The 72089-nt window shown below is 41.2% G+C and overlaps 2 pseudogenes; both read right to left on the reverse strand.

Annotated features, from left to right (window-relative positions):
• Obox3-ps1 (oocyte specific homeobox 3, pseudogene 1) lies at nucleotides 24895–26711 on the reverse strand (annotated as a pseudogene).
• On the reverse strand, nucleotides 44189–44585 carry Obox4-ps4 (oocyte specific homeobox 4, pseudogene 4; annotated as a pseudogene).

The raw sequence follows: 72089 nt of genomic DNA on the forward strand, positions 1-72089 counted from the left end.
TATATTATTTGTGACTATTGAGAAGGGTGTTGTTTCCCTAATTTCTTTCTCAGCCTGTTTTTTCTTTGTGTAGAGAAAGGCAATTGACTTGTTTGAGTTAATTTTATATCCAGCCACTTCACTGAAGCTTTTTGTCAGGTTTAGGAGTTCTCTGGTGGAATTTTTAGGGTCACTTATATATACTATCATATCATCTTCAAAAAGTGATATTTTGACTTCTTCCTTTCCAATTTGCATCCCCTTGATCTCCTTTTGTTGTAGAATTACTCTGCCTAGGACTTCAAGTACAATGTTGAATAGTTAGGGAGAAAGTGGACAGCTTTGTCTAGTCCCTTATTTTAGTGAGATGGCTTCCAGGTTCTCACCATTTATTTTGATGTTGTCTACTGGTTTGCTGTAGATTGCTTTTATCATTTTAGGTATGGGCTTTGAATTCCTTATCTTTCCAAGCCTTTTATCCTGAATGGGTGTTGGGTTTTGTCAAAGGCTTTCTCTACATCTAAGAGGATGATCATGTGGGTTTTGTCTTTGAGTTTCTTTATATAATGGATTATGTTGATGTATTTCCTTATATTAAACCATCCCTGGAATAAAACCTACTTGGTCAGGATGGATGGTTGTTTTAATGTGTTCTTGGATTCGATTAGCGAGAATTTTATTGAGTATTTTTTCATCAATATTCATAAGGGAAATTGATCTGAATTTCTCTATCATTGTTGGGTCTTTCTGTGCTATAGTTTTCAGAGTAATTGTGGCTTCTTTGAATGAATTCGGTAGAGTACCTTCTGCTTCTACTTTGTGGAATAGTTTGTGCAGAACTGGAATTATATCTTCTTTGAAGGTCTGATAGAACTCTGCAGTAAACCCAGGTGGTCCTGGGCTTTTTTTTTGGTTGGGAGACTATCAATGACTGCTTCTATTTCTTTAGGGGATATAGGACTGTTTAGATCATTAATCTGATCCTGATTTAACTTTGGTACCTGGTATCTGTCTAGAAAATTGCCCATTTCATCCAGGTTTTCCAGTTTTGTTGAGTATAGTCTTTTGTAGATGGATCTGATGGTGTTTTGGATTTCTTCAGGATCTGTTGTTATGTCTCCCTTTTCATTTCTGATTTGGTTAGTTAGGATGCTGTCCATGAGCCCTCTAGTGATTGTGGCTAAGGGTTTATCTATCTTGTTGATTTTCTCAAAGAACCAGCTCCTTCTTTGGTTGATTCTTTGAATAGTTCTTCTTGTTTCCACCTGATTGATTTTGCCCCTGAGTTTATTTCCTGCCATCTACTCCTCTTGGGTGAATTTGCTTCCTTTGCTCTAGAGCTTTTAGTTGTGTTATCAATCTGCTAGTTATTTGCTCTCTCTAGTTTCTTTTTGGAGGCACTCAGAGCTATGAGTTTCCCTCTTAGAAATGTTTTTATAGTTTCCCATAAGTTTGGGTATGTTGTGGCTTCATTTTCATTAAACTCTAAAAAGTCTTTAAAATATTTCTTTATTCCTTCCTTGACAAAGGTATCATTGAGAAGAGTGTTATTCAGTTTCCCCGTTGATGTTGGCTTTCTATTACTTATGTTGATATTGAAGATCAGCCTTAGTCCATGGTGATCTGATAGGATGAATGGGACAATTTCAATATTTTTGTATCTGTTGGGGCTTGTTTTGTGACCAATTACATGGTCAATTTTGGAGAATGTACTATGAGGTTCTGAGAAGAAGGTATATCCTTTTGTTTTAGGATAAAATGTTCTGTAGATATCTGTTAAATCCATTTGTTTCATAACTTCTGTTAGTTTCACTGTGTCCCTGTTTAGATTCTGCTTTCACGATCTGTCCATTGATGACAGTGGTTGTTGAAGTCTCCCACTATTATTGTGTGAGGTGCAATGTTTGCTTTTAGCTTTACTATACTTTATTGAATGTGTCTGCCCTTGCATTTGGAGCAAAGATATTCAAAAGTGAGAGTTCCTCTTGGAAGATTTTAACTTTGATGAGTATGAAGTGCCCCTCCTTATCTTTTTTGATGACTTTGGGTGGGAAGTCAATTTTATTCGATATTAGAATGGCTACTCAAGCTTGTTTCTTCAGACCATTTGCTTAAAAAATTGTTTTCCACCCTTTCACTGTGAGGTAGTGTCTGTCCTTTTCCCTGAGATGGGTTTCCTGTAAGCAGCAAAATGTTGGATCCTGTTTGTGTAGCCAGTCTGTTAGTCTATGTCTTTTTATTGGGGAATTGAGTCCATTGATATTAAGAGATAATAAGGAAAAGTAATTGTTACTTCCTATTATTTTTTTGTTAGAGTTGGCATTCTGTTCTTGTGGCTGTCTACTTTTTGGTTTGTTGAAGGATTACTTTCTTGCTTTTTCTAGGGCATGGTTTCCATCCTTGTATTGTTTTGTTTTTTCCTGTTATTATTCTTTGAAGGGCTGGATTCGTGGAGAAATAATGTGTGAATTTGGTTTTGTCCTGTAATACTTTGGTTTCTCCATCCGTGGTAATTGAGAGTTTGGCTGGGTATAGTAGCCTGGGCTGACATTTGTGTTCTCTTAGTGTATAACATCTGTCCAGGATCTTCTGGCTTTCATAGTCTCTGGTGAAAGTCTGGTGTAATTCTGATAGGCATCCCTTTATATGTTACTTCACCTTTTTCCCTTACTGCTTTTAATATTCTATCTTTATTTGGTGCATTTATTGTTCTAATTATTATGTTCGGGAGGAATTTCTTTTCTGGTCCAATCTATTTGGAGTTCTGTAGGCTTCTTGTATCTTCATGGGCATTCTTTCTTTAGGTTTGGGAAATTTCTGTCTATAATTTTGTTGAAGATGTTTGCTGGTCCTTTGAGTTGAAAATCTTCATTCTCATCCACTCCTATTATCCGTAGGTTTGGTCTTCTCATTGTGTCCTGGATTTCCTGGATGTTTTGAGTTAGGATATTTTGCACTTTGTATTTTCTTTGATTGTTTTGCCGATGTTCTCTATAGAATCTTCTTCACGTGAGATTCTCTCTTCCATCTCTTGAATTCTGTTGTTGATGCTCGCATCTATGTTTCCAGATGTCTGTCCTAGGGTTTCTATCTCCAGCGTTGCCTCACTTTGGGTTTTCTTTATTGTGTCTACTTCCCTTTTTATGTCTTGGATGGTTTTATTCAATTCCATCACCTGTTTGATCATGTTTTCCTGCAATTCTTTAAGGGATTTTTGTGCTTCCTCTTTAATGTCTTCTACCTGTTTAGCAGTGTTCTCCTGTATTTCTTTAAGTGAGTAATTAAATTCCTACTTGATGTCCACTACCATCATCATGAGATATGCTTTTAAATCCAGGTATAAATTTTCAGGTGTGTTGGGGTGCCCAGGACTGGGTGGGGTGGGAGTGCTGTGTTTTGATGATGGTGAGTGGTCTTAGTTTCTGTTAGTAAGATTCTTATGTTTGCCTTTCACCATCTGGTAATCTCTGGAGTTAGTTGTTATAGTTGTCTCTGGTTAGAGCTTGTTCCTCAGGTGATTATGTTAGCCTCTATCAGCAGACCAGGGAGACTAGTTGTCTCCTGAGTTTCAGTGGTCAGAGTACTCTCTCTGCAGGCAAGCTCTCCTCTTACAGGGAAGGTGCCCAGATATCTGGTGTTCGAACCTGCCTCCTGGCAGAAGTTGTGTTCCACTCATCAGAGGTCCTAACATCCAGTGGAGAGTCCTCTGGGGACCTTTTGGGTGTCCGCAGACTCCTTGCCCAAGGTGCCCCAGTGCTGGTGCCGACTGGAAGGAATTTGAGACCCTGGTCAAGCCGGAATTTCTGCTACCCTAATTAAGGCTGTCTCAGGACCTGTGAGATTGGATTGGAGCAACAGTTGTGTTCCACTCACCAGAGGTCCTAAGATACTGTGGAGAGTCCTGTAGGGACCTTGGGGTGTTCGCAGACTCTGCACCCAAGGTGCATTGTGCTGGGGCCGACCAAAAGGGACTTGTGACCCTGGTCAGGCTGGTCTTTCTGCTTCCCTAATTAATATTGTCTCAGGTCCCGAGTGATTGAATTGGAGCAGCAGTTGTGTTCCACTCACCAGAGGTTCTACGATCTCATGGAGAGTCCTGTGGGGACATTGGGGATGTAGGCAGACTCCGGGCCCAAGGAGCATCAGTGCTGGCACCGACTGGAAAGACTACTCAGCTATTAAAAAGAAAGAATTTATGAAATTCCTAGGCAAATGGATGGACCTGGAGGGTATCTTCCTGAGTGAGGTAACTCAATCACAGAAGAACTCACATGATATGTACTCACTGATAAGTAGATATTAGCCCAGAAACTTAGAATACCCAAGATATAAGATGCAATTTGGGAAATACATGAAGCTCAGGTAGAAAGAAAACCATTGTGTGGATACTTTGCCCCTTTTTGGAATTGGGAGCAAGGCACCAATGGAAGGATCTAGAGAGACAGAGTTTGGATCTGAAACGAAAGGATGGACCATCTAGAGACTGCCATACACAGGTATCCATCCCATAATCAGGCTCCAAACGCTGACACCATTGCATACAGTAGCAAGATTTTGCTGAAAGGCCCCTTATATAGCTCTCTCTTGTGAGACTATGCCAGGGCCTAGCAAACACAGAAGTGGATGCTCAGTCAGCTATTGGATGAATCACAGGGCCCACAATGGAGGAGCTAGAGAAAGTACCCAAGGAGCTAAAGGGATCTGCAACCCTATAGGTGAAACAACAATATGAACTAACCAGTACCCCCACCCCCCCGCTCTCGTTCTCTAGCTTCATATGTATCAGAAGATGGCCTGGTCGGCCATCAGTGGAAAGAGAGGCCCATTGTTCGTGCAGACTTTATATGCCTCAATACAGGGGAAAGCCAGGGCCAAGAGCTGTGAGTGGATGGGTGGGGGAGTGGTAGGTGTGGAGGACATTTGGGATAGCATTGGAAATGTAAATGAAATAAATACCCAATTAAAAAAAAATTCCTAGCCAGAGCAATTCGACAACAAACGGAAATCAAGGGGATACAAATTAGAAAGGAAGCAGTCAAAATATAACATTTTGTAGATTATATGATAGTATATATAAATGACCCATTGGTCACTCCATGTGGACTCTTTTCTTTGTGGTTTAATCCCTGGTAGCTCTGGGGGGTCTGGTTTATTGATATTGTTGTTCTTTTTATGGGGTTACAAATTCCTTCAACTCCTTCACTCCTTTTTCTAACTCCTCCATTTGGGGACCCTGTGCTCAGTCCAATGGTTGGCTGCGAGCAACCTCCTCTGTATTTGCCAGGCTCTGGCAGAGCCTCTCAGGACACAGCTATATCAGCCTCCTGTCAGGAAGCACTTCTTGGCATCCCCAATATTGTCTGGTTTGGTGACTATATATGGGATGGATCCCCAGGTGGGCAAGTCTCTATATGGCCTTTCTTTCAGTCTTTACACTATGTCTCCATATTTGCTCCCGTGAGTATTTTGTTCACCTTTCTAAGAAGGACCTCAGCACCCACATCTTGGTCTTCCTTATTCATGTGCACCCCCATTACTAAGTGAAACATTAAAAACCATTTGGCTATCTCTGGTTTAGGTGGTCTTGCTATCTCTGACTGTGGCTTGTCCCTCTTCCATGCCTGTGTGTCAGTACTCCTGGGATACCATTTCTCTCTGGGAGGAACATGGTTATGGAGAGCTGTGGCACAGGTTCAGCTCTGGGATTGCAGATAGAAACTGGAAGGATCCCTGCTAGTCTTGGTTCCTGTGTCCTGATGGCTCTGGGCATGTTCCTCTTAGGGAAGGTATTTGAGCAGAAGTGGTGGTCTTATCTGAGCTCACAAGTATGTCAGCACTTTTTAGAGACCAGATCTGTCCTGGTATTATTTGTCTATGCAGAGCTGTGGCACAGGATCAGCTCCAGGCCTTGGGGCACAGGATCAGCTTTGGGCACAGACCAAGATAAAACCTTGATAATTAAAATAATCCTCCATTTTTGTGCTGAGCTTTGTAAAGCTGTCAGCACATAGTAGACCACAACCTTAGTAAAGTGCAAAGAACAACACTTTAGTACACATCTTTACTTGCAAACAATAACATTAAATTGAGGGGCTGAGAAAGTGATGAATTAGAGTAAAAATTGACAGAATGAGTCATAGATAGGATGAATCAAACACTCAGGAGAACAGCTACTTGAGAATATAGGGGAGAAAGTCAGTTGGGTGAGTTGAGTTAATTGAAAGTCAGTGCAGTGAGTGCAGGTCAGGTAGATGGAGTTGAGTTTTTCTGTCTGTGAGTTCGTTCAGTGCATATCAGCACAGGTACTTGAAGCCAGAGAATAAGAAAGAGGCAGAAGACTAACACTAATTGAAAGACTTAGTTTGGAGCTAAGCAGAGAACCTGACATAAGGTAGATTAAATAAGTAAGATTGCAAAGAAGATTGAACCAAAGAGTTGAATTGAACCAGTTAGCCAAACTTCAGACAGAGCTGTAAAATGTGAGCTATTTAGCAGTAAGACTGCAAGATGACAGTTACATCAAAGGAAATAAGAGATACATTTGTATCCTGGTCATTGTCATAGTGGTCAAACACAGAGAGGGATTCAAGCAAGACGTAATAACTTCCTGGTTATCTGGTGAGTTGGTCTTGTGAATAAAGTTTGTGTATAATGTGTATGCTTGCCTGGGGTTACATTCTTGAAAGAGAGGAGGCCCTTGTTGAAGAGATCCTTTGGTAGCATTCAGGAGATTGTGTGTGTGTTTGGAGGTAGAGGTCTGTCAAAGGCCCAGATTGATGGGTATATGGCCTTGAGAAAATATAGAAGAAGTTTGAAAGTTTCATCATAGATGTAACACTGAGACTTATAAGAGTTCAAGAATCATAGAAGACATGGGGAAAGTGATTCTCAGATCTCAGGGTGCTGGTTCACTTATTATGCTTTTATGCATTGTTCATCAGTCTAACATGAGCCATTAGCTTCATGTTCTGTAAGATGTGTCCAGGAATTGATGTAGTGGCTTGAGTATAGAATTTAGGGACTGTGGAAATTCTCTGATCTATTTTTTCTTTATTCCAAGGATCTTGTGTGTACTGAGGTCTCCAATTTTGATTTGATTTTCATGCAATGTTAAGATCTCTGGTCTGCTCTGGATTCCCATTGTTATTTGATTCACAAAAAAATCAGAGGACACTGACACTCCAAGTAACAAATGCTTTAGGTCTCCAGTGAACCCAGAGTAAGAAGATTCTCAAGTTGCTTTAGGTCTACCAAGTCACAAACTTCTCCTGCCATCCCAATCCTGGATGTGGAACTCAAGATAGGCCTACACTAATGACTCTGAACTTCCTGTTTTCTCTGCCAGCACAGTTTGTGTGCACCAGACATAATTCGAAATCACCTGTTCTTTGATAATCCGTCCATTGATTACCTTTTCAGACTAAAAATCAAACTTCACCCCATTGTTCAAATCTTGAAAAAGAACTGCTTCAGGAAGGGCCATATTAGGCAGCAGCCACACAGGCAGAAGGGTAGTTAACTGTCTGCAAAGCAAGACCAACTATCTATGTGGCAGTTCTGGATTTCCCATATTTTGTGCTGCCCATACTGTGTCAGCCAGTTCAGTTTCTATGTATGAGAGATCATTGGGTATCAGCACTCCTCCCCTGCTCAGTTTTTCAACTCTTGCTACAAACTCAGAATCCACCTTCTTCATGTGTCAGAGACCATCTGTTGTGAGCCTTATTCCTGAATGCAGCACTTAGATTAATTTCTCAGACCAGGAATGTATCTTCTCCAGCATTGGTCAAGTCTCTATGGAGCTCTATCCAAGGAATACAGGATGTAGGATGCAGAAAAAAAAGAATTGGGTCAGTTTTTTTATCACCTACATACTCACTGGAGCATGGTCATATTCTTCATGAACTGCTCCTTAAATAGAACAGAGTGCTGGCCCTCCAACACTCTTGCCAGATGTCATGAACTGTGGAAAGCTACACTTCATTATCCTACCACATTTTAAGAGTACTTTTTTGTTGAATTCCTGTCTAGTTCATTAGTTTTAAGGGATGGATTGGGTTATGATGTGGTTATTGCTTACAAAGAATATTTCAATGCCATTCCCTCTCAACTGTAAGGATGCAGATACAGATATCACATCAATAATATCCTTGTTGCTCTTCATAGTCAATGGGAGTATATATCATTGGCATCCACATGTGTCCTTGAGCAAACACAGAGCAGGAAAATGGCCCCCAGCAGGAGGAGAATGATGGAACCAGACAAGGCTCACAGAGGCAGGCAGAACCATTGACATTGACTTAGGTGAAAGTACAGGCCACTCACATCAATATGGTCTTCCAGTTGCAGCAATGCCTGCTGACCCCAGAATGGCCTAACCTTCTGTCTTTCTTCTCCTAAGTGTGGAGATTCAAAATGTGTACTAACTCACTAGTTTCTCTATCATCTATAGTCAATTAATGAGTTGAAGTAATCTCCCATTGTGTTATTTATACTTTATCCTTAATATAAAAATTGTGATTTGAATAAAACTCTACTTCTCTCCCATACTACTTTATACTGTGCCACAAAATCAGAAAATTAAAATCTTGGGTACCAGTTCAGAGAACAGATTTCAGTTATCACTTTCTTGTTCTTTGTTTCTCTTCTTTGAGAACATCCAGTACAGCCTCTTCCACCTCTTCTAGGCTTATGTGTTCATACATTCCAAAATGCACATACTGCTGTCATACACTCAATTGAGAAGAAGGAATTCAGAAGCAGGCATTTATACAGTATAAATAGTGGTGAAAGTTGGTTGTGTTTTTCCACACCTTTAATCTCAGCATTCAGGAGACAAAAGCAGCATCTGGGTGTTAAAGGATAAGGGGAGGACAAAAGTTAATCATGATCTAGTATACGCAGTGAGTGGAATAGAGATGAGATAAGCTCTGAGGGCCAGCAGAATGAATGGAAACATGCAACCTCTGAGGGTGGGAGGGGGGACCTTGTAGAAAGTACAAAAGACCTTAGAGGTGAGAGCCTTTCAGGAATCAAAGGGCAGGACCTTAGATAAAATTCTCACCAGTGGAGAGAGGGAAGTCATAGAGTCCACCTCCAGTAGAAAGACAGGTCATCCAGTGGAGGGATGCTATTGCTATCCCACAGGAAAAAAAAACTCTGACCCAGAATTGTTCCTGCCTCAAAAAACTTCAGGACAAAAATGGAGAAGGGACTAAGGAAGAGGAGGGCCAGTGACCGGCCCATCTTGGGATCCATGTCAAGAGGAGGCTCCATGCCTGACCCTATTATTGAATGCTATGGAGTGCTTACAGACAGCAGCCTAACATGGCTGTCTTTTGAGAGGCCCATCAAGCAGCTGATTGAGACCCCTTTAATCCCAGGATTTAAGAACCAATGGCATGTGGGTTTTTGTGATAATGAGGCCACACTTGTCTGTATAGTGAGATCCAGGAAGTCAGTTACATGCACAGGGATCTTTCCCCAGTCTAAAAAGAGAAAGATTGGAGAAATAAAGAGGTGACTGCAGTGAGCAGGAATGTGCATGTCCTCTGGGCAGCAGCATTAGAAAAGACCCATTTCTTCCGATGGTGACTATAGAGTAGGGACATTTTTTTTTTCTGGATGGAGCCCAAGAGGGGAGTAAATCCCAAAGGATGAGTCAGTTGTTTGTTGCATACTGTTAATCCTAGGCCTGTGTGGGAAGGAACAGGCAGGTGCATCACTTTGAGTTCTAGTTCAGCCTTGTGTTCAGTTTGACTTACACACAGCACAGTTCATACAGAGAAACTCTGTCTCAGAAGAAAAGAAGAGAAGACAAAAAAAGAAAGAAAAGCAAACAAAAAATTGTCTTTCATCTGGCCAGGTTTCCATTAGGTGTTAATGTGTGGTTACAGTCTGGGTGTGGCCACAGGGTGTGAAAGTCTGCTAGCTGTGAGAGGATGCAAAGAGGAGCCTGTGGGAGGGTCCTGTATAGGGAGATTCAATTAAGGCCAAGTCCTTGGTATAGAAGTTTAATAACAGTGGGCATCTGTGTTAGGTGTAAGAGCCTTTTGATATCCAGGGTAATTATGTTATGAATGATCTTGTTTAGAAGAGGGTGGAATGGGGTCCATTGGATCTTGACTGTTCAATGGCCCTTTATTAGATGTTTTGAGACCGATTGTCCAGCAGAAAGGAGGAGAATCTGGGACTCTCTCTTTACATTTATGATATTCCTTTTTAATGTAAACTTTATGTAATCCTTTTTACAGTCTAGATTTTCTATCCCTCCTAATGACCCCACTGACTGTTCCATATCTCATACTTCCTCCTTTTGTCTCCACAAGGATGTCCCCACCTTACCCCCCTCACCCTTATCATAGAAGACATCCCCATTCCCTAGTTTCTCTAGTCTCTTGAGAATTAGACACATCTTCTCTGTAGACCCAGCACTCTTCTGCTGTATATGTTGAATGCTTCATGTCAGCTGGTGTATGTTGCTTGACTGGTGGCCTGGGTTTTGAGAGATCTTGGGGATCCAAGTTAGTTGAGACTTCTGCCCTCCTATAGGGTCAATCTCCTCCTCAGCTTCTTTCAGCTTTTTCCCAATTCAACCACAAGTGTCAGTAGCTTTTATCAATTATTGGGCATAAATATCTGCACCTGACTCTTTCAAGTGCTTTTTGGGTCTTTCCATGTGCAGTCATGATAGGCCCCCTTTCGTAGGTACACCATTGCCTTAGTAATAGTGGCAGTCTCTGGTGCCTCCCCTGGAGCTGTATTCCAATTTGGACCTGTCACTGGACCTCCTTCTCCTTAGGATCTTTTCCATTTTTTGTCCCTGCAGTTCTTGCAGACAGAAACAATTCTGAGTCACTGTTTTTTGCTGTGGGATTGTAATCCCATCCCTCACTTGATGTCCTCTCTTTCTGCTTGAAGTGGGCTTTACAAATTCCCTCACCTCACTGTAGGTCATTTCATCTCAGGTTTCTCCCTTTGAGACCTGAGAGTCTCTCACCCCCCAGGACTTGGCTACTTTCTGGTGTGTCTCACTTCCACCTACTTCCCAATGTTGCCTGTTTCCATTATTTTGTTGGCCCTCAGGGCTTCATTCCTATTCCCCCCACCCAATACCTGATCATGTCCCCCCTCTACCTCTTTCTGTCCCCTTTCCCACCCAGGTCCCTCTGTCCCAGGTCCCTTTGTCCTAGCTCCTGTGATTGCTTTCTTTTATCTCCCAAGTGGGATTGAATTATCCTCACTTTAGACCTTTGGGTTGCTAAACTTTTCATTCTGTGGATTGTATCCTGGGCATTCTGTACTTTTCGATTAATATCCACTTATTAGAGATTACATAAAATGCATATGCTTTTAGTTTTTAATTATGGCTTTCAGGATGATACTTTTTATTTCCCTCCTTTAGCCTGCAAAACTCAGTATATCCTTGTTCTTATTATCTGAGTAGTATTTCATTGTGTAAAGGAACCATATTTTCTGTATCTATTCTTCTATTGTGGGATATCCGGGTTGTTTCCACCATCTGGCTATCACAAATAAGGAAACCATGAACATAGTGTAACATGTATCTCTGTGGCATAGTGTGGCATCTTCTTGGTGTAAGCCCAAGAGTGGTATAGCTTGTATACATGTAGATCTATTTCTATTTTTTTGAGGAATCTCCAGATTGATTTCCAGAGTGGTTGTACCAGTTTGCAATCCCACTTAGAAATGATGAGTCTTCCTCTCTCTTCTCATCTTCTCAAACATGTGCTGTAACCTGAGGTTTTGATCTTACCCATTCTGGTTATTGTAAGGTAGAATCTCAAGGTCTATTTGATTTTCATTTCGCTGATCACTGATGACTTTGAAGATTTCTTCAACTGATTCTCAGCCATTTCAGAATCCTCTGTTGTGAATTCTCATTTTAGCTCTATATCCCTTTTTTTTATTTGTGTGTGTGTGGTTAGCTTCTTGAGTTCTTTATATATTTTGGAGATTATCTCTCTGGGATGTAGGGTTAGTGAAGATTTTTTTCCCAGTCTGTAGGTATCCAGTTTTAACTATTGACTATGTCCTTTGACTTACAGAAGCTTTCCAGTTTCAAGAGGTCCCATTTTTTATTTCTGCTTAGAAAAATTCCTCCTGTGTCAATGAGTTCAAGGCTCTATCTCACTTTCGTTTCTATTAGATTGGATTTCATGTGTCTGGTTTTATGTTTAGGTCCTTAATCCACTTGGACTTGAGCTTTGTGTAGTGTATCTAATATGTCTCTATATTTATTTTTAAGTTTACAGACTGCCAGTTACACCAGGACCATTTATAGAAGGTTCTTTTTATTTCTTTTTTTTTAATTAGGTATTTTCCTCGTTTACATTTTCAATGCTATCCTAGTAGTCCCCCATACAAACCCGCCCAATCCCCTAACCACCCACTCCCCCTCTTTGGCCCTGGCGTTCCCCTTTACTGGGGCATATAAACTTTGCAAGTCCAATGGGCCTCTCTTTGCAGTGATGGCCAACTAGGCCATCTTTTGAAACATATGCAGCTAGAGACAAGAGCTCCGGGGTACTGGTTAGTTCATATTGTTGCTCCTCCTATAGGGTTGCAGTTCCCTTTAGCTCCTTGGGTAATTTCTCTAGCTCCTCCATTGGGGGCTGTGTGACCCATCTAATAGCTGACTGTGAACATCTACTTCTGTGTTTGCTAGGCCCCGGCATAGTCTCACAAGAGACAGCTATACCTGCGTCCTTTCAGCAAAATCTTGCTACTTTATGCAATGGTGTCAGCGTTTGGAAGCTAATTATGGGATGGATCCCTGCATATGGAAATCACTAGATGGTCCATCCTTTCGTCACAGCTCCAAATTTTGTCTCTGTAACTCCTTCCATGGGTGTTTTGTTCCCATTTCTAAGAAGGGGCAAAGTGCACACTTTGGTCTTCGTTCTTCTTGAATTTCATGCTTTTAGCAAATTGTATCTTATATCTTGGGTATCCTAAGTTTCTGGGCTAATATCCACTTATCAGTGAGTACATATTGTGCGAGTAACTTGGTGATTGGGTTACCTCACACAGGATGATGCCCTCCAGGTCCATCCATTTGCCTAGGAATTTCATAAATTCATTTTTAATAGCTGAGTAGTACCCCATTGTGTAAATGTACCACATTTTCTGTATCCATTCCTCTGTTGAGGGGCATCTGGGTTCTTTCCAGCTTCTGGCTATTATAAATAAGGCTGCTATGAACATAGTGGAGCATGTGTCCTTCTTACCAGTTGGGACATCTTCTGGATATATGCCAAGGAGAGGTATTGTGGGACCCTCCGGTAGTACTATGTCCAATTTTCTGAGGAACCGCCAGACTGATTTTCAGAGTGGTTGTACAAGCTTGCAATCCCACGAACAATGAAGGAGTGTTCCTCTTGCTCCACATCCTCGCCAGCATCTGCTGTCACCTCAATTTTTTATCTTAGCCAGTCTGACTGGTGTGAGGTGGAATCTAAGGGTTGTTTTGATTTGCATTTCCCTGATGATTAAGGATGTTGAACATTTTTTCAGGTTCTTCTCAGCCATTCGGTATTTCTCAGGTGAGAATTCTTTGTTCAGCTCTGAGCCCCATTTTTTAATGGGGTTATTTGGTTTTCTGGAGTCTGCCTTCTTGAGTTCTTTACGTATATTGGATAATATTCCCCTATCCGATATGGGATAGGTAAAGATCCTTTCCCAATCTGTTGGTGGTCTTTTTGTCTTATTGACAGTGTCTTTTGCCTTGCAGAAGTTTTGCAATTTTATGAGGTCCCATTTATCAATTCTCGATTTTAAGCACAAGCCATTGCTGTTCTATTCAGGCATTTTTCCCCTGTACCCATATCTTCGAGGCTTTTCCCTATTTTCTCCTCTATAAGTTTCAGTGTCTCTGGTTTTATGTGGAGTTCCTTAATCCACTTAGATTTGACCTTAGTACAAGGAGATAGAAATGGATAAATTCGCATTTTTCTATATGATAACCGCCAGTTTTGCCAGCACCATTTGTTGAAAATGCTATCCTTTTTCCTCTGAATGGTTTTAGCTCCCTTTTCAAAGATCAAGTGACCATAGGTGTGTGGGTTCATCTCTGGGTCTTCAATTCTGATCCATTGGGCTACTTGTCTGTCACTATACCAGTACCATGCAGTTTTGATCACAATTGCTATGTAGTACAGGCATGGTGATTCCACCAGAGGTTCTTTTATCCTTGAGAAGAGTTTTGGCTATCCTAGGTTTTTTGTTATTCCAGATGAATCTGCCGATTGCCCTTTTTAATTCGTTGAAGAATTGAGTTGGAATTTTGATGGGGATTTCATTGAATCTGTAGATTGCTTTTGGCAAGATAGCCATTTTTACAATGTTGATCCTGCCAATCCATGAGCATGGGAGATCTTTCCATCTTCTGAGATCTTCTTTAATTTTTTTCTTCAGGGACTTGAAGTTTTTATTATATAGATCTTTCACTTCCATAGTTAGAGTCACACCAAGGTATTTTCTATTATTTGTGACTATTGAGAAGGGTGTTGTTTTACTAATTTCTTTATCAGCCTGTTTATCCTTTGTGTAGAGAAAGGCCATTGACTTGTTTGAGTTAATTTTATATCCAGCTACATCAACGAATCTGTTTATCAGGCTTAGGAGTTCTCTGGTGGAATTTTTAGGGTCACTTATATATACTACCATATCATCTGAAAAAAGTGATATTTTGGCTTCATCTTTTCCAATTTGTATCCCCTTGATCTCATTTTGTTGTCCAGTTGCTCTGGCTAGGACTTCAAGTACTATGTTGAATAGGTAGAGAGAGAGTGGACAGCCTTGTCTAGTCCCTGATTTTAGTGGGATTGCTTCCAGCTTCTCACCATTTACTTTGATGTTGGCTTCTTCTTTGCTGTAGTTTGCTTTTATCATGTTTAGGTATGGGCCTTGCATTCCTGATCTTTCCAAGACTTTTATCGTAAATGGGTGTTGGATTTTGCCAAATGCTTTCTCAGCATCTCACGAGATGATCATGTGGTTTTTGTCTTGAGTTTGTTTATATAATGGATTACGTTGATGGATTTCCTTATATTGAACCATCCCTGCATCCCTGGGATGAAACCTACTTGGTCAGGATGGATGACTGTTTTGAGGTGTTCTTGGATTCGGTTAGCAGGAACTTTATTGAGGATCTTTGCATCGATATTCATGAGGGAAATTGGTCTGAAGTTCTCTGTCCTTGTTGGGTCGTTTTGTGGTTTAGGTATCAGAGTAATTGTGGCTTCATAGAATGAGTTGGGTATAGTACCTTCTGTTTCTATTTTGTGGAATAGTTTGTGAAGAACTGGGAATAGATCTTCTTTGAAGGTCTGATAGAACTCTGCACTAAACCCAGCTGGTCCTGGGCTTCTTTTGGTTAGGAGACTATTAATGACTGCTTCTATTTCTTTAGGGGATAAAGGACTGTTTAGATTATTAATCTGATCTTGATTTAACGTTGGTACCTGGTATCTGTCTAGAAACTTGTCCATTTCATCCAGGTTTTCCAGTTTTGTTGAGTATAGCCTTTTTTAGAAGGATCTGAAGGTGTTATGGATTTCTTCAGGATCTGTTGTTATGTTTCCCTTTTCATTTCTGATTTTGTTAATTAGGATGCTTCCCCTGTGCCCTTTAGTGAGTTTGGCTAAATGTTTATCTATCTTGTAGATTTTCTCAAAGAACCAGCTCCTCGATTGGTTGATTTTTTTAATAGTTTTTCTTGTTTCCACTTGGTTGATTTCACCCCTGAGTTTGATTATTTCCTGACTTCTACTCCTCGTGGTGAATTTGCTTCCTTTTGTTCTAGAAATTTAGGTGTGTTGTCAAGCTGCTAATGTGTGCCCTCTCTAGTTTCTTTTTGGAGGCACTCAGAGCTATGAGTTTTCCTCTTAGAAATGCTTTCATTGTGTCCCATAAGTTTGGGTATGTTGTGGCTTCATTTTCATTAAACTCCAAAAAGTCCTTAATTTCTTTCTTTATTCCTTCCTTGACCGAGGTATCATTGAGAAGAGTATTGTTCAGTTTCCACGCGAATGTTGGCTATTATTTATTTTGTTATTGAAGATCAGCCTTAGTCCATGGTGATCTGATAGGATGCATGGGACTATTTCAATATTTTTGTATATGTTGAGGCTTGTTTTATGACCGTTTATGTGGTCAATTTTGGAGAAGGTACCATGAGGTGCTGAGAAGAAAGTATATCCTTTTGTTTTAGGATAAAATGTTCTGTAGATATCTATTAGATCCATTTGTTTCATAACTTCTGTTAGTTTCACTGTGTCCCTGTTTAGTTTCTGTTTCCATGATCTGTCCATTGGTGAAAGTGGTGTGTTGAAGTCTCCCACTATTATTGTGTGAGGTGCAATGTGTGCTTTGAGCTTTACTAAAGTTTCTTTAATGAATGTGGCTGCCCTTGTATTTGGAGCATAGATATTCGAAATTGAGAGTTCCTCTCGGACGATTTTACCTTTGATGAGTATGAAGTGCCCCTCCTTGTCTTTTTTGATTACTTTGGGTTAGAAGTCAATTTTGTTAGATATTAGAATGGCTACTCCACCTTGTTTCTTCAAGCCATTTGCTAGGAAAATTGTTTTCCAACCTTTCATTCTGCGGTAGTGTCTATCTTTTTCTCTGAGATGAGTTTCTCGTAGGCAACAAAATGTTGGGTCTTGTTTGTGTAGCCAGTTTGTTAGTCTATATCTTTTTATTGGGGAGTTGAGTCCATTGATATTAAGAGATATTAAGGATAAGTAATTTGTGCTTCCCGTTGTTTTTATTGTTAAAATTGGCATTCTTTCTTGTGGCTATCTTTTTTTAGGTTTGTTGAGGGATTATCTTCTTGCTTTTTCTAGGGCGTGGTTTCCGTCCTTGTATTTTTTTTTTTTTCTGTTATTATCCTTTGAAGGGCTGGATTCGTGGAAAGATGATGTGTGAAATTATTTGGAATTGTCATGGAATACTTTCGTTTCTCCATCTAAGATAATTGAAAGTTTGGCTGGGTATAGTAGACTGGGCTGGCATTTGTGTTCTCTTAGTGTCTGTATAACAACTGACCAGGATCTTCTGGCTTTCATAGTCTCTGGTGAGAAATCTGGTGTAATTCTGATAGGCTTGCCTTTATATGTTACTTGAACTTTTTCCCTTACTTCCCTTAATATTATATCTTTATTTAGGGCAATTGTTGTTCTGATTATTATGTGTCGGGAGGAATTTCTTTTCTGGTCCAGTCTATTTGGAGTTCTGTAGGCTTCTTGTATGTTCATGGGCATGTCATTCTTTAGGTTTGGGAAGTTTTTTCCTATAATTTTGTTGAAGATATTTGCTGGCCTTTTGAGTTGAAAATCTTCATTCTTGTCTACTCATATTATCTGTAGGTTTGGTCTTCTCATTGTGTCCTGGATTTCCTGGACGTTTTGAGTTAGGATCTTTTTGCATTTTCCATTTTCTTTGATTGTTTTGCCAATGTTCTCTAGGGAATCTTCTGTATCTGAAATACTCTTACATCTCTTGTATTCTGTTTCTGATGTTTCCAGATTTCTTTCCTATGGTTTCTATCTCCAGCGTTACCTCACTTTGGGTTTTCTGTATTCTGTGTACTTCCCTTTTTATGTCTTGGATGGTTTTATTCAATTCCATCACCTGTTTGATCATGTTTTCCTGCAATTTTTAAGGGATTTTTGTGCTTCCTCTTTAAGGTGTTCTTCCTGTTTAGCAGTGTTCTTCTGTATTTCTTTAAGTGAGTTATTAAAGTCCTTCTTGATGTATTCTACCATCATCATGAGATATGCTTTTAAATCCAGGTCTAGCTTTTTGGGTGTGTTGGTGTGCCCTGGACTGAGCAAAGTGAAAGTGCTGGGTTGTGATGATGGTGAGTGGTCTTGGTATCTGTTAGTAAGATTCTTACCTTAACCTTTTGCCATCTGGTAATCTCTGGAGTTAGTTGTAATAATTGTCTCTGGTTACAGATTGTTCCTCTGGTGATTCTGCTAGCCTCTATCAGCAGACCTCGAAGACTATCTCTCTCCTCTGAGTTTCAGAAGTCAGAGCACTCTCTGCAGGCAAGCTCTCCTCTTACAGGGAAGGTGCACAGATATCTGGCATTCAGACCTCCCTCCTGGCTGAGATGAAGGCCCAAAACAGGATCTGTCCCAGAAGCTGTGTTGCTTTGGCTTGTCACAGAAGCTGTTTGCTTCTGTAGTCCATACTCTCTCCTGTGCAGACTACTATTGGCGAAGTCCCGGATCCAAGATGGCTCCCGCTTATGCTGAGGCAAGTCCCTCCTGGTCCGGGAGGACACCTATCCTGGCCAGGAAAGTGCCCGGATGTCTGGAGCCTGTAAAGGGGGCTACCTCAGAAGCTCTGTGGCTCCTGCCTGTCCCAGAAGCTGTTAGCTTCTGTAGTCCACACTCTCACCTGTGCAGACTATTTTCGGAGAAGTTCCTGGAACCAAGATGGCTCCTGGTCTCTTCTTAATCACCACTAATTTCTTAGCTCCAACTAACTAGTATTAATAGTCCCAGTAATGCAAAGCTTTTGCTTTAGTAGTTCTGGTATCTTGTTAATCACAGCTGATTCTTCAGCCCCAGCTAATCAGAACTACAGAATCTTCACAATCAAAACATCAATGGCCCTGAAAAGAATCTTTAATTTTCCCTCTGAAATTTCACAAGCCAGAATGCCATCTTCTGCACTGTTCTCAACATTATCTTCCAAGCTCCTACACAACATCTGACAGAGCTCTTAAACACGAATGGATCTACAAACCCAAAGTTCAAAAGTCCTTCCACATTCCTCCCCAAAACATGGTCAGATTGTCACTGGAATACCACACTATGCTGGTACCAGTTTGTTTTAGCCAGGGTTTCTATTCCTGCACAAACATCATGACAAAGAAACAAGTTGGGGAGGAAAGGGTTTATTCGGCTTACACTTTCATACTAATGTTCATCACCAAAGGAATCAGAACTTGAACTCAAGCAGGTCAGGAAGCAGGAGCTGATGCAGAGGCCATGGAGGGATATTCCTTACTGGCTTGCTTCCCCTGGCTTGCTCAGCCTGCTCTCTTATAGAAACAAGACTACCAGCCCAGAGATGGTCCCACTCACAACTGGCCTTTCCCTTTTGATCACTAATTGAGTAAATGCTTTACAGTTGTATCTCAGGGAGGCATTTCCTCAACTGAAGCTCATTTCTCTGTGATAACTCCAGCTGTGTCAAGTTGACACAAAAAGTAGCCAGTACCGAACTCTACCGCCAGTCAAAGAAAACACATGTTGGAACTTATGGCTCTAGTTACTTATGTGGCAGAGGATAGCCAAGTCGGTCATCAATGAGAGGCCCTTGGTCCATTGAAAATTCTATGACCCAGTAGAGGGGAATGACAGGACCAGTAATGGGAGTGGGTGTGTTGGAGAGCAGTGGGAGGGAGGAGGTGATAAGGGATATTCTGAGATTAAACTAGGTAAGAGGATTACATTTGAAATATAATTAAGAAAATATTTAATAAAAAAGGAATTACAGAGACAAAGTTCGGAGATGAGACTGAAGGAAAGATCATCGAGAGACTGTCTTACCTGGGGATCTATCCCATATACAACCACGAAACCCAGATACTATTTCATATGCCAGAAAGATTTTGCTAACAGTACCCTGATATAGCTCTCTTTTGTGAGGCTATGCCAGTGCCTGGCAAATACAGAAGTGGATGCTCACAGTCATCTATTGGATGGAACACAGGGTCCCTAATTCAGGAGCTAGAGAAAGTACCAAAGAAGGTTAAGTGGTCTGCACAATATATGAACAACAATATGAAGTAACCATTACACCACCAACCCCAGACCTGTGTCTTAGTTGCATATGTGGCAGAGGATGGCCTAGTAGGCCATCATTAGGAAGAGAGGCTCTTGGTATTGCAAAGACCATATGCTCCAGTACAGGGGAATGCCAAGACAGGTGAAGCAGGTGTTGGTGGGTTGGGGAGCAGGGCAAGGGGAGGGTATAGGGAACTTTCGGGATAGCATTTGAAATATAAAGGAAGAAAATAGCTACTAAAATTAATTTATTAACAAATTAATACATAAATACATGAATACATGCATAAATAAATGCCAGCAGAAGAATTGAAAAGGTAAAGGGAGGTGCTGGCAGCGTGAGAAGAGAAAGGCAGTTTTACAGAAGATTTTGTTAGCACACAGTTTGTCCCAGGAGAAGCAAAGTTGAGAATGACAGTAGGCTAGATCAGTTGTTATACTTTAGAGTATGGCATTGTGAAACTTGGAGAAGGGACTGTTTAAGCAATCTTTAAAAAACTAAGGGAGGAACTGTTGGTATAAATGTTTAAAAGAACTGGGAGGGAAACTTGGAGTGGGCAGGGAGTTAAGAGAATTGCTCAGTGAAAATAGCCACTTTACACGAGTCCCCCAGGTGGTGCTGGTTTTGAAGATCTGACAGGAGCATAAAGAGCAGCTGAGCCTTGGCACTCTGTAGCAGAGGTGGAGTCCCTGAAGGTAGTCCAGGTGAGGCTACTGGTGAAAGTGCGTGCCAGTTGTAGCAGAACACCCCAACATTTTGGAGATAGCAGTAACCATGGGATGGTTACCCAGAACAGCAGCAGCCGTGAGATGGATCCAAACCAGACCCTAGGAGACAAGCTTCTGTGATGCAGAGGCCAGAGCTGCAGACATTTTAATTGGAAAATTGCATTTAAAGTTGTCTTTTTTTTACCTTTTATTAAACATAGCTTCTCTTCTCATACAATATACTCCTCCCACTTTTTCCCTCCTCTTCCAACAGGGTCCACACCATTTCTCTCTTTTACTAGGCTTCTAAGAGGTAACATTGAAAAACAGTAAAGTATAGAAGATGAAACAAAAGCTTCCATATGGAACTTTGACCTAACAAGCTAAGAGAAATATTCCTGACAGGAATGTTACAGAAACAATATGAAAAAGCTGGCAGGAATGGAACAAAGTGGCTACAGCTATGCTAGGAGGGGGGGCAGTTTTCAACAACATCTTTTCCCCACTTTATATCAGGCTCACTGTATCTGGTATTATGTTGAGGTCTATAATCCACTTGGACTTGAGTTTCATGCAAGGTGATAACTATGGATCTACTTTTATTATTCTACATGGAGATATCTAGTCTGACAAGCACGTGGTGATGTCTACTCACTAGGTGTGAATTGTTATCTTCTTCATCAAAAAATAAAGAATTGATATATGCATGTATTTATATGCATGTATTTATGTGCATGTATTAAGTTTAATCTAACTGATAAATGTGTCTGTTTTTATGATATGTCTTGCAAAATTTATATGCCTAAGTACAGGGGAACGCCTGGGCCAAGAAGTGGGAGTGGGGGCGGGAGGGGATTAGGAAGGGCGGGTTTGGGGGACTTCTGAGGTAGTATTAGAAATGTAAATGAAGAAAATACCTAATAAAAAAGAATTTATTATTTGAATAAACACCACAGTAACTGTCAAAAAACCCATAAATGCCCCACTAATTAACCATGAGAGAAGGGCAAGGAAGTGCTCCCATACAGCTGTGGTCAGTTGTAAAAATACACCAGCTTCTGATAGCACAAGATCCTTTTCCCAGGTCAGAAAGGTTTCTTTCCAGCTGCACGGTTCTGTCTCAATGTCTGACCAACATTATCAGATTTGAAGGATGTCCTTCCTTTACCCTCTCATATAATGCCAAGGCTTGCAAACCCAGCTTGTGGTTTTTCTTTCCTTTATAAAATGCGTTCACTTAGACCTGGGGGTTCACTCAGGAAGTTTGGTGGCCCAAGCTTGAGCTTGAATAAAGACCCTCATGCAATTACAGCAGGTTGTGATTCCTGGTGGTCTCTTCAGGGTTTTTACAAACTGATACAACAATAGCAGAGGGGTAATGATTAGAATATACAAAACATCTTTTAAAAAAGGGACTAAGAACAAGTAGCCATCATAGTATGTGGGGAGGCAGAGGCAAGTAGATCTCTGTGAGTTCCAAGCCATCCTGATCTAATTAAAATGCCTAGAAAAGCCAGGGGTACAAAGACAGAGTAAGTTTCAAACCTAAGCAACCCATGCCTGATGGTGCATGCCTTTAATCTCAGCATTCAGAAGGCAAGCTCAGGCTGATGTAAAAAGGGAAAGGTCAGGAGAGCTATGGCTCATACAGGAAAAACCCTGTCCCCCTCCCAAAAAAACAACAATAAGTAAAGTAAAACCAAGAAAACCAGTAATCAGATTTTTAAAATGTATAGAACTAAAGGGAAATTATTAAAAGATAAACAAAATCCCAGAGAAACCCTTTAATTAATGTTAAACATGCCGGGATTGTTAAAAACATAGCATTTATCCTAGGTCTTAGGAGATATGGACAGGAGGACCATTGTGAAATTCATTCCAACCTGACTTACCAAAAGAGGTCCAGTACCTCCAGGACTTTTAATAGAAAGGCATCGTACCAAAATAACAAACAAGCAAACAACACCATATTTAGCAATCAGAACAAAGCAAATTATAACTAATTGACAGGTTATCTTACCTTGTCAGAATGGCAAAGATCAATAAAACCAATGAAAATAAATGATGGAGAAGATGTCAGCAAGGAGGAACATTTATGCACTGCTGGTGGGGTGAAACCCAGCACAGGTACTAAAGAAATAGTGGGGTTGGTAGGATCTCTCCATTTTCCTTACAAGGGAACTAGGAGCTATGGCTTTTTCCCTTGGCACTGCTTTCATTGTGCCCGATAAGTTTGGAATTTCTAGATGTCTCTGTTTGGACCCTACCTCCTATGTGCCTGGAGTGTAGCAGATCTCCTGGGAGCACTGCAAACTATGCCGCAGTAAAAGAGAGTGGGAGACAGGCTGATCTCCCCCTAAGCACAATTTCACAGATAGAAATGAAGAGGAGACTGAGGAAAAGAAGGTTCAGCAACAGGCCCAAAGTAGGCTACAGCTCAAGGGGATGCCCCAAGGCCTGACACAATTAATGAGGCTATGGAGGACTCACACAAAAGGACCTATCATGACTGCCCTCCAAAAGACCCAAGAAGCAACTGAAAGAGTCAGATACAGATATTTGCACCCAACCAATGTACAGAAGCTGCTGACCCCTGTGGTTGAATTAGGGAAAAGCTGGAAGAAGCTGATAAGGGAGAACGTGTAGGAAGACCAGCAATCTCAATTAAGCTGGACCTCCAAGATCTCTCAAGCACTGGACCACCAATCAGGCAGTTTACACCAGCTTATATGAAGCTCCCAACACATATGCAGCAGAGGTTACTGCTGAGTCTAGGTTCAGAGAAGATGAACATAATCCTCAAGAGACTGGATGTCCCAGGGAGTTTAGAGGTCTGGATGGATCCATGGTGAGTGGTGGGGACATCATTGTGGAGACTGTGAGGTGGCGAGGAGCTATGGAATGTGAAATAGTCAGAGGGTGGATGGGGGCTGGGGGGAATAAAAGCTGGAATGTAAATAAATATATAAATAAAGGGAGAGGGAAGAAAATTTTTAAAAAAGAAATAATGGGGTTATTCATCAAAAATCAGGTTGGTGTTAAGATCTGGAAGGCCAGCCACTCCAGGCTGAGGAAGCCAGAAGGCAAATCGAGGCAAGCTTGGCAGGTCAGTGAGACCCAGTATCAAAGTAAAAAGCAGCAGTGCAGGAGGGCCCTGTAGGTGTCTCGGCTCTTGTGGACAAGCATGTTCCTACAATGCCTGAACTTGTGTTCCAGCCTTGAGACTAACAAGGATGAAAGAGAATAATAATCCCTGCCAATTTTCCTCTGACCTCTATTCACATATAATAGCTATTAGTGCTGAAAATAAACAAAACTATTTTGTACATAAGAAATGAGATATAGTTCTGTGGGGGGGGGATGGCTCACAGTATTTATTTATCAGATTTATTGCTTTTCTATTATATGATTGCATGTTCTGCATGTATATGAGGGTTCCTGTTGCATGTAGTGACCTCTGAAGCAAGGAAAGGGCATAGGAACTCATATAACTGGAGTTAGACTTGATAGTGGGTCCCTATGTTGCATGAATCCACAGCCACCCCAAATATATACTAAACAAAGTATCATTTTATACCAATGGACTCTGAATTATGTGCTCTCAGAGTGATTACTCCACATGATTTATATCTTGCAGATGATCAGAGTTGACTTCCAAGCACACACTTGTGAGAATGCCACTGTCTACAGTTTCACTCCAGGAGAGACTACACTCTTTTCTAATTCCAAGTCCCAAGACACTTTCATACATGCATTCATGCTTTTGAATGCATAAATATTAGAGGAAAATGTCTGACAGCATGGGTTGGATGTGGAACTGTGGGTCAGGGAGACGAAGGGAGTAATGACTGGAAAAATGAATAAAACAATGAATTAAAAGAATTTTACAGTTACTATTTCCTCCTTTTATTTAATGAACATATAATCTAACAATAACGAATGAATACCTAAACTGACTTTGAAACAGTCGCACTACGTAAAACACAGTGGTAAGAAGCTTCTATGATATTGGAGCTGAGACGAAAGGATGGACCATCTAGAGAATGCCATATCCGGGGATCCATCCCATAATCAGCCTCCAAACGCTGACACCATTGCATACAATAGCAAGATTTTGCTGAAAGGACCCAGATAGAGCTGTCTCTTGTGAGGATAAGCCGGGGCCTAGCAAACACTGAAGTGGATGCTCACAGTCAGCTATTGGATAGATCACAGGGCCCCCAATGGAGGAGCTAGAGAAAGTAACCAAGGAGCTAAAGGGATCTGCAACCCTATAGGTGGAACAATATGAAACTAACCAGTACGCCCCAGAGCTCGTGTCTCTAGCTGCATATGTATCAGAAGATGGCCTAGTCAGCCATCAGTGGAAAGAGAGGCCCATTGGTCGTGCAAACTTTATATGCCTCAGTACAGGGGAACGTCAGGGCCAAGAAGTGGGAGGGGAAGGGGGGAGGGTAGGGGGGACTTTTGTGATAGCATTGGATATGTAAATGAAATAAATACCTAATAAAAAATAAAATAAAATTTTCTCCAAATACTGACACTAAAGGTGTGTATAACACACTTCTTCATGGCTGTAAGGCCTGGACTGGTCAAGGACCTCAGTGGTGTAAACTGGAGTGGAGGGGTTTCTCAGAGTAAGCCAGTCATCTGATGTGTCCAAGTCTTCCAGGATCCTTTGCCAGAGCTCATCTTCACATGGACCTGAATTGTGACCATCCTCTGTGGCTTGGGTGGCATATGCCAGGCCGACTGGACCTTCAGCTACTGCTAAGTCAGTCTGAGATTCAACTGCTGCTGATTGACCAGAGTTCCAAACTGTAACAGGGGCATGGCCATCAAGCAGGTATTCTTGGTATTCTTGCGGATAACACATGTCCCCATCACAAGCCTGAAAACAATGCAGGGAAGATGCCTGGATGCAGTTGAGTTTGGGAATGGAATCCTCACCAAATGTGCCTGAACACATGGACTCTCCTTTGTCCGAGGCAACAACAGGTATGGAACCAGGAAAATGGGTTGACTCAGAAACTGCTTTAGAGCTTTCATTTGTCTCTGGCAGTGCTTGTTTAATATTCTGGAGCTTCATCCGCCTATACTTAGTTCGGTTGTTCTTGAACCAGATCTGAAAAACAAAGCAAACATCAAAAGAATACCTCTTTGCCCCCAACTGGACCACAAGGTGAAACTTTTGAATCAGAGTTTCTATAACAATACTTCACAAGTCAGCAACAGAAATCATAGACTCAAGATCCCTAGGAGATTGTAGTAAGGTAGACTGTGTATGAACTGACATCAAAAAACAAAAAACAAAAAAACAAAAAAAAAAAAACAAAATAGACAAAAACGGGGATATTTAGCTAGTATGCCCTATGTTTTAGTAGGATATCTAATATCTAGGTCACTGAGACCCTACATGGGAATAATGTTCTTTGATACTGGTACCTGGTTACAGGAGAATGTGAGGCCCACCAATGGATGCATCAATTTACACCACCTATATTTGTCCACCCTCCCCTAAGCCTTTCAGAAGCACACAATACGAGTGCCTAATGAGAAAGTGGACATTGTTGCTGTTGGACTGAGCAAAAATAGAGAAACTAACCTTGATCTCCATCTTTGTAACACCAACTGATAGTGCCAGCTCCATAATTTTCTTCTTGTTTGGGTACTGGCACTCGTCAAAATGTTTTTGCAGAAGGCGCTGCTGTTCTTTGGAGTACACCGTGCGTTCTTTTCAAAACTTTCTTGAAGACATAGGGCCAGTTTGTTTGTTAACATATTTATCTGACAGTGGCATACAACCTATGGGAACATGGAAACAAGAATTCACTGAGGGTCTTGAAGGTATCTAATGACTTGGATGTCCCGAGAGTCTTCTCAGAGTTGGTAAACCAAGGCCCATTAAAGCACCTGGTTTCATTTGGATACCTGATTGTCTTGATGGTCCTTGAGACTCTTGCTGAAGTAGGTTCCTTTCAGGGACTGAAAGACTTGATTGCATTGTACTTCCTGGAGTCACTAGGGGACTCTGACACATTTGAAAAGCTAAGTTCCTTGCAGGGTCTTGAGGTATTTGGGAAGTGAGTTCTATGGGTATATTCAAAGCCACTTGGAGTTTTGGATGCAAAGAGGGGCCTTCGGCCATGTGTGTGTTCTGCACTTATTGGAGTATGTTCCTGTACTGGAGAACCTGGTAAAAGGAAACACAATAGAAAAGCTCCAGAGAGCACCCATTTACCCATCACACCTATCCAGCATTTGTTGTGGACATTTTAGAGCAGGAATCCATCAGGACCCTCATTCTTTCTGAACAACTGCCTCTGTTTCCCAATCTTACAAGTATTTTCAGTATTACAATAAATATGCATTTAGCACCAGTATTAATAAGAGATATTCAGTCCAGATGGGCTGGCATTTGGATGTTCTCCCCCTATGTTTAAATGTCCTAGATCCTGCCCTTCTGCCTGGCAACTTCTACTAAGGCAGACCACCAGCTAGTCTGCTCCTTCTGTGAAAAAACACAGCCTGAAGGCATTCCATGAGTTCCTGTGCATGCAAGGTAACTGCTCACCATCTTGTCTGCTCTACTGAAGACACCACAGCCTAAAGACATCTCAGAAGTTCAACTGCACACAAAACAACTGATAACCAGCTCGTCTGCAACCCACCCCTGAACAAACACAGCCTATAGAAATCCCAGGCATTGTGCTCACACCTGGCAACTGACACCAACGGACTAATCATATGCCAGGAATTCTTCTAAAAACAAGGCAACTTGACAACTGACACCAAAGTCTGAAGACTTCCCAGGGGATCTTCAGTAACTGTACCAACTGTCTGAAAGCCTCCCTAAAGTTCTGCTGCACACAGGGAAACAGAACTCACAGTACTTAGGCCACCCTGGAGAAATAACAACTACAGGCAGGGCAACACCTTGACTAATCCTGTGAAGAACCAACAGTCTGAAGGCCTCCCAGTAGATCTGCTGCAGCCAGGGCAACTTATCAGAAGCTTCTCTGTACCTCTGAAAATCCCACAGTTCAAAGGCATCCAAAAAGACAACTGCAGCCAGGGAAACAAGTCACCAGTGTGCATGTCCCTCTGAAGACCCCACAGTCAGAAGGCACCACAGGACATTTGCTGCAGTCAAGGCCACTGGCCTACCAGGTGACCTGAAGCAGGCCAGGGACAAAGGAGGCAGACTCCATCCAGACAGAGGTAACCAGGCCAGAAAACACTAGGAATAACCATATGTCAAGAGACAAGTACAAGGTCATATGAAACAGAATCCAGTCTACATTGGCATCATCAGAAAGAACCCAGTTCTCCCATAAGAGCAAGCCCTGGATATGCCAACACATCTGAAAATCAGTACTCTGTCCTAAAATCCTATCTCATGAAGATAATAGATTATATTAAGGAGGATATAAATTACTCACTGAAAGAAATACAGGAAAGCACAGGTAAACAGGTAGAAGCACTTAAAGAAAAAACAATAAATCGCATGAGATATACAGGAAAACACAAGCCAACAGGTGAAAGAATTGTTTAAAGCAGTCCAAGACCTAAAAGTGGAAGTACAGACAATAATGAAAACACAAATTGAGGCAACCCTGGAAATGAAAAACGTAGGAAAGAGGTCAAGAATTAGAGATGTAAGCATAAGCAACAGAATACAAGAGATAGAAGAGAGAAATTCAGGTGTAAAAGATACCATAGAAGAGATTGACACAACTGTCAATGAAAATTCAAAACATGAAAATATCCTAACCCAAAACATCCAGGAAACCCAGGACACAATGAAAAGACAAAACCTAGGAATAATAGGTAGAGAAGAGACAGAAGAATCCCAACTCCAATAGCCAGCAAACATCCTCAACAAACTTATAGAAGAAAACTTCCCTAAACTAAATAAAGAGATGCCCATAAGCATGCAGGAAATGAGGAAAAAAAAAACAAACAGATGAGACCACAAATGAAATTCCTCTACTCACAATAAAAGAGCCAAGTAGCATATAAAGGCAGACCTATCAGAATTACACCAGAATTCTCAACAGAAACACTAAAAGCCAGAAGGGCCTGGACAGAGGTCATGTACACTCTAAGAAAACAGAAATACCAGCCCAGGCTACCACATCAAGCAAAACTCTCAATCAGCATACATGATAAACCAAAATACTCCAAGACAAAACAAAATTCAGACAATATCTATCTACCAATCGAGCCCTACAGAGGATTCTAGAAGGAAAACTCCAGCACAAGGAGGGTACATACACCAAAGGGAAAAATACAAGATAATAATTGTCTTTTTAAAAAGCCAAAAGGAGAGAACCAGATGCCAGCTACAAAAACCAAACATAACAGGAACTACCAATCTTCTGTCTTTAATATCTCTCAATATTAATGAACTAAACTCACCTATAAAAGAACATAAAGCTAACAGACTGGATATGTGAACAAGATCCAACATTTCCTTGCATTCAAGAAACCTACCTCAATAACAAATACAGTCACTACCTCAAACGAAAAGGCTGGAAAAAGTTCTTCCAAGCAAATAGTCCCAAGAAACAAGTTGGCATTGCCATTCTAATAGCCAATGAAATAGACTTTCAACCAAAAGTATAAAGAAAGATGAGAAAGGACACTTCTATTCATCAAAGGAAAAATCCACGAAGTGAAAGTCTCAATATGAACATCTATGCCCCATAGGAAATCACATCCTCATTGATAGAAAGAAACTTTACAAAAGCTCAAAACACACATTGAACCCCACACAATAATTGTGGGACACTTCAACACCCCGCTCTCACCAATGGGTAAGTCATTGAAACAGAAACTAAACAGTCACAGTGAAACTAAGAGAGGTTATGAACCAAATGAATTTGACGGATTTCTATAGCACATTTCATCCTAAAACAAAAGAATACACATTCTTCTCAGCACCTGATGGTACCTTCTCCAAAACTGACCACATACTTGGTCACAAAACAAGTTTCAACCAATACAAAAAGATTGAAATAATTCTATGTATCCTATCATATCATCAACCAAAAGGCTGTTCTTTGATAACAACATAAACAGCAGAAATCCCACATATACATGGAAATTGAACAAGTTTCTACTCAGTGATTATAAAGTCAGGGGAGAAAGAAAAAAGAAAGGAAGAGAAAAGGAGAGAGAGGGAGAGAGGAAGGCGGGAAGGCAGGAAGGCAGGAAGGCAAGAAGGGAGGAAGTCAGGAAGTCAGGAAGTCAGGAAGTCAGGAAGTCAGGAAGGCAGGAAGGCAGGAAGGCAGGAAGGCAGGAAGGCAGGCAGGCAGGCAGGCAGGCAGGCAGGCAAGAAGGCAGAAAGGCAGGAAGGCAGGCAGGCAGGCAGGCAAGAAGGCAGGAAGGCAGACAGGCAGGCAGGCAGGCAGGCAGGCAGGAAGGCAGGAAGGCAGGCAGGCAGGCAGGCAGGCAGGAAGGCAGGAAGGCAGGAAGGCAGGCAGGCAGGAAGGCAGGCAGGCAGGCAGGCAGGCAGGCAGGCAGGCAGGCAGGCAGGCAGGCAGGCAGGAAGGCAGGCAGGAAGGCAGGCAGGCAGGCAGGCAGGCAGGCAGGCAGGCAGGCAGGCAGGCAGGAAGGAAGGAAGGAAGGAAGGAAGGAAGGAAGGAAGGAAGGAAGGAAGGAAGGAAGGAAAGAGAAGGCAGGCATGAAGGAAGGAAGAAGTTACAGACTTCAAAGAATTCCATGAAAATGATGGAGCCAATGGTGGTGGGCCACGCCATTAATCCCAACACTTGGGAGGCAGTGGCAGACAGATTTCTGAGTTGAAGGCCAGCCTGGTCTACAAACTGTGTTCCAGGACGGCAAGAGCGACACAGAGAAACCCTGACTCAAAAAAAAAAAAAAAAAGAAAAGAAAGAACGAAAGAAAGAAAGAAAGAAAGAAAGAAAGAAAGAAAGAAAGAGAGAAAGAAAGAAAAGGAAAAAAGAAAAAGAAAAAAATCCCCCTCAAAATCCCAACCCAGGGCTGCTAAGATGGCTTAGTGGGTAAGAGCACCCAAGTGTTCTTCCGAAGGTCAAAAGTTCAAATCCCAGCAACCACATGGTGGCTCACAACCATCCGTAAAAAAATCTGACTCCCTCTTCTGGAGTGTCTGAAGAAAGCTACAGTGTATTTACATATAATAATAAATAAATCTTAAAAAAAAAAAATCCCAACCCAATTCTTGAAACACATGGACAGGGAAATTCTTAAATTCATTTGGAAAAGGAAAAAAAAAAACCTAAGAATAGTGAAAATAGTTCTTAAAAATAAAAGAACTTCTGGGGGAATCATCATCCCTGACCTCAAGCTATACTACAGAGCAATAGTGATAAAAACTGCATGGTATTGGTACAGAGCCATATATGTTGATCAATGGAATAGAAGTGAAGCCCCAGAAATGGAACCACACACTTATGGACACTTGATCTTTAACAAAGAACCCAAAAATAAACATGGAGAAAAATGAAAGCAACTTCAATAAATGATCCTGGAATAACTGGCAGTCTGTATGTGGAAAAGGAAAATAGATACATATTTGTCACCATGCACAAACCTCAAGTCCAAGTAGGTAAAGCACCTCCACATAAAACCAAACACACTGTATCTAATAGAAAAGAAAGTGAGAAAGTCTTGAACTCATTGGCACAGGAGAAAATTTCCTACACAGAACTCCAATGGCTCAGGCTCTAAAATCAAGAATTGATAAATGGGACCTCTTGAAACTGGAAATCTTCTGTAAGTCAAAGGGCATAGTCAATAAGAAAAATCGGCAACCTACAAATTGGGGGGAAAAAACTTCACTAACACCACATCCAATAGACGGCTAATATCCAAAATATAAAAGAACTCAAAATATAAAAGAACTCAAGAATCTAACCACCAGAAAAACTGAACAACCCAATCAAAAATGAGGTATAGAACTAAACCGAGAATTCACAACAGAGGAATCTGGAATGACTGAGAAATACTTAAAGAAATGTTCAAATTCTTAGTGATCAGGGAATTGCAAATCAAAATGACCCTGAGATTCCACCTTACACAATCAGAGTGGGTAAGGTCAAAAACTCAGGTGACAGCACATGTTGCAGAGGATGTGAAGAGGAACACTCTTCAATTGCTGCTGGGATTGCAAACTGGTACAACCATTCTGTAAATCAATCTGGAGATTCCTCAGAAAATTGGAAATAGATCTACTTGAAGATCCAGCTATTCCAATCTTGTACATATACTTAAAAGATGCCCCACCATGGCACCCAGACACATGCTCCACTATGTTCATGAAAGCCTTATTTGTGATAGTCAGATGTTAGAAACAACCCAGATGTCCCACAATAGAAGAAAGCATACAGAAATTGTGGTCCATTTACACAATAAAATACTACTCAGCTATTAAGGACAAGGACATCCTGAGTTTTGCAGGCAAAACAAAAAGGAAGGAACTAAAAAATATCATCCAGAACGCCATAATTCAGATCCAACAGGGTATGAATGGTATGTAATCACTAATATGTGGATATTAGCCAAAAAAAAAGTAGAGAATGCCCAGAATACAATCCACAAAACTCAAAAATTTTAACAAGCCAAAGGGCCAAAGTGAGGATGACTCAATTCCACTTGGGAGGGAGAAGAAACATTCACAGGAGGGGGGAAGGGTGGACCTTGGTGGTAAAGGGGACAGAGAGGAAAAGAGGGGAATATGATCAGGTATTGGGTTGGGGGAACAGGACTGAAACACTGAGCACCAGCAAAAGAATGGAAAGAGGCAAGCTTGGTAGGTAGGAGTTAGGGGGACACTCCAGAATAGCAGAGACCTGGGAGGTGAGAAACTCTTAGGACTCAAATGGAGGGACTTTAGATGAAATACCCTACAGTGGGGAACTTGTAGGGGCAACCTCCAGCAGAAAGATAGGGCATCAAATGAGGGTCGGTGTTGCCATTCCACAGCTGACACAGACTTGTTCTTGTCTGAGAAAACTGGAGAAGCAAAAATGGAGAAGAGCCTGAGGAAAAGGGGATCCAGTTACAGGGCCCAAATTGGGATCCAGTTCAAGGAGAGGCACCAAGGACTGACACTATTACTGAGAATATAGTGTGTTCAAAAAGGAGGCCTATCATGACTGCACCCCAAAAAGACCCAGCAAGCAGATGAAAGAGTCAGATGAAGATATTTATACCCAACAAATTGACAAAAGCTGGTGACCCATGAGGTTTTATTAGGGGAAAGTTAGAAGAAGCTGAGGAGGAGGACAACCCTATAGGAAGACCAGCAGTCTCAACTAACCTGAACCCCAAAGAACTCTCAAAAACAGGGCCACAAACAAGGCAACATAACCAGATGATATGAGGCCTCCAACACATATTCAGCAGGAGACTGCGGATCTGGACACAGTCAGCGAAGACACACCTAAACCTCAAGAGAGAGGAGGACCCAGGGAGTGGGAGGGTCTTGTAGGGTAGGGGGTGGGGATAGGGGACATCCTTTTGGAGAAGGAAAAAGAGTTATGGGATACAGAACAGTCAGTGGCTGGACCAGAAGGGGGATAAAATCTAGCCTAAAATCTAGGTTAAAAAAAGATTAAATAAAATTTATTTTTTTTTAAAAAAGGAATATTATCATAAATGTAAAAAAAAACAGAAGAGAGAGTCCTAGATTCTCCTCCTTTCTACTGGACAATCTGTCTCAAAACAAATAATAAAGAGCCATGGAACAGGCAAAATCCAATAGATCCCATTCCACACTCATCCATCCAAGAGCATTGATGATTTAATTACCCTGGACATCAGAAGACACTTACACCTAAGCCAGATGCCCCCTCTTATTGAACTTCAATAAAGTCAAATAGCCTTAAATGAATCTCCCTATGCAGGACCCTCCCACAAGCTCCAATTTGCATGCTCTCACAGCCAGCAGACATTAACTCCTCGTGGCCACACCCAGTCTGTTGCCACACCTTAACACCCAATGAAAACCTGAACAGGTGAAAGAAAATTTTTTGTTTGCTTTTCTTTCTTTTTTTCTCTTTTCTTCTTTTTTTCTGAGACAGAGTTTCTCTGTATAAACTGTGCTGTGTGTAAGTCAAACTGAAGACAAGTCTGAGCTAGGAATCATAGGGACTCACCTGACTATTCCTTCCAACACAGGGCTAGGAATAAAGGTGTGTAACAAACAACTGTCCCATCCTTTGGGGTTTACTCCGCTCTTGGGCTCCATCCAGAAAAATTTTGTCCTTACTCTCTAGTCACCATTTCAAGAAATGGGTCTCTTCTCATGCTGCTGCTCAGAGGACATGCTCATTCCTGCTCACTGCAGTCACCTCTTAATTTCTCTAAACTTTCTTTTTTTAAGACTGGAGCAAGGTCCATATACAAGTCCCTGACTTCCTGGATCTCACTATACAGACAAGTGAGGCCTCTTGATCACAAAAATCCACATGCCATTGGTTCCTAAATCCTGGGATTAAAGGTGTGGTCCACAAACCAATATGGTTACACGTTCTAGGTGAAGAAGGGCCTGCTAGGCCAAAAACCATCCTGAGTGTTAAACTTTTGAGCCAGCATACCACCACTATACCTGATCTAGCCAATCTGGAGCTTCCATTGATCTCAAGGTCTCTCAATATCCTATTGTGAGTTCTTTCTAGTCCTGCATATATGTTCAAAGGAAAATGAATTGGAGAATGCCTACAGTCCCTTCGTCCTAGTTGCAGGCCTCTCCATCGGTTGATGTCGGGCTCTCTATAAAATCCAGGACTTAGACCTCTGCCTAAAATGAAGAATAGAGCACCTAGAGGTCTCTTAAAAGTTCATTCATAGATTGCCCAATCCAGGCATTTTGCTGGTCCTTAGTGTTCATATGTACGGGATAGACTTGAAAAATCTACTAATTTTAAATATCTTCTGCCTATGCATAGGGCAACTTTTAGACTTCACCAAACAAAAACCCATACAAACTACAAAAAGTTACCAAGGCTCCACCATGATATCCCCTTCACACAGCAACCTTAAATATTTCATTCAGCCCACCAACTCACCAGGAATCCAGACAGTTGCTATAACTTGCTAAATACTCTGGCTGTTTCAATACTACTCAGAAGACCTGACCTTATATATCTCTCCAAAATTGGAATTCAATGTTCCTCCCACACGATGGCTCCACCTACTTGCAATATTCAAATCCATAATTCTCACACACCCTTTGATGCTCCTCTGGTGCTAAAGCCCATGCCTATTTTTTTCCTTTGTAATCCTTTCTTTCTTTTTATTTTATATTTCATTACTTCTATTATTTCACAGTCAAAACACTGCTTTCTTCCCAGTCTCCCCTCCTGCAATTCTTCACCTCATTCCTCATCCCCCAACACCAAGAAGATGCCCTCCAAACAAGGCCTCCCCACACCCTGGGTCTTTCCTGAGTTAGGTTTCTCTTCTCCCACTGAGGCTAGACTACGAGGTCCTCTGCTGTTTAAGTGTCAGTGGCATAGGGCCTGCTCATGTATGCTCCCTGATTGGTGGTTCAGTGTCTGAGAGAACTCAGGGGACTGGGTTAGGTGAGACTGCTTCTCATCCTATGGATTGGCCTCCTCATCTGATTATTGAACATATCCCTAATTTAACCACAGGGTTTCATGGCATCTGTCCAATCCCTGGGTGTAAGTACCTACATCAGTCTCAGTCAACTGCTGATGCGCCGCTCAGAAGACAGCCAGGCTAGGCTGCTGTCTATAAGCACTCAATAACATCAATAATAGTGTCAGGCCTTGGAGCCTCCTCTTGACATGGATCCCAAGATGGGCCAGTCACTGGAACTCCACTTACTCGGGCCCTTCTCCATTTTTGTCCCTGCAGTTTTTTTTTATTTTTATTTTTATTTTTGTTTGTTTGTTTGTTTGTTAGACAGAAACAATTCTGGGTGAGAGTTTTTTACTGTGGGATAGCAGTACCATCCCTCCACTGCATGACCTGTCTTTCTACTGGAGGTGGACTTCATGACTTGCCTTTCTCCACTGGTGAGGATTTTAACTAAGATCCCTCCCTTTGAGTCCTGAGAGTCTCTCACCTCCAAGGCCTTTTGTACTTTCTACAAGGTCCCCCACCTCCGACCCTTAGAGTTTGCATATTTCCATTTATTCTGCTGGCCCTCAGGGCTTTTCTCCTCTGTCCCCCAAAACAGTGCCTATACCAGATAATGATTCACTTTTGCCCTCCCGTTATCCTCTCACACCCAGATCCTGCCTTTGTCTCCTGAATGCTGAGATTAAAGGTGTAGTAAAACACAACTAACTTTCTCCACTCTTTGTAATGTACAAATGTCTTCTTCTGCATTCTCTCTTCTCAACTGAGTGTATGAAAGCAGAATGTGTATTTGTGAATGTATGAACACATAACTCTAGAAGAGTGTGGAAGAGGCTGCATTGGATGTTCTGAAAGTGGAGAGACAAAGAACAGAAATATTGGGAACTGAACTGGCTTCTCTGAACTGGTACCCAAGATTTTAATTTTCTTGATGTTGTGACACAGTCTAAAGTATGAGAGACATGTATTATTGTGTTTAAAAAAAAGCCAGGTGTGGTGGCGCACACCTTTAATCCCCGCCTTCAGGAGGCAGAGGCAGGCAGATTTCTGAGTTCGAGGCCAGCCTGGTCTACAAAGTGAGTTCCAGAACAGCCAGAGATACACAAAGAAACCCTGTCTCCAAAGAAACAACAACAACAAAAACACATAAGAAATCACATTATTGATTTAAGGATAAAGTATAAAGTACACAATAGAAGATTACTTCAACTTATTAATTGACTATAGGTGATAGTAAAACTAGTGTGTTAGTACACACTAGGAATCGTCATACTCAGAAAAAGAAAGAAGAAAGACAGAATGTTTAGGCCATGCTGGTCTCCAAGAAGAAATGCCGTATATAATAAAAATAAGTATTTTATGCTGTATTCTTAAGCCATGCTGTGGTCAGCAGGCCTGCTGTTACTGGAAGACCATATTGATGTGAGTGGCCTGTACTTTCACCTAAGTCCATGTCAATGGTCCTGCCTGGCTCTGTGAGCTTTGCCTGGTTCTATCATTCTCCTCCTGCTGGGGGGCCATGTTCCTGTTCTGTGTTTTCTCAAGGAACCATGTGGATGCCAATGATATATGTTCCCATTGACTATGAAGAGCAGCAAGGATATTATTGCTGTGATATCGGTATCTCCATCCTTACAGTTGAGAGAGAATGACAGGGAAATATTCTCTGACAATCAATAACTACATGCCAACCCAATCCATCCCTAAAAACTAACAAACTAGGTAGGAAGTCAACAGGAAAAAATCTCTTAAATGTGGTGGGATACTGAAGTGTATCTCTCCACAGTTGACAATTTCGTGCCAGGATGATGGAGTGACACCCTGTTATATTCAAGGGGCAGTTCATGACGAATATGACCATGCTTCAGTAGATATGTAGGTGAAAAAAAAAACTTAACAATATTCCTCAAAGTATTCCATAAAATGAAATAGAAGGAACACTACAGAACTCATTCTAGGAAGCTGATTACTCTGATACATAAACCACACAAAGACACACATTTAAAAAAAAAAAGAACTTCATTCAGACCAATTTTGCTTCTGAATTTCTGTGCAAAATTACTCAATAAAATTCTAGTAAACTCAATCCAAGAACACATCAAAACCATCACTCACCATGAACAAATAGGCTTCAGCCCTGGGATGTAAGGTTGGTTCAATATGTGAAAATCCATTAATGTATACTACTATTTAAACAAACTCAAAGAAAAAAATCACATGATAAGCTCTTTAGATACCCAAAAAGAATTTGACAAAATACAACACACTTCATATTAAAATTATTGGACAGATCAGGAATTCAAGACCCATTCCTAAATATAATATAAGCAATTTACTGCAAATCAACAACCAATATCAAATTAAATGGAGAGATACTTGAAAGTGATTCCAATAAAATCAGGAACAAGAAATGGTGCACACCCTCTAAATATGTAATCAATAGAGTACTCAAAGTTCTAGCTAGAACAATAAGACAACCAAAATGGATAAAGAGGATACAAAATTGGAAAAGAGGAATTAAAGGTATCACTCTTTGCAGAAGGTGTGACAGTATACATGAATGACGACAAAAATATTACCAGAGAAATTCTACAGCTGATAAACTTAATTAAAGTGACTGGATAAGAAATTAATTGGAATAAATCATAAGCCTTCCTTTATGCTGATGATAAAGAGGCTGAGAAAGAAATTAGGGAATCAACACTCTTCACATTAGACACAAATAATATAAAGGCATTCTATAGATTCAATTCAATACCCATCAAAATCCCAACACAATTCTCCAAACAAATGGACAGGGAAATTCTCAAATTCATTTGGAAAAGAAAAAAAAAAAAACAAACCTAAGAATAGTGAAAACAATTCTTAAAAATAAAAGAACTACTGGGGGAATCATCATCCCTGACCTCAAGTTATACTACAGAGCAATTGTGATAAATACTGCATGGTATTGGTACAGAGACATACATGTTGATCAATGGAATAGAAGTGAAGCCCCAGAAATGGAACCACACACTTATGGACACTTGATCTTTAACAAAGAACCCAAAAATAAACATGGAGAAAAATGAAAGCAACTTCAATTAATGATCCTGGAGTAACTGGCAGTCTGTACGTGGAAAAGAAAAATCGATACATATTTGTCACCATGCACAAACCTCAAATCCAAGTAGGTAAAGCACCTCCACATAAAACCAAACACACTGTATCTAATTGAAAAGAAAGTGAGAAAGCCTTGAACTCATTGGCACAGGAGAAAAATTCCTACACAGAACTCCAATGGCTCAGGCTCTAAGATCAAGAATTGGTAAATGGGACCTCTTGAAACTGGAAATCTTCTGTAAGTCGAAGGACATAGTCAATAGGACAAATTGGCAACCTACAAATTGGGGGAAAAACTTCACTAACACCACATCCAATAGATGTCTAATATCCAAAATATAAATGAACTCAAGAAGTTAACCACCAGAAACACTGAACAACCCAATCAAAAATGAGGTATAGAACTAAACCAACAATTCACAACAGAGGAATCTGGAATGACTGAGAAACAATAAAGAAATGTTCAAATTCTTAGTGATCAGGGAATTGCAAATCAAAATGACCCTGAGATTCCACCTTACACAATCAGAGTGGGTAAGGTCAAAAACTCAGGTGACAGCACATGTTGCAGAGGATGTGAAGAGGAACACTCTTCAATTGCTGCTGGGATTGCAAACTGGTACAACCATTCTGTAAATCAATCTGGAGATTCCTCAGAAAATTGGAAATAGATCTACTTGAAGATCCAGCTATTCCAATCTTGTACATATACTTAAAAGTTGCCCCACCATGGCACCCAGACACATGCTCCACTATTTTCATGAAAACCTTATTTGTGATAGTCAGATGTTAGAAACAACCCAGATGCCCCATAATAGAAGAAAGGATACAGAAAATGTGGTTTATTTACACAATAAAATACTACTCAGCTATTAAGAACAAGGACATCCTGAGTTTTGCAGGCAAAACAAAAAGGAAGGAACTAAAAAATATCATCCAGAACGCCATAATTCAGATCCAACAGGATATGCATGGTACGTAATCACTAATATGTGGATATTAACCAAAAAAAAGTAGAGAATGCCTAGAATACAATCCACAAAACTCAAAAATTTTAACAAGCCAAAGGTCCAAAGTGAGGATGACTCAATTCCACTTGGGAGGGAGGAGAAACATTCACAGGAGGGGGGGAGGGTGGACCTTTGTGGGAAAGGGGACAGAGAGGGGAAGAGGGGAACATGATCAGGTATTGGGTTGGGGGAACAGGACTAAAAACCTGAGGACCAGCAAAAGAATGGAAAGAGGCAAGCTTGGTAGGTAGGAGTTAGGGGGACACTCCAGAATAGCAGAGACCTGGGAGGTGAGAAACTCTTAGGACTCAAATGGAGGGACTTTAGATGAAATGCCCCACAGTGGGGAACTTGTAGAGCCCACCTCTAGCAGAAATATAGGGCATCAAATGAGGGAAGGTGTTGCCATTCCACGGTTGACACAGAATTGTTCTTGTCTGAGAAAACTGGAGAAGTAAAAATGGAGAAGACCCTGAGGAAAAGGGGATCCAGTTACAGGACCCAAATTGGGATCCAGCTCAAGGGGAGGCACCAAGGACTGACACTATTACTGAGAACATGGTGTGTTAAAAAAGGAGGCCTATCATGTCTGCCTCCCAAAACGACCCAGCAAGCAAATGAAAGAGTCAGATGAAGATAATTATCCCAAAAAATTGACAAAAGCTGCTGACCCCTGAGGTTGAATTAGGGGAAAGCTAGAAGAAGCTGAGGAGGAGGACAACCCTATAGGAAGACCAGCAGTCTCAACTCACCTGAACCCCAAAGATCTCTCAAATACAGAGCCACCAACAAGGCAGCATAACCAGACAATAATGAGGCCACCAACACATATTCAGCAGGAGACTGCCGGTCTGGACACAGTCAGTGAAGATACACCTAACCCTCAAGAGACAGGAGGACCCAGGGAGTGGGAAGGTCTTGTAGGGTAGGGGGTGGGGATAGGGGACATCTTTTGGAGATGGAAAAAGAGTTATGGGATACAAAACAGTCAGTGGGTGGACCAAAAGGGGGATAAAATCTAGCCTAAAATCTAGGTTAAAAAAAGATTAAATAAAATTTACTTTTAAAAAAGGAATATTATCATGAATGTAAAAAAAAAAAAAAACAAGGAGAGAGAGTCCTAGATTCTCCTCCTTTCTACTGGACAATCTGTCTCAAAACAAATAATAAAGGGCCATGGAACAGGCAAGATCCAATAGATCCCATTCCACACTCATCCATCCAAGAGCATTGATGATTTAATTACCCTGGACATCAGAAGACTCTTACACCTAACCCAGATGCCCCATGTTATTGAACTTCAATAAAGTCAAATAGCCTTAAATGAATCTCCCTATACAGGACCCTCCCACAAGCTCCACCTTGCATCCTCTCACATCCAGCAGACATTCACTCCTCGTGGCCACACCCAGTCTGTAGCCACACCTTAACACCTAATGGAAACCTGGCTAGGTGAAAGAAAATTTTTTGTTTGCTTTTCTTTTTTTTTTTTCTCTTCTCTTCTTTTCTTCTGAGACAGAGTTTCTCTGTATAAACTGTGCTGTGTGTAAGTCAAACTGAAGACAAGTCTGAGCAAGGACTCATAGGGACTCACCTGACTGTTCCTTCCCACAGAGGGCTAGCATTAAAGGTGTGTAACAAACAACTGTCCCATCCTTTGGGATTTACTCCGCTCTTGGGCTCCATCCAGAAAAACTTTGTCCTTACTCTCTAGTCACCATTTCAAGAAATGGATCTCTTCTCATGCTGCTGCTCAGAGGACATGCTCATTCCTGCTCACTGCAGTCACCTCTTAATTTCTCCAATCTTTCTCCTTTTAAGACTGGAGTAAGGTCCATGTACATGTCCTGACTTCCTGGATCTCACTATACAGACAAGTGAGGCCTCTTGATCACAAAAATCCACATGCCATTGGTTCCTAAATCCTGGGATTAAAGGTGTGGTCCACAAACCAATATGGTTACACGTTCTAGGTGAAGAAGGGCCTGCTAGGCCAAAAACCATCCTGAGTGTTAAACTTTTGAGCCAGCATACCACCACTATACCTGATCTAGCCAATCTGGAGCTTCCATTGATCTCAAGGTCTCTCAATATCCTATTGTGAGTTCTTTCTAGTCCTGCATATATGTTCAAAGGAAAATGAATTGGAGAATGCCTACAGTCCCTTCGTCCTAGTTGCAGGCCTGTCCATCGGTTGATGTCAGGCTCTCTATAAAATTCAGGACTTAGACCTCTGCCTAAAATGAAGAATAGAGCACCTAGAGGTCTCTTAAAAGTTCATTCATAGATTGCCCAATCCAGGCATTTTGCTGGTCCTTAGTGTTCATATGTACGGGATAGACTTGAAAAATCTACTAATTTTAAATATCTTCTGCCTATGCATAGGGCAACTTTTAGACTTCACCAAACAAAAACCCATACAAACTACAAAAAGTTACCAAGGCTCCACCATGATATCCCCTTCACACAGCAACCTTAAATATTTCATTCAGCCCACCAACTCACCAGGAATCCAGACGGTTGCTTTAACTTGCTAAATCCTCAGGCTGTTTTAATTCTACTCAGAAGACCTGCCCTTATATATCTCTCCAAACTTGGAATCCAATGCTCCTCCCACACGTTGGCTCCACCTACTTGCAATATTCAAATCCATAATTCTCACACACCCTTTGATGCTCCTCTGGTGCTAAAGCCCATGCCTTTTTTTTTCCTTTGTAATCCTTTCTTTCTTTTTATTTTATACTTCATTACTTCTATTATTTCACAGTCAAAACACTGCTTTCTTCCCAGTCCCTCCTCCTGCAATTCTTCACCTTATTCCTCATCCCCCAACTCCAGGAGGATGCCCTCCAAACCAGGACTCCCCACACTCTGGGTCTTTCCTGGGTTAGGTTTCTCATCTCCCACTGAGGCTAGACTATGAGGTCCTCTGCTGTTTAAGTGTCAGTGGCATAGGGCCTGCCCATGTATGCTCCCTGATTGGTGGTTCGGTGTCTGAGAGAACTCAGGGGTCTGGGTTAGGTGAGAGTGCTTCTCATCCGATGGGGTTGGCCTCCTCTCTGATTATTGAACATATCCCTAATTTAACCACAGGGTTTCATGGCATCTGTCCAATCCCTGGGTGTAAGTACCTACATCAGTCTCAGTCAACTGCTGATGGGCCACTCAGAAGACAGCCAGGCTAGGCTGCTGTCTATAAGCACTCAATAACATCAATAATAGTGTCAGGCCTTGGGGCCTCCTCTTGACATGGATCCCAAGATGGGCAGTCACTGGAACTCCACTTACTCAGTCCCTTCTCCATTTTTGTCCCTGCAGTTTTTTTGTTTTTTTTATTTTTATTTTTGTTTGTTTGTTTGTTCGTTTGTTTGTTAGACAGAAACAATTCTGGGTGAGAGTTTTTTTCTCTGGAAGAGCAATACCATCCCTCCACTGCATGACCTGTCTTTCTACTGGAGGTGGACTCTATGACTTCCCTGTCTCCACTGGTGAAGATTTTATCTAAGATCCCTCCCTTTGAGTCCTGATTGTCTCTCACCTCCAAGGCCTTTTGTACTTTCTACAAGGTCCCCCATTTCCCACCCTCAGAGTTTGCATATTTCCATTCATTCTGCTGGCCCTCAGGGCATTTCTTCTCTCTCCCCCCAAAACCACTGCCTATACCAGATCATGATTCACTTTTGCCCTCCCGTTATCCTCTCACACCCAGATCCTGCCTTTGTCTCCTGAATGCTGAGATTAAAGGTGTAGTAAAACACAACCAACATTCTCCACTCTTTGTACTGTAGAAATATCTGCTTCTGCATTCTGTCTTCTCAACTGAGTGTATGAAAGCAGTATGTGCATTTGTGAATGTATGAACACATAAGTCTGGAAGAGTGTGGAAGAGGCTGCATTGGATGTTCTGAAAGTGTAGAGACAAAGAACAGAAATTTTGGGAACTGAACTGGTTTCTCTGAACTGGTACCCAAGATTTTAATTTTCTTGATGTTGTGACACAGTGTAAAGTATGAGAGACGTGTATTATTGTGTTTAAAAAAATCCAGGTATGGTGGCACACAAATTCAATCCCTGCCCTCAGGTGGCTGAGGCAGGCAGATTTCTGAGTTCAAGGCCAGCCTGGTCTACAAAGTGAGTTCCAGAACAGCCAGAGCTACACAGAGAAACCCTGTCTCCAAAGAAATAACAACAACAACAAAAAACGATAAAAAATCGCATTATTGATTTAAGGATAAAGTATAAAGTACACAATAGAAGATTACTTCAACTTATTAATTGACTATAGGTGATAGTAAAACTAGTGTGTTAGTACACACTAGGAATCGCCATACTCAGAAAAAGAAAGAAGAAAGACAGAATGTTAAGGCCATGCTGGTCTCCAAGAAGAAGTGCTGTATCTAATAAATATCAGTCCTCTATGCTGTATTCTTAAGCCATGCTGTGGTCAGCAGGCCTGCTCTTACTGGAAGACCATATTGATGTGAGTGGCCTGTACTTTCACCTAATTCCATGTCAATGGTCCTGCCTGGCTCTGTGAGCCTTGCCTGGTTCCATCATTCTCCTCCTGCTAGGGGCCATGTTCCTGTTCTGTGTTTTCTCAAGGAACCATGTGGATGCCGAAGATATATGCTCCCACTGACTATGAAGAGCAGCAAGGATATTATTGCTGTGATATTGGTATTTCCATCCTTACAGTTGAGAGAGAATGACAGGGAAATATTCTCTGACAATCAATAACTACATGCCAACACAATCCATTCCTAAAATCTAACAAACTAGGCAGGAAGTCAACAGGAAAAAATCTCTTAAATGTGAAGTGTATCTCTCCACAGTTGACAGTTTCTTGCCAGGGTGATGTAGGGACACCACCCTGTTATATTTAAGGGGCAGTTCATGAAGAATATTACCATGCTTCAGTAGATATGTAGGTGAAAAAAACTGCCCCAATTCATTTTTCTGCTGCCTCTGCAGCCTACATCTTGCATTCTTTGGATAGAGCTCCATACAGACTTGACCAGTGTTGGAGAAGATGCATTCCTGGTCTGAGGAATTACTATAAGTAATGAGTTCAGAAAGAGGGCTCACAGCTGCTGGTTTCTGACACATGGAGAAGGTGGATTCTGAGTTTGGGGCAAGAGTTGAATAACTGAGTCGAGGAGGAGGGCTGATACCCCAGTGGTTTCTCAAACATAAAAACTGAACTGGCTGACACAGGAAGGGGGACACAAAATTTGGGAAATCCAGAACTGCCACTAAATAGTTGGTCTTGCATTGTAGACAGTTCTCTACCCTTCTGGCTATGTGGCTGCCCCCTAATATGGCTCTTCCTGAAGCAGTTCTTTTTCAAGATTTGATCAATGGGGAGAAGTTTAATTCCTAGTCTAAAGAGGTAATCAGTGAACAGATTATAAGAGAGCAGATGATGTCCAAATGCATCGGGTGTGCAGAAACTGCACTGGCAGAGGAAACAGGTAGTTCAGTCTTTGGAATCTGTCCTTAACCTTACAAAATTCATCGCAAAACACGAAGTTTCCTGGACCCAAGAAACAAGGAAGCAGAACGACCTGGACATGAAAGCCACAGTGTAAGGATGTGTCTTTTAAGACTCAGAAATTTGGAGGAGTGCCCTGAGGTCTATGCCTCCCAGACACGTTGTGGAGCCACTGTCTATGCCTCAAAACTGTACCAGATTTTTGCATTGCAAGACTAAAGGCAATGGAAATCCAGTCCGGAATTCATCTTAACAACCCTTCTACAACTTGGAACTGGGCCAAGGTCATGGACAGTCAGGGAAGTGTGTGCTTAGGTGATGGGGAATGTCTACCTCACTAGAGGGGGGAGAAATAAGACCATAACTTGATCTTGTGGTCAATCAATCCAACATCTGAGCCAGTGACATTGGTTGTGCCTTGCATCGATACTTGAGCATATTAAAATATTCTTCCAGGAATACATTTTTTTAAAATGAATACAGTGAGGTCTATCCTCTGCCTCCTTGAATCTTTGGAAGAAACTTTGACACCAGAGGCACTTGGGATGTGAGGAGAATTTGTTGACTTTGGTAGACCTGAAGCAACCTGAGAAGCTTCAAAGTCTGGGTTCACTGGAGACCTAAAGGATTTGTTACTTGGAGTTATAGAGTGTCCTCTGATTATTTGTGGATCAGGTGGCAAAGGGAAGCCTGAGAGAACTTCAGATTTAGCATTGCATGAAAATTAATTCCCATTGGGAGAACAGTATGCTCAGGAGAACATAGAAATAAAAATAGATAAGAGAAGACCCCACAGTCCCTAGTTTCTATACTCAGGCCTCCACATCAATTCCTCGAGACTTCTTATATAATATGAGGCTAATGCCTCATGTTGAACTGATGAACAGTCCACAAAGCATAGTAGTAACTGAACCAGCACCCTGATGTCTGAGCAGCATTTTTCCCACGTCCTCTATGATTCTTGAACACCTATGGATCTCTGTATGTTGAAAACTTGCAAACTTCTCCTGTATTTTCTCAAGGCCCTACACCCATCAAGCTGGGCCTTTGACAAACCACTATCTCCAAACACACACAAACCATCTCCTGAATGCTACCAAAGGATCTCCTCCACAATGGCCTTCTCTCTTTCATGAATGTATCCCCTCCAATCCTACACATCATACATAAACTTTATTCACAAGACCAACTCACCAGATAACCAGGAAGTTATTATACCTCTCTGTGTTTGACCCCGACGACAATGGCCAGGATATAAATGTAACTTTTGTTTCCTTTGATGTAAGTGCCATCTTGGAGTCTTTTTGCTGAATAACTCACATTTTAAAGCTCTTTCTGAACCCTGTCTTGCTGGTTTGATTCAACAGTTTTGGTTCAACCTTCTTTGCAATCTGACTTATTTAATCTATCTTCTGTCAGGTTCTCATTGAATTTCTCTGCTTGTCCCAAACTAACTGTCAATTAGTGCTAGTCTTCTGCCTCTTTCTTATTCTCTGGCTTCAAGTGCCTGTGCTGACATGCACTGAATGAACTCACAGACAGAAAAACTCAACTCCATCGACCTGATCTGCACTCAGAACATTGACTCTCAATTAACTCAACTCACTCAACTGCCTCTCTCTGCTATATTCTCAAGTAGCTGTACTCCTGAGTGTTTGATGCATCCTATCTCTGACTCATTCTGTCAAATTTTTCTCTAATTCATCACTTTCTCTGCCCCTCAAATTAATGTCATTGTTTGCAATTAAATGTCTGTGCTAAAGTGTTGTACTTCCCACCTTAGGAAAGTTGTGGTCTACTACGTCCAGACAGCTTTACTAACCTCAGCATGAAACAGAGGAGTCTTTCTTCTTTTCAATGCTTCATCTTCTCCATCTGATCTCAGGAGCCCAACAGCCAATCTTTAACTTTAGAAATGCCACATAGCCATGCTGACCCACCCATTCTGAACTTTGTATCATATTTTCCCACCTGCTGTGCATCAGCTTCCACATATCCCAAGGAAAGAAGCACGATGTGAAAATCACCTGTGCTTCATCCTCCCTGCCTGGTGTGCTGCAGAACCAGGATACTCCAAAGAAAGGAGTGAAAAACTGAACAAAACTCAAGAGTTCCAGCCAGAATGACTAACATGTGTGGCAATCTGTGTTCCAGACAAATCACACGGACATAGAAGGTCTTTGAATCTGCTCAGATACGCCATATTGTTGGATTAAAATTCCTTGACACCCGGGCTTACATATATTGTCCACGAAAGAATCTCAAAGGTCTGCCCAGTCTTTGGATCCTCTGACTTTGCAGGCCCACAAATCTTTTTTTTTTCTTTTTTGGCTTTTTTTAGACAGGGTTTCTCTGTATAGCCCCAGCTGTTCTGCTGGAACTCACTTTTTAGACCAGGCTGGCCTCGAACTCAGAAATCCGCCTGCCTCTGCCTCCCCAGTGCTGGGATTAAAGGCATGAGCCACCATGACCGGCTTGCCCACAAATCTTTTAGATGTACACACAGAAGTCACTCACATTTCTGCCCCACCCAAGAGAGTCCTAATTTTATTGGTTGAATCATAATTGCTTTCTTTTCTCTTGTTTGATTTTGACTCAAGGTCTCTTAATGTAGACCAAGGTATACTAAAATGTACTGTGTGGAGCAGCCAGACCTTACACTCACTCGAATTACTTTGCCTTACCTTACTACAGTGCTAGCATTAAAGGTGTGGGTAACTAGAATCACCCAAAGTTTAATCATTCTTTTATATAACACCTACTGAGCAGGATTATGAGGAAGATGGTGAGTAAGAGAACATCGTTCTTGCTCTCCTGGGGCTGAATCCTAAAGAAACTGGGGATTTACATAGAATCAAGGTTGATGGCTGTCTTAGTCATATTTTCTATTCCTGCACAAACACAGTTTTCACAAAGAAGCAAATTGTGAAGGAAAGGGTTTACTTGGCTTACATTTCTACATTGCTGTTCATCACTAAAGGAAGTCAGCAGGACAGGAAGCATGAGCTGATGCAGAGGCAATGAAGAGATGTTTCTTACTGAATTTCTTCCCCTGGCTTGATCAGCTTGCTTTCTTATAGGACCCAAGACTACCAGCCCAGAGATGGTACCACACACAAGGTTCCCTCCCCATCCCTTGAGAAAATGCCTTATAACTGGACCTCATGGAGTCACTTCCTCAACTGAAGCTCCTTTCTCTGTGATAACTCCAGCTTCTGTCAAGTTGACATAAACCCAACCAGTACAATTGACCTCTTGTCAACTTGACACACAAACACAACATTATTTATTAAGCCTCAACCCTTACTTTCTTATTCATCCCAAAGATCTAAATAACTTTAAAAGGCCCACAGTCTTTGCAAATTCTTAAAATTTCAATTTCTTTAAAATAACCAATCTCTTTTAAATTTCAAAGTCTTTTTACAGTTAAAAGTCTCTTAGCCGTGGGCTCCATTAAAATAATTTCTTCCAGAGGGAAAAAATATTAGGGCACAGTCACAATCAAATGCAAAATTGAACTCCAAAACTGCCCAATGTCTGGGATCCACTCACTTTCTTCTAGGCTCCTCCAAGGGCTTGGGTCACTTCTCCAGCCCTGCACTTTGTAGTACATACCTTGTCTTCTATGCTCCAGATGCCTGTACTCCACCTCTGCTGCTGTTCTTCATGGTCATCTCATGGTACAGGCATATCTGATACACAGCTGTCTTTCACTGCAACTAGGCTTCTCCTGTAGCCTTTCATAGGCTCTCTTCTTGGTGCCAAGCCTTAACTCCTTTGCATAACCCCTTCAAGTCCTGGGCCATCAATTGTAATTGAGGCTGAACCTTCATCAATGGAGTTCCATGGACTCTCACAGTACTGAGCCTCAGCTGCTCTTCATGACCACTTCATGCTTTCAAAACGAGTACCACCTGGGTGACTCTTAAGCCTTACAAAGTCCAGCCAATGCACAAGTTACAACTTTGGCTATCTCTGTAACACAGCCTCTGTGTTCTCAGAAAACACTTTCCAGAAGATTTCACCTCAATGATGCTGCTCTCATCTCTTTTTCTTTTCTTCATATCTTTGAGGAGCCCTTAAATGCAGCATATACTTTAGTTTCAACATATGTGGCATTTACATTTCTGCTTTTTTTTATCACATATTTTCTTTATTTCCATTACAAATGTTATCCCCTTTCCTAGTTTCCCCTCCAAAAATCGCCTATCCTCTCCCCCCTCCCCCTCCTCCCCAACCCACCAACTCCACCTCCTGGCCCTGGCATTCCCCTGTACTGGGGCATAGAACCTTCACAGAACTGAGGGCCTCTCCTCCAACTGATGACCGACTACACTATTCTCTGCTACATATGAAGCTAGAGTCACAAGTCCCACCATGTGTTAGAGCCACTAGTTCCACATGTATTTTCTTTGATTGCTGGTTTAGTCCCAAGGAGCTCTGGGGGTACTGGTTAGTGCATATTGTTTTTCCTCCTAAGGGTGTTTCAAACCCATTCAGCTCCTTGGGTACTTTCTCTAGCTCCTTCATTTCGGACCTTGAGCTTCATCCAATGATGGCTGTGAGCATCCACTTTTGTATTTTTCAAACACTGGCAGAACATCTCAGGAGATAGCTATATCAGGCTCCTGTCAGCAAAATCTTGTTGACATATGTAATAGTATCTGGCTTTGATGGTTGTTTATGGGATGAATCCCCAGGTGGGGCAGTCTCTGTATGGTCATTCCTTCCATGTCTGCTCTGAACTTTGTCTCTGTAACTCCTTCCATGGGTGTTTTGTTACCCCTTCTAAGAAGGATCGAAGTTCTACACTTTGATATTCTTTCTTCTTGAGTTTCATGTTTTGCAAATTTTATATTGGGTATTCTGAGTTTCTTGGCTAATATCCACTTATCAGTGAGTGCATATCATGTGTGTTCCTTTGTGACTGAGTTACCTTACTTAGGATGATATCCTCCAGATTCATCCATTTGTGTAAGAATTTCATGAATTCATTGTTTCTAATGAGTGCTCTCAGGTATTTTATCACTCTCTCCTGGCAGTATTTGGGTATGGAAAGCTGTTGCACAGGGTCAGCTCAGGCAGAGATGGAAACTGGAAGTCATATACTTCTTTTTAATGGCTTAATAGTATTCCATTGTCTAAATGAACCACATTTTCTGTATTCATTCTTTGGTTGAGGGACATCTGGTTTCTTTCCAGTTTCTGACTATTATGAATAAAGTTGATATGATGTTGAGCAAATGTCCTTGTTTGATGGTGCAAGATCTTTTGAGTATATCTCCAAGAGTGGTGTAGCTGGGTCTTGAGGTAGAATTATTCCCAATTTTCTTAGAACTGGAATGTGGGAACAAAAAGGGAGTAAGAGAAGGATGGGGGAGGGAGAATAGCCCACACCCAGCCAGATTTCCTCCTATGCTCTGGGCAGGCAGATGCGGGGCAAGGGGGATGCCAGATGTTTTCCACTCAGCCCTGGGTAGGTATCTAAGGCACTGATTCCACTTGACGGGAGGCGGGGGAGTGGAAAAGAGGCAGCTCCTGACCATGGCCCCGGGCGACACCCTGTAGCCCCAGGGTTATGGAAGAGAGGTTCCCATGCAGGGGAGAGTAAGCGCAGCAGGCCTTGATGAACAGAGACAGTCTGTGGTTTTAGACCTTTATTGTAGAAAAGCAGGGAGAAAGGAGAGAAGGGAGAAAGAGAGACAGAGAGAGAGAGGGAGGAGGAGGAGAGAGAGCAGCCATGACCAAGGGGATAGAAGGGGTAAAAGGAGAGAGAAAGAAAGACTAGAGAGTAAGAGGGAGAAAGTGAGAGGAGAGGAGAGGAGAGGAGAGGAGAGGAGAGGAGAGGAGAGGAGAGGAGAGGAGAGGAGGGGAGAGGAGAGGAGAGGACAAGGAGAGAGAGAGAGAGAGAGAGAGAGAGAGAGAGAGAGAGAGAGAGAGAGAGAGTTAGAGGAGAATAAGGAGAGTATGAGCAAGCGAGCAAGAGTGTGAGGAGGGGACAAGCAGCCCTTCTTATGGTATGTTGTTATCTTTGCTGATGCTAGGTAACTGGAGAGGAGTTTAGCCTGAAGGTCAGAAGTTTGGGACATTGTCTACGTGACTATTAGCCACACTTCTCCTGTGGGGGCTACTGGGGCTGTAACTTCAACAGGAGCCAGGTTTCGATGAGCATGAGGGAACTCCTTACATCCCATGTAGGTGAATTATCACCACTGGGTCCCAGGATTCCACACCTCAGGTTGACTGGAAACCAGACTGTCTGTGTATAGCCCAATGCCCATCAACGGAAACCTTGATTTCCAGAGTGTATGTACATGTTTGTACTTTTACCAGAAGTGGAGACATTTTCCCCTTGCTTCACAACTTCCTTCAATAAGGACTCACCTCCTAATAGTGAACTCCTTATGGGCCAAGTTCTCAAACATGGGGGGGGGGTGTGCAAACCTAGTCAAGCCAATAAACAGACCTTTTAGAAGAACACATCCAAAAGATCATGGACCATGATCAAGTAGGCTTTTCACCTCAGAGATGCATGGATGTTTCAATATGAGAAAATTCATGGCTGGAGAGATGGCTCAGAGGTTAAGAGCACTGACTGCTCTTCCAGAGGTCATAAGTTCAATTCCCAGCAACCACATGGTGGCTCACAACGATATGTAATGAGGACTAGTGCCCTCTCCTGGCTTGCAGGCATAAATGCAAGCAGAACAATGTGTACTTGATAAATAAAAAATCTTAAAAAAAAAAAAAAGGCCAGGCACACCTTTAATCCCAGACTTGGGAGGCAGAGGCAGGAGGATTTCTGAGTTCCAGCCTAGCCTGGTCTAAAGAGTGAGTTCCAGTACAACCAGGGCTACACAGAGAAACCCTGTCTTGAAAAAAAATTCATAAATGTGATTCATCATCAACAAACAATCAGAAAGAAATGAACTGCATGATCTCCTCTTTTTTTAATTAGATATTTTCTTTATTTACATTTCAAATATCACGTTTCCTAGTTTCCCCTCTGAAAATTTCCTATCCCCTCCCCACTCCCCCCGCTCCCCAACCCACGCACTCCTACTTCCTGGCTCTGGCATTCCCCTATATTGGGGCATAGATCCTTCACAGGACCAAGGGCCTCTCCTCCTATTGATGACCGACTAGGCCATCCTCTGCTACATATACAGTTAGAGCCACAAGTTCCACATGTGTTTTCTTTGATTGGTGGTTTAGTCCCAGGGAGCTCTGGGGATTCCGGTTAGTTCATATTGTTCTTCCTCCTAAGGGGCTGCAAAACCATTCAGCTCTTTGGGTACATTCTCTAGCTCCTTCATTGGGGACTTTGAGCTTCATCCAATGGATGGCTGTGAGCATCCACTTCTGTATTTGTCAGGCACTGGCAGAACCTCTCAGGAGACAGCTATATCAGGCTCCTGTCAGCAAAATCTTGTTGGCATATGCAATAGTGTCTGACTTTGATGGTTGTTTATGGGATGGATCCCCAGGTGGGGCAGTCTCTGGATGTTCATTCGTTCAATCTCTGCTCCAAACTTTGTCTCTGTAACTTCTTCCGTGTCTATTTTGTTCCCCCTTCTAAGAAGGATCAAAGTATCCACAGTTTAGTTTTCCTTCTTCTTGGGCTTCATATACTTTACAAATTGTATCTTGGTTATTCTGAACTTCTGGGCAAATATCCACTTATCAGTGTGTGCATATCATGTGTGTTCTTTTTTTTAAAGATTTATTTATTTATTTATTTATTTATTTATTATATGTAAGTACACTGTAGCTGTCTTCAGACATCCCAGAAGAGGGCATCAGATCTTAAGGATGGTTGTGAGCCATCATGTGGTTGCTGGGATTTGAACTTACGACCTTCAGAAGAGCAGTCGGCGCTCTTAATTGCTGAGCCATCTCTCCAGCCCAGGTGTGTTCTTTTATGATTCGGCTACCTCACTTAGGATGATATCCTCCAGATCCATCCATTTTTCTAAGAATTTCATAATTCGTTGTTTTTAATAGCTGTGTAATACTCTTCTCAATAGATGGAGGAAAGGCGTTTGAAATAATCCAATTCCTGTTCATGAGAAATGTTCTGGAGATCTTAGGGATTAAAGGGACATATCTAAACATAATAAGGGCAGATTACAAAAAGCCCATCGACAACATCAACTTAAATGGAGCAGATATCAAAGTAATTCTGTAGTGAGTGCCTTGTGTAATGTTTGGATGCTTCACCCATGACTTAAAAAGTCTGTGGTCTATGACATAGACATGAAATGGAAGGGGAAACATCATGTAGGTAGAGAACATTCTGGGAGTGAACAAAATGGGAACATTTGCCAAGGAAGATGATGGGACAGATGCATAGTAGCTGAGCACAGGTTACCACCCAAATGGAAGAATATAGGTTAAAATAATTGAGTTATGTAATTTATTATCTAATCAAAGAAGAGCCTAGCTATATAGTCAGGTATTTTTTAAGTTATTTTGAGTCTGAGTCTTATGTCTGGAAGAATGGGGCTTGGAGGAAGAACCAGGTTTACCTTTTACACCATTCTGCTAAAATAAGGAAAAAGTCAAGACTGCCACTCTCTCCATTTCTAGTCAATACATTACTTGAAGTTTAGGAGATACATATGGGAAAGGAATAAGTCAAAGTATCTTTCTTTGCATCTGATATAATAGTGTTCAGTAGTTAAACTGAAATTGCACTGGTGAATGCCTATGATTGATAAACACTTTCAACTGACTAGCTGTATTGCAAAGTTAACTCAGAAAATCAGTACCCTTCCTAACTATATACAAACAAGAATTTGACTAAGAAAGAAACTAGGGAAAAACATCTTTTAACATTGCCCCCAAATAATATGAAATATCTTGCAGTAACTCTAACTAAGCAAGTAAAATTTCAAATGTTATCCCCTTTCCTGGTCCCCCTCCCCGCTGGAAATCCCCTATCCCATCACCCCTCTCCCTGCTTCTATGAGAATGTTCCACTACCCATCCACCCACTCCTGCCTCCCTGTCCTCATGTTCGCCTACACTGAGGCATCGAGCCTTCACAGGTCCAAGGACCTCTCTTTCCATTAATGCTCAACGAGGCCATCCTCTGCTACATTGAGGATGGAGCTATGGGTCCCTCCATGTATACTCTTTCGTTGGTAGTTTAGTCCCTGGGAGCTCTGGGGGAGTCTGTTTGGTTGATACTGTTTTTCTTCCTATGTGTTTCAAGCCCCTTCATCTCCTTCAGTCCTTTCTCTAACTCCTCCACTGGGGACTCTGTGCTCAGTCCAATGGTTGGTTGACTGTGAGCATCCACCTCCATATTGATTCTACTGATTCAATGCGATCCCAATAAAATGCCAAGACAAAGATCTTGAGAGGACAATTTCCACTTAGTTATGGAAAGATAAAACCTCCAGGATATGTAAAACTCTCCTGAACAATAAAAGAATTGTGGAAGATGTCACCTCTAGCACTTACACACTGAGTAATGACAATAGCAACACAGTGTTATCATAAAAGATACACATTTTTTAATGATTATAGATTTTATTCATCTAGACATTTAAAAAATAGATCAAGACATAAATTTCATTACAGAACTAAAACACATTAAAAACCAATTTAAAAAAAGAAGGGCCAAGAAGTGGGAGTGGGTGGGTGGGGGAGTGGATGGGGGAGCGGGTGGGGGACTTTTGGGATAGCATTGGAAATTTAAATGAAATAATTACCATATATATATATATATATATATATATATATATATAAATATATATATATATATATATATATATATATATATAACAGATTAATATTTCATTATTTGTGTTCAAGAACTGAATACCAAAGGTTATACTACTATTGTTCTATACTCATACTTTAAAAAGTATTAAGCCTTGTGAATCTGAGATTTTAGAAAGCTAAACTTTGTAATCACCTTTCATAATAAATTAAATTTTAAGCTAAAAAAAAAGGAATTCTCAATTGAGTCCATATAATTTTAGGATAGAGTATGTAATACATTGGTAAGTTTTTGGATTTTGATAAAAGTCAGAAGCTGTAACTCTAAGAGGAAGCACTGACAGTTTGAAGAGAATCTTCTAATCTGTGGACAGGCTGTAGCTCCAAGTAGACCAGGGTCCCTCTCATAGATGGTTCTGTACTTTCTGGGACATCAATCTTAATTCTGCAATTGTTTATGAAAGAAGTCTTTTTTTTTGTTGTTGTTTTGAACCCATACCCTAGCCACTTATTTCCTTTTTAAAAAAAAAAATATTTCTGCTCTAAGAACAAAAAAACAAAGTCCTATTTCCTGCCCCACCTTCTTTTGGCCCTCAAGTGTCTTGCAATTAAATCAAACAAAATGTTAAGTAATCAAACTATGTTTTTGCTGGATGTTTACTTTGGATAAAATGGTTGGAGTTGCAATAATACATTGTAATACAGGTTTAGAAAATAATTTAAGAGAGTAGTTTAAGCTCTGATACACCATAAATGTAAGGAGGGGAGGCTTCTGCTTAGACTTCCCAGGAGGGATACTTTCTTAACAAAAATAGGTTCTTTGGGTGACAAGAATCCCACTACAGTTTTTCCCCCACCCAAGCAGCCTCCTTACACCAATAAGTCTTTTCTGTAAAATGTTGAAAGAAACTCATCAAGTACAGAACACTCTGTATGTAAACATCCGAACTGCACAGTGACCACAGCGCTGCACACTTAGTCAGCTTTACCAGTTTTCAGCAAAGCAACAAGCATTTAAAAGCCATTCCTAAATAAATAAATAAATAAATAAATAAATAAATAAATGTCATTACTCTTGTTTCTTTTGGTTAACAGATGGTGATTACAGATTCTATAAACACACCTTACCACACCCCAAAATAATCAAGAGTCTAGTTAAACTGTAACAACGGAAGAGGGCATTATCTCATGTCCTGTTTACCAGCTTTCTTTGGCCTTCATATCAAGCACATGCCTATCTGCTTCCCCTTTCTTCCCCAAGTGATTCATCTTCTTCTGAGCTTTCTTCATCATAGTCTTGGCTTTCTTCACCAACTTGACATCCCAAAGACCAGAAATATCACATGGAGTTTTAGAGCAAATCTGACTCTGGGCTATGGAAGAGGGTGGAACAGATTCTTTTCTTTTTCTTTTCCTAGTGACATTGAGATCTTCTTGCCTGGACTGCATAGTGGGCATTGTAAAAAAAAAGAGAGAGAGAGAGATTAATCAATTAGATTAAACTTAAGATTGAGGCATAAATTCACACATATATGGACACCCCATTTTTTGATAAAGAAGCCAAAAATGCACACTAAAAAGAAGTCATCATCTACTGCTGGTCAAACTAGATACCTACATGTAGAAGAATAAAAATAGACCCACATTTGTCACCCTGTACTCAAATCCAAGTGAATTATAGATCTGAACATAATCTCTACAAGATACACTAAACCAGATATAAGAGAAAATGGGGAATAGCCTTTGTTCAGTCCTGCCCCCTAAGCATAGCTGTAGACATTTTGTCCCATGCCTGCCAGCTACTTCATATTATTGCTATAAAATGACTGCCAGTCATTTTCAAAGACAAAAAAAAAAAAAAAAAAGACTCAGATCAGGGTCATGCTGACCACATACCCTGCTATCTTCTTATGTTATGAGGTTTGTTAAACTTAAGAAATTCCACAAGTATAGACTTCACGTAGCACCATTGTATTCAATGTCTATATGAATGAACACAGACCTGGAAGTCCTCAGAGGATGGATGGGGCAGAATGGGGAATGGAATATGGAGTGTAAAAAATGAATTACAAATAAAATTAATTTTAAAAGTCTATATGAACTACTATGTCTAACATGTCTTGAACCACAAAGCAGTGCTTCCAGCACTTGCATGTGAGCTCATTGTAGTTGGTTTGGTTTTAGCCTTTATAAAAGGGCACAGAAAATTGTTCACAGTTGTAGCCTCAGCCCTTGAATTCTGAGCTACAGCTCTGATTGATCAGTCTTAAGGTGTATGTTTAATAGACCATCCCTGTCTGACTGAGATCAGTGTTTGTGTGGTTTCTAGGTGACTCCTGGATTCCAACAGACTTGAAGTCATTGATAGAGGGGAAGACTTTCTGAAGAGAACCCGGATAGTGCAGCCAGTAAGATCAACAATCAATAAGCAGAACCTCATGAAACTGAAAATCCATTGTAAGACAAAGGACACTGTCATTCAGACAAAGCAGAAGCCTACACAATGGGAAAAGATCTTTGCTAACTACATATCTGATAGAATCCTAATATAAATTTTGTAGAATGAACACAGGAAACTAGACATTAAAACCCCAATAATCCAGTTAAAATGGGGTATAGATCCAAGCAGAGAATTCTTAATAGTGTAACATCAAATGTCTGAGAAACAAAGAAATATTCAACTTCATTAACTGTCAGCGAAATACAAATCAAAACTACTTTGAGATTCCATAATAGACCTATTATGATAGTGAAGGTCAATAACACCATTAATGTCTTATGCTGTTATTGAGGAAGGGGACACTCCTCCATCACTGGAATTCAGTGGAGAGGTTCGTCAGAATATGGGGTTGGATCTTTTTGTTGTTTTAGCTGTACCTCTGCTGGACATATATCAAAGGGGTGCTTATCCCTACTACAAGGTCACTTGATCAACAGTGTACATTGCTTCTCTATTAGTAATAGCCAGTAATTAGAAATAGCCTAGGTGTCTGCTGGGGACAGCATACAAGGACATGGACTGCCTGTGGTAGGCCAAGATGGAGATATTTCAGTAGATGTAAAAAATAAAAAGTGTTCCCATTTCTCCTAACCTTAGGACCTGACAAGGGACACATAGATTTCATTTGTGCATGACTGCTTTTCAGTTGGCCTTGGAGTCTATATTTATTCTATTATATCTGAATTTCTTAGTTTTTAATTAGTTATTTTCTTTTATTTAATTTTTCATTTAAGTGTTTTCCTCATTTACATTTCCAATGCTATCCCAAAAGTCCCCAATAGCCCCCCCCCCAATCCCCTACCCACCCACTCCCACTTTTTGGCCCTGGCGTTCTCCTGTACTGGGGCATATAAAGTTTGCAAGTCCAATGGGCCTCTCTTTCCAGTGATTGCCGACTAGGCCATCTTTTGATACATATGCAGCTAAAGTCAAGAGGTCTGGGGTACTAGTTAGTTCATAATGTTGTTCCACCTATAGGGTTGCATATCCCTTTAGCTCCTTGTGTCCTTTCTATAGCTCCTCCACTGGGGGCCCTCTGATCCATCCAATAGCTGACTGTGAGCATCCACTTCTATGTTTGCTAGGCCCAGGCATAGTCTCACAAGAGACAGCTCTATCTAGGAAAAAAGGCATGGGCTTTACCACCTGAGGAGCTAAAAGACTCTGAGAGGAGCCCCTCACTCAGGCCTCAGGATAATAGTGGACACCCAAGAACTCACAATAGACCAAGCTTGACGCAAACCACATGAGGCTTGATTCAGGGAAAGCCATCTCTAGGGATGACTCATATCACATGTAGGAGTAGAGGAGTCAACCTTGAAGGTTAAGAGATCCCAGTTTTTATAGGCCCTCAGGGGAGAAAGGAGAAGGGGGTTAGTAGGGAATTTCCAGATCTAAACAATGTCTATTCTCAAGAAATGGGTATGGCAGGGGTACAAAGAAAGACTTGTGCAGGTGTAGCACCTCAGGATTGGCCGGGCTGTGGTTGCTGGGGAGATTTTCTGACACTTTTTCAGCCACCAATATCACAAATACCTGGCAATGGGCTTCATCAGTGGACACACACATGGGTTCAAGGAACGGTCAAAACATTGGCAGACACACAGATTCAAGGAGTGGCCAGAGCATTGTGCACCCCTATTTTTCTAAATCAGTGAAGCTAATTCTGCTAACAGTGACATCTATCTTTCCAATTTCAGGGCTTCTGTGACCTTTTACATTCTGTCATGATCTTTCATTCCCCACTTCTTCTAGTTACTAGTTCTAATCTTAGCACTAAACTTCAATCTCTTCTTTAAGGTTTTGCAGAGACTGGTATTGTTGTCTTAGTACTAACAGCTGGACCGCACCAATCTTCTCACTAATAAATGTCACGAATTTTTAAGAATTATCGGGCCACACGTCTGCAGTAAGAACAAAATTATTAGAGGGTCTATCAAAGTAGAAATGAGGGTGGTCAACCAAGGGGATTTATTCTTCAGGAGCTTGCTTTACGTGAGAGGCATGAATCTAAGCAGAGATGGCTTCTACTTTGACAGAGTGGTGGTGGTCAGCAGCACAATGCAAGGCCCTTTCAAACAAGGTTTTAGATTCTCAGCTCAATGTAGTCAGATGAGAACTGCATCTCCCACCTGGGGCTTTCATGCATGTAAACAATGAAGGACCAGGGTTAAATTTTAAAGGATCTAACACTCTCTCTACTTCAGTGAGCCCCCCCCATACAGAATTTCATATGGAGTGAGCTTAAATTTTCCCAGTGTGTTCTTAATGTGGAACAAGACAAAGGGAAGGAGGGCTGTCCAGTAATTTTACCCAGTCTCTAAGGTCAAATTAGACAAGGTTTCTTTTAGAGTTCTATTCATCCTTTCTACCTGTCCTGAACTCTGGGGTCTATAAGCACAATGTAATTTCCAATCAATCCCCAGTTGGATGGCCAGTCCCTGATTTACCTGGGCAACAAATGCAAGTCCATTGTCAGACCCTATTACCTTAGGTATTCCAAACAGTGGAAAAGTTTCTTCTAGGATTTCCTTAACCACAACATTGGCAGTTTCTTTTTTTGTTAGGTAGGCTGCCACCCATCCAGAAAAGGTATCTATAAAAACTAAAAGACAGATCTGGCCACTTTCCTGGCCAGAGGAAAGGGGTCCACCCGGCACGGGAGCGCTTGGCCTGAGCATTGGCAGCAGACATCTTGGTTCCGGGACCCAGCCAAGAGTATTCTGCACAGGTGAGAATATGGAATACAGAAGCTAAAAGCTCCTGGGACAGGCAGAAGCCACAGAGCTTCTAAGGAAACCCCCTTTTTGAACTCCAGACAGCTTACCACTTACCTGGGCAGAGTTTAGGGTTCCCCCCCACCCTGGCATGGGAGCGCTTTGCCTGAGAATCGGCAGCAGACATCTTGGTTCCGGGACCCAGCCAAGAGTATTCTACATAGTCCCCAGACATCCGGCCACTTTCCCAGCCAGGGGAAAGGGATCTGCCTGGTGTGGGAGCGCTTTGCCTGAGCATCAGCACAGACATCTTGGTTCTGGGACCCCACCTAGTGTATTCTGCACAGGTGAGAGTAAGGAATACAGAAGCTAAAAGCTTTGGGAAAGGCCAAAGCAACTCAGCTTCCAGAAAGGCCTTCGTCTTTGGCCAGGAGGGAGGTCCTAAGGCCAGATATCTGTGCACCTTTCCTGTAAGAGGAGAACTTGCCTACAGAGAGTGCTCTGACCACTGAATCTCAGAGGAGAGAGCTAGTCTCCCAAGTCTGTTGATAGAGGCTAAAAGAATCGCCTGAGGAACAAGCTCTAGCCAGAGACAACTATAACAACTAGCTCCAGAGATTACCAGATGGCAAAAGGCAAACTTAAGAATCCTACTAACAGAAATCAAGACCACTCACCATCATCATAATGCAGCACTCCCACCCCACCTAGTCCTGGGCACCCCAACCCAACCAAAAAGCTAAACCAAGATATAAAAGCATATCTCATGATGATGGTAGAGGACATCAAGAAGGATTTTAATAACTCACTTAAAAAATAAAGGAGAACACTGCTAAAGAGTTACAAGTCCTTAAAGAAAAACTGTAAAACACAATCAAACACGTAGAAGTCCATAAAGATAAACAGGAAAACACAACCAAACAGGTGATGGAAATGAACAAAACCATACTAGACCTAAAAAGGGAAATATACGCAATAAAGAAAACCCAAAGTGAGGCAACGCTGAAGATAGAAAACCTAGGAAAGAAAACTGTAATCATAGATGCGAGCATCAGCAACAGAATACAAGAGATGGAAGAGAGAATCTCAGGTGCAGAAGATTCCATAGAGAACATCGGCAAAAACAATCAAAGAAAAATACAAAACACAAAAAGATCCTAACTCAAAACATCCAGGAAATACAGGACACAATGAGAAGACCAAACCTATGGATAATAGGAGTTGATGAGAATGAAGATTTTCAACTCAAAGGGCCAGCAAATATCTTCAACAAAATTATAGAAGAAAACTTCCCAAACCTAAAAAAAAAAAAAAAAAAAAAAAAAAGAGAGGATGCCCATGTACATACAAAAAGCCTACAGAACTCCAAATAGACTGGACCTGAAAAGAAATTCCTCCCGACACATAATAATCAGAACAACAAAAGCACTAAATAAAGAGAGAATATTAAAAGCAGTAAGGGAGAAAGGTCAAGTAAAATATAAAGGTAGGCCTATCAGAATTACACCAGACTTATAAACAGAGACTATGAAAGCCAGAAGCGCCTGAACAGATGTTATACAGACACTAAGAGAATACAAGTGCCAGCCCAGGCTACTATACCCGGCCAAACTCTCAATTACCATAGATGGAGAAACCAAAGTATTCCACGACAAAACCAAATTCACACATTATCTTTCCATGAATCCAGCCCTTCAAAGTATAATAACAGAAAAAAACCAATACAAGGACAGAAATCACACCCTAGAAAAAGCAAGAAAGTAATCCCTCAACAAACCAAAAAGAAGACAGCCACAAGAACAGAATGCCAACTATAACAACAAATATAAAAGGAAGCAACATTACTTTTCCTTAATATCTCTTAATATCAATGGCCTCAATTCCCCAATAAAAGGACATAGACTAACAGACTGGCGACACAAACAGGACCCAACATTATGCTGCTAACAGGAAACCCATCTCAGGGAAAAAGACAGACACTACCTCAGAGTGTGAAAGACCCCCGAAGGGAGACCCTCACTCAAGCACTCAAGCCCCGGGAAAGCCGCGGACCCAAGAAGACACTGAGACCGTACTCAAAATGTAGAAGGCAAGATTTAATAGAACAACAGCAAGAAAGCACATGGAACATAGACCAGAGCTCTGGGGTCGAAACTCATGCACCTAGTGGTGTAGAGGAGAATCGACGACCAGCCAAATTTTTCACAGGCTTATATAGTAAAACTCAAGGGGGGAGAGCTGGGCAGGGAAAGTACAAGTTTACATCACTAGGGGGTTCTGCCAAGGGACAAAGGGTTCTGCCAAGGGAATCTACGTAACTAAGGGGTCATGTCCTATCATTTGGCAATGTACCCGGTTCATTTTGAGGTTGTTCCAGGAGGCCCTTATCTCAAAAATGTTCTTGGAACAGTTTTTAGTTGGGAGGGTTCGAACTCTAGGATGAGGAGTTCAGGAATGTATTCTGGGGTGAAGAGTTCAGGAGTGTTTCGGGAACAATCTCTAGATGGGAGGGGTCGGGTTCTGGGGTGAAGAAGAGTTTAGTAAAAATTTTTATTCTTCAAGTGAAAGGCTGGAAAACATTTTTCCAAGTAAATGTTCTGAAGAAACAAGCTGGAGTAGCCATTCTAATATCAGATAATATCGACTTCCAACGGAAAGATATCAAAAAAGACAAAGAGTGGCACTTCATACTCAACAAAAGTACAATCCTCCAAGAGGAACTCTCAATTCTGAATATCTATGCTCCAAATACAAGGGCAGCCACATTCATTATAGACACTTTAATAAAGCTCAAAGCACACGTTGCACCGCCAACAATAATAGTGGGGGACTTCAACACACCACTTTCACCAATGGACAGATCATGGAAACAGAAACTAAACAGGGACACAGTGAAACTAACAGAAGTTATGAAACAAATGGACTTAACAGATATCTACACAACATTTTATCCTAAAACAAAAGGATATACCTTCTTCTCAGCAACTCAAGGGAACTTCTCCAAAATTGAACATATAATTGGTCACAAAACAGGCCTCAAAAGATACAAAAATATTGAAATTATCCCATGCATCCTATCAGACCATCATGGACTAAGGCTGATCTTCAGTAACAACATAAATAATAGAAAGCCAACATTCACGTGGAAACTGAACAACACTCTTCTCAATGATATCTTGGTCAAGGAAGGAATAAAGAAAGAAATTAAAGACTTTTTAAGGTTTAATGAAAATGAAGCCACAATATACCCAAACCTATGGGACACAATGAAAACATTTCTAAGAGGGAAACTCATAGCTCTCAGTGCCTCCAAAAAGAAACTGGGGAGAGCACACACTAGCAGCTTGACAACACATCTAAAAGCTCTATAAAAAAAGGAAGAAAATTCACCCAAGAGGAGTAGTAGCAGGAAATAATCAAACTCAGGGGTGAAATCAAACAAGTGGAAAAAAGAAGAACTATTCAAAGAATTAACCAAATGCAGACTTGGTTCATTGAGAAAATCAACAAGAGAGATAAACCCTTAGCTAGACTCATTAGAGGGCACAGGGACAACATCCTAATTAACAAAATCAGAAATGAAAAGGGAGACATAACAACAGATCCTGAAGAAATCCAAAACACCATCAGATCCTTCTACAAAAGGCTACACTCAACAAAACTGGAAAACCAGGAAGAAATGACCAAATTTCTAGACAGATACCAGGTACCAAAGTTAAATCAAGATCAAGTTAATTATCTAAACACTCCCATATCCGCTAAAGAAATAGAAGCAGTCATTAATAGTCTCCCAGCCAAAAAAAGCCCAGGACCAGATGGGTTTAGTGCAGAGTTCTACCAGACATTCAAAGAACATCTAATTCCAGTTCTGCACAAACTATTCCACAAAATAGAAGTAGAAGGAACTCTACCCAACTCATTCTATGCAGCCACAATTACTCTGATACCTAAACCACAGAAAGATCCAACAAAGATAGAAAACTTCAGACCAATTTCCATTATGAATATCGATGCAAAAATCCTCAATAAAATTCTTGCTAAGTGAATCTAAGAACACATTAAAGCAATCATCCATCTTGACCAAGTAGGTTTTATTTCAGAGATGCAGGGATGGTTTAATATACAGAAATCAATCAACGTAATCCAGTATATAAACAAACTCAAAGACAAAAACCACATGATCATCTCGTCAGATGTGGAAAAATAATTCAACAAGATCCAACACCCATTCATAAAAGTCTTGGAAAGATCAGGAATTCAAGGCCCATACCTAACCATGATAAAAAGCAATCTACAGCAAACCAGTAGCCAACATCAGAGTAAATGGTGAGAAGCTGGAAGCAATACCACCAAAATCAGGGACTAGACAAGGCTGTCTACTCTTTCCATACCTATGCAACATTGTACTTGAAGTACTAGCCAGAGCAATTCGACAACAAAAAGAGATCAAGGGGATACAAATTGGAAAAGATGAAGTCAAAATATCACTTTTTGCGGATGACATAATAGTATATATAAGTGACCCTAAAAATTCCACCAGAGTACTCCTAAACCTGATAAACAGCTTTGGTAAAGTAGCTGGATGTAAAATTAACTCAAACAAGTCAATGGCCTTTCTCTACACAAAGAATATACAGGCTGAGAAAGAAATTAGGGAAACAACACCCTTCTCAATAGTCACAAATAATATAAAATATCTTGGTGTGACTTTAACTAAGAAAGTGAAAGATCTGTATGATAAAAACTTCAAGTCTCTGAAGAAAGAAATTAAAGAAGATCTCAGAAGCTGGAAAGATCTTCCATGCTCATGGATTGGCAGGATCAACATTGTAAAAATGGCTATCTTGCCAAAAGCAATCTACAGATTCAGTGCAATCCCCCTCAAAATTCCAACTCAATTCTTCAATGAATTAGAAAGAGCAATCTGCAAATTCATCTGGAATAACAAAAAACCTAGGATAGCAAAAGCTCTTCTCGAGGATAAAAGAACTTCTGGTGGAATCACCATGCCTGACCTAAAACTTTACTACAGAGCAATTGTGATAAAAACATCATGGTCCTGGTATAGTGATAGACAAGTAGACAAATGGAATAGAATTGAAGACACAGAAATGAACCCACACACCTATGGTCACTTGATCTTTGACAAGGGAGCTAAAACCATCCAGTGGAAGAAAGACAGCATTTTCAACAAATGGTGTTGGCACAACTCCTTGTTTTCATGTAGAAGAATGCAAATCGATCCATTCCTATCTCTTTGTACTAAGGTCAAATCTAAGTGGATCAAGGAACTTCACATAAAACCAGAGACACTGCAACTTACAGAAGAGAAAGTGGGGAAAAGCCTTGAAGTTATGGGGACAGGGGGAAAATTCCTGAATAGAACAGCATTGGCTTGTGCTGTAAGATCGAGAATTGACAAATGGGACCTCAAGAAACTGCAAAGCTTCTGCAAGGCAAAAGACAACATCAACAAGACAAAAAGGCCACAAACAGATTGGGAAAGTATCTTTACCTATCCTAAATCAGATAGGGGACTAATACCTAATATATATAAAGAACTCAAGAGGATGGACTCCAGAAAATCAAATAAACCCCTTAAAAAATGGGGCTCAGAACTGAACAAAGAATTCTCACATGAGGAATACAAAATGGCAGAGATTCAGGCAAGATCCAATAGACCCCATTCCACCCTCATCCATCCAAGAGCATTGATGATTTAATTATCCTGGACATCAGAAGACTCTTACACCTAACACAGATGCACCCTATTATTGAGCTTCAATAAAGTCAAATAGCCTTAAATGAGTCCCCCTATACAGGACCCTCCTACAAGCTCCACCTTGCATCCTCTCACAGCCAGCAGACATTTACTCCTTGTGTCCACATCCAATCTGTAGGCACACCTTTACACCTATAGGAAAGCTGGCCAGGTGAAAGACAATAATTGTGGAGAGCTGTGCTGCGAGCAATCCTGTGCGTGCAATGAATAATCACCATTATAAGATGGTGCTGGCTTCCACAGCGCCTAAATAGTAAATAAGCCTTATGAGCAAGTGCAAGAGTGAACTCATGCCTAGTCACTGCCAATCTCACGGCATGGTAATGGGGAGATGGGTGAGCAACGAATCAGGAGCTGTCACACCACATCAGGTGCTGAAACGTCATGCTGCGGGCTATATAAGCAGCGCCATTTTCCCGATTCGGCATCTTCCTGAGAAGTAAGCAATAAAGCTTTTGCCGCAGAAGATTCCGGTTGATCTGAGTGTGTTCTTGCCAGCAGGGACAAAAGCTCAGGCAAAGTGGCGCCGAGGAACCCAGGAACTACCATCACACCTGCACAAGGGAGATCCCTCATTGCTAGGCAGAACCAGAATTGTGAGACATTACAGCTTTATGAGGTATGTCTGGCCTTGAACTTTCTTCAGTGTTATAAGCCTTTTTGTTCCTTTTCACATGTCAACAAGTGGTTAAGGCAGGGCAGAGAATTCTGGACGAAATTCAAGACAGTCTATCAGAGGTAAAGTGGGGAGAGAGAGTAGGAGCAACGAGGAAACATGGTGCACCAATTAAGCATACAGGCCTTTCCTCGGGTCTTGAAACCGAGGAAAAGTTTATGTCAGGGAAGAATACCTGGGGAGAGATTAGAAGGAAGAAGGAAAAAGAAAAGAAAAAAGATCAATCAGCGAAGGTTTCTAGGAGAAGGAACTTATACCCGCCACTAGATGCCAGAATGACAGAGGCAGCAGGGAGGATATTTGGAGACCCGGAGGCAGCTATGCCTTTAATTGAACAATTGGTTTATGAACAAGCTATGCAGGAATGCAGATCAGCAATCACACCTAGAAAGAGTAAGGGGTTACAGAACTGGTTAAAGGTTTGCTGTGAGCTTGGAGGGCCGCTTACTAATGCTGGATTGGCAGCAGCCATTCTGCATGGGAGGAGTCGCTCAGACTCAGCAGAGCTCAAACTTTGCTTTAATTGTGGCAAACCAGGACATTTCAAAAAGGACTGCAGAGCCCCTATAAAAAGGACGGCTCCAGGATTGTGTACTAAATGTGGAAAGGGATATCATTGGGCTAAGGACTGTTGTTCAATTAGAGATATATACGAGACAGGCTCTTGCAGCCTACAAGGTCTTATTGTCCACCCTGGAGTTGTAGATCAGGATTATAAAGGGGAACTTCAGGTTCTCTGTTCTCGTCCTCAAGGTGTCTTTTCTATATCACAAGGGGACAGAATAGCTCAACTAATAATTTTGCCAAGCCTACATGGCTGTTTTCCTTCCTCTGGAATTCCTCGAGCTGCCAGAGGGATTGGTTCTACTGGAAATGATTCTGCTTACTTAATAATGCCTTTAGATTCCAGGCCATCCTTGGAGTTAGTTATAGAAGGGAAACAATTTAAGGGAATTTTAGATACAGGAGCACACAAAAGTATTATTTCTTCTCACTGGTGGCCAAATCCTGGCCCGTAACTCAGTCATCACACTCTTTACAAGGGCTAGGCTATCAGTCCTGTTCCACTATTAGCTCCCGTTCTTTGAGCTGGCAAATGGATGTCACACATATTTCCTCCTTTGCGAAAAATCAATATTTCCATGTTTGCTAATCTGTCTAGGCAGATTTCTTTGTATCTTGCAGGAAATTGGTCTGAAAGATTCGATGAGACCCTTGAGGCCCTGAGAGCAGCTGTTCTCAGGATCAACTCGACACGAGTGGACCTGTCATTAACAGAGTGTCTCTCCTCCTGGATTTCATCTGCTTTTTCTTATTTTAAGTAATGGGTGGGGGTGGTTTTATTTGCTGATGTCCTCTGCTGTGGACTTCTGTTTATGCTCTGGTTAGTTTGCAAGCTCAGAACCCAACACACAAATGACAAAGTTGTGATTGCTCAAGCACTTGCAGCCATTGAAAAAGGGGCCTCCCCTGAAATTTGGCTGTCCATGCTTAAGACCTAAATGGCATCTGAGTTCTCTGCTATTGCGTCCCATGGATTTGTGGATACATTACACTGGGATGCAAGAGACTCAACACTCATTGATCAGCACTTACCCCTCGCTGAGGTTTACTAATTCGTTTTTTGGCTGGCCTCTTTTATAGAGTTCGCCCAAGGTCATTTATCAGTTACTGTCACACAGTACTGAGGTATCCAGAGACTGGCAACTTCCTCATTCCAGAGATGAAGGGATAGTTTAATATACAGAAATCCATCAATGTAATCCATTATATAAACAAACTCAGAGACAAAAACCACATGATCATCTCTTTAGATGTGGAAAAAGCATTCAACAAAATCCAACACCCATTCATAAAAGTCTTGGAAAGATCAGGAATTCAAGGCCCATACCTAAACATGATGAAAAGCAATCTACAGCAAACCAGTAGCCAACATCAAAGTAAATGGTGAGAAGCTGGAAGCAACCCCACTAAAATCAGGGACTATACAAGGCTGTCTTCTCTCTCCATACCTATGCAACATTGTACTTTAAGTACTAGCCAGAGCAATTCGACAATAAAAGGAGATCAAGGGGATACAAATTGGAAAAGATGAAGTCAAAATATCACTTTTTGCGGATGACATAATAGTATATATAAGTGACCCTAAAAATTCCACCAGAGTACTCCTAAACCTGATAAACAGCTTTGGTAAAGTAGCTGGATGTAAAATTAACTCAAACTAGTCAATGGCCTTTCTCTACACAAAGAATAAACAGGCTGAGAAAGAAATTAGGGAAGCAACACCCTTCTCAATAGTCACAAATAATATAAAATATCTTATCGTGACTCTAACTAAGGAAGTGAAAAATCTGTATTATAAAAACTTCAAGTCTCTGAAGAAAGAAATTAAAGAAGATCTCAGAAGCTGGAAAGATCTCCCATGCTCATGGATTGGCAGGATCAATAGAGTAAAAATGGCTATCTTGCCAAAAGCAATCTACAGATTCAATGCAATCCCCATCAAAATTCCAACTCAATTCTTCAATGAATTAGAAAGAGCAATCTGCAAATTCATCTGGAATAACCAAAAAAAAAAAAAAAAAAAAAAAAAAAAAAAAAACCTAGGATAGAAAAAGCTCTTCTCGAGGATAAAAGAACCTCTGGTGGAATCACCATGCCTGACCTAAAGCTTTACTACAGAGCAATTGTGATAAAAACTGCATGGTCCTGGTATAGTGACAGACAAGTAGACCAATGGAATAGAATTGAAGACACAGAAATGAACCCACACACCTATGGTCACTTGATCTTTTTACAAGGGAGGTAAAGCCATCGAGTGGGAAAAGACAGCATTTTAAACAAATGGTGCTGGCACAACTGGCTGTTATCATGTAGAAGAATGCAAATTCATCCATTCCTATCTCCTTGTACTAAGGTCAAATCTATGTGGATCAAGGAACTTCACATAAAACCAGAGACACTGAAACTTATAGAGGAGAAAGTGGGGAAAAGCCTTGAAGATATGGGGACAGGGGGAAAATTCATGAATAGAACAGCAATGTTTTGTGCTGTAAGATTGAGAATTGACAAATGGGACCTCATGAAACTGCAAAGCTTCTGCAAGGCAAAAGACACCATCAACAAGACAAAAAGGCCACAAACAGATTGGGAAATGATCTTTACCTATCCTAAATCAGATAGGGGACTAATATCCAATATATATAAAGAACTCAAGAGGATGGACTCCAGAAAATCAAATAACCCACTTAAAAAATGGGGCTCAGAATTGAACAAAGAATTCTCACATGAGGAATACTGTTGTGTCCGGCCAGCAGACCACAACCTGGGTTCTAGCCTGGAAAGGCATTTTGGAAACCTCGAAGAGAAGAGGGGCTAGGTGTCGAGAGAAAGAAATGTAGCCAAGACAGTCATTCTGATCAAAGCTCAAATTTTATTGTTGCAACACTAGTTATGAAGGAAGGGGGAGGGGACCCGATTCCCGCCGAATATTCTCATGTCCAGTAGAAAGGTGAGCACGTGTGTGGCTCCAAACAGTAAAGCGGCAGGTTCCAGCAGTGGGCATGTCAGAACGAATGGTAGGAAGCTCCACCCCTGAGCAAGCAGGTTTCAGGCTGGAGGAGGGGAGACTACATTTCCTCCCTTTTGTTAACAAAAATTAAAAAAAGAAAAAGCTGGCCTGGGGAGAGGGGGAAATTATCTATGCTCAATAGTTCTGCCTGAATTCTAGGGCTAAGGAAAAACCTGTCTCCGTGGGATTCCCTAACTTTTCTAATGGTAAACTGTATCTGGCTAAGACTGTTTTTTTTATCCTAGTAAATAACTAACAGAAAAGACTGGAGCTGCAGGCTCTGACTTTATAATGCTAATTAGTACTGAATAGGTAGCTTTTAGTTGAATTTTAAGTAGGGCGTTGGAACCCTGGCTAAGTTTGACTGAACAAATTTGAAATACACTATATTAAGAATAACACTAAGTTGATATTCCTCCGTATTTTTGGATGATAGGCGGGAAACAGGGAGAAGGGGTACGACCGGCTCTGTAGTACAAGGCCAAATTGGCTTTTTATTTTTGGGTGGGAGGCAGTGAAGGGCTTGCCCTTTCAAAAGTACGGTCTCCAACGTCTCTCCCACCTATTAATTAAGTTCAAAAAGGCAACGCTAAACTGAGGTGATCAAAAGATTTTCTCATCCGTACATGAGTGGGCTTTTAACCTTGGTTTGGGTAAATATTGACACGATTCCTCCCGTGGGTGCTGTCACGACCCACACCTGTGGCTCTTGGTACCTTTTGGGGAGGGGAGGCAGAGCCATAGATATATTTTTGGTTTTTAGCCAAAATTAGGTACCAACCTCCTTCAAACCCGGTTTATCTCACAGGAAACTCAGAAATGGTCAAGCTGGACCTTCCCCTGCAGTAGCTCTCTGCACCAAGCGATACCCATACTGAATTTGTAGTATCACAAACCAGTATGCACAGTTCTGAGTGCTGTGCAGCTCCTAAAGGAGAATTATCAACCTCAGATTTAGCAAGGCCTAGGCAAGAATTATGTCATTAGTAACACCACGACTTGTGGCTAAAATAGGAGCTGGAAATCATTCCTCCTCATCCCTGTATTTTCCACAGCCTAAGGAGCTAAGGACACCTTGCAGTAACAGCAAGGGTGAAAAGCCAGAGGTCAGCTAAGGGACTAAGCCTGTCTATCAAAATAAAAACAAATCTTTATTAATATAGAAATATCTACTTTTCTAGCCCTCTTGGTAAACCTAATTTTTAACTCAGACTGAAAGCCACGTGCTGGAATGTCCTTGGAATGGAGATAACAGCTGCCACCTGTGTGCTCTAGTGGGGCGGGGATGCACAGCCGCTGGTCCGGCTGGAGAATGTTGATTTACCTGCTTGAAAGACAAAATCTCGACAGTGAGAATGTAGGAAAGCAGAACTTCTTTTGGGGAACTCCAGGTACTTTATTCAAATGCAAATTGTAAAGCTGAGGCTAGTCTCCAGCCTCCTGTCGGGGAGCTGGCTCAGAGAGTAGCTTTTTGGGAGCCTGAGTCCTCAAACTGACTTTTAAGCAAAAGAGGAATTTTAGTTCTCAAGGTGATACTTTAGAAGGTTTAGAATCTGTGTTCATCTGACAAATTAATCTATCTGGCAGCCACCGCGCTCTATCTTCATCTCGTGAAAAAACACAAACTGAGCCCCTACCCCAAATTAGAACTGGATCTGGACCCTTCCATTTGTTAGTCAGGGGTTCCTTCTATTTTAACAATGTATTAAGTGACCAATTGCTCTTTAATAACTTTTCCCACTAGCTGTAAGGCTAGCAATCCTTCTGAGGTTAGGGATCTAGGGAGAGTGTGGGATGTGCTCTGAATTAACTTTGCTAGGTAATTTAGAATATAGGAATCTCTAACATTGGACTGAATATTAGACCAATCTAAGATTGAGTTAGAATGACTGGTCACACTGAAGAAAAGAGAAAAATCATTATGACTCTATTAAATGACTAATTTTACTAAGTCAGAATATACAGTCTCTGATGTACTATTGGCATAAAGTTAAAAGGCTAGAAGCTAGTCTAAACTGGAAAAATGACAAGCAAGGATGGATCTAAAACATGAATTTAATTTAGTTTTTTAGTCAATTCAATCAGGACACTGAGTCAACTTACCTGCCAGCTCGTCACACGAATTAACTAATATGCTTCTGCAGTGTTCTGGGGAGAAAACCTGTTTTTCCCTTTTATAATAAGGTAGCTGTTTTAGGATCAATCTATAAGTCAATAAGTAGATCCCTTTAAGATACTATAAAGCATTTATTAAACTCTTTGACATTAAAATATTAAATTTTGAAAATAAAGGTAAGACTTAAATAGTATGCATGGGAATGCACTAAATAGTATGCACGGGGATACAATTTCTCTCTTTTTTTGTCTTTTAAGAAGTTAAAGTTTTAAAATTTCACA

This window comes from Mus musculus, chromosome 7 (assembly GCF_000001635.26).
Source record: "Mus musculus strain C57BL/6J chromosome 7, GRCm38.p6 C57BL/6J".
Lineage (NCBI taxonomy): Eukaryota > Metazoa > Chordata > Mammalia > Rodentia > Muridae > Mus > Mus musculus.